Raw genomic sequence first — 69,968 nt, forward strand, 5'->3', positions numbered from 1 at the left:
CTGCGGCCATCCCAGTGTCAGGCACCCAGGAACCTGCCTGGGCCTGGCCCATGGAGAGCCCTCTTCTCCCCACCTCGCACCGCCCCCCGAGCAGTGACCTGGGGTCTGACTCTCCCTCTGCTAGGGGCTTGCCCTGGGACCGCAAAAGCTCCCCTTGGGCAGAGCTCCTGTCCCCAGACCCGAAGCCTGAGCTCTGCGTAAGAAACATTAATTTATGGGAGCTAAGAGAGCAGTTCTCTCATGGACGTTCATCCGCAACCAACTATACCAAAAGGGGCTTCCCATGGGCAGAGGAGCCTGGTGGGCTGTGGCCCATGGGGTCATAGAGTCGGACACCACTGGGTACACATGCATCCCAGAAAAGAGAGAGAGACTTCCTCAGGAAAATGAGGAGAACCCAGTCCACACTCTCCAGGATACACGGACAACCAGAAGTCCAGACTTTTCAGATGGAGGGCCTCTCGGGACAAAGACTCCCAGCGAGGAAAACCAGAAGCTCCTGGGCAAATCCGACAAGTCGGTCACCCTCACATACCTTGCGGTTCACTTGTCCACATGACCTGACTGGGCTCGTGTGGCTCAGCTGTGACCCCTGAGGACAGTGAGCCGCCAGCCCTGGCCTGGTCTGCACCCCGGCGGCCCTCATCCAGCGCATTAGGAGACCCTGGGGTCCAACCCTGCTCCAGACAAGCCCCCGTGTCGGCGAAGAGTCTCACGTCCTCAAGATACACCACCCAGCCCTTATCAATAAACGAATAGGATCTTCCTTATCAGCCGGCTCATTACCAACCAGTGTCAGAGTCCAGCAAAGGGGCAATTCTCCCAGCAGCAGTAGGAAAGAAACCCATCTGGGCTAAGCCTACGTTTCTCAGGAGAAATGTATTAATACTTCCATAAATATCCTTTTCTGCAGTATTGAGCTTCGTGGGGGGTGCGGAGGAGGGGCCTATGGAATGGCTGTTCTGCCTCATCGCAAGCAGGCTCGGGGGCAGGGCACTGCCCACCTTGAGTCTGCCCTCCCAGGACGCGCATCACTGTTCATGTCCCCCTGTCCTGGGGCTGCCCGTCTCAGAGGGGCACCTACCCACCCCCTCCCAGGAACACATGGGAATCTCAGCCACCCCTCCCTGCCCTGAGGGACTGAGCGACTTCAGGGCACCGAGGGGTATTCAAAGCACCCACGTCTGCTGGGCTGCTGCCTGAGGGAAGGGGGAGCGGAGCACCAGCCCCTCACCCCACGAGGGCTCACCCCACTCCCCACACAAGTCCTCATAGTCGTCTGCTGGAATGTGAGCTCACCAGATTTCCAAAAGCAGGCGGGAAGCATTTCCTCATCGGAAGCCACATCCCATGGCTCATCTTTGAGATCCTCGACGTGAGGGTTTATCAATGTTCTCAAATCAAAGTTGTAATGAAAAAATTAAAAAGCCAAACCGCCCTCCCGGAAACGAGCCTCAGCCTGACCGCTGCCCACGGTCCATCTAGAAAAGGACTGCAGAGTATGGAGCGAGCAGCTCACCCCTGCTGACCTGGCAGGGTTCTCCATCCTCCTCGGGGTCGGGACTCTCTAAATGGGGCAGCAAATCGCAAAGTTTTGGTAACGACTGTATTGTAATAATACATAGCAACTTTTCCCATTAAGTTATTTTTACCATGTCTCAAGAACTTCCCTGTAGCTCAAATGGTAAAGAATCTTCCTGCAATGCAGGAGACCAGGGTTCGATCCCTGGGTTGGGAAGATCCTCTGGAGGAGGGCATCGTGACCCACTCCAGTATCCTTGCCTGGAGAAGCCCATGGACAGAGGAGCCTGGCAGGCTACACTCTGTGGGGTTGCAAAGTCGGACACAACTGAATGACTAACACAAGGCCTAGAGAGGTCACTCTCACCAAAACTATCATCAATGACACTGCGCAGCAGAACCCTTCAGAAATGGGGCGTATAGCTAAATATAGGTCACGCCAACACGGCCTGTGTCTTCAGTGAAGTCGAGGCCTGGGCGTTTCTCGGTGGCATCAAGACACAGGATGACCCTCAACCCAAGCGGGGGCCGTGCTGTCATCTGAGTGATGTCTCTGCCCCAGGTTGCGGATGCTCCCAGGCTCCCACCCTGAAGAAGTGAGGTGTTGGACGGACAAATCAGCTAGAAAATAGAGTTACCAAGAGCTGCCAGGGCCCTGAGAGACCAGCACCCATGTCTGTGACTCCAGGTGTTCCTTCCCAGCCCACCTCCTGGGTGTGGTTCCAGAGCATCGCCCCCAGAACTTCCTGCCACCCTGAAGATTCCTGTATCTGCACCTCCCGCTGGACCAACCGTTAGTCTCAAGTGGTTGCTCAGCACTTGACGTGTGCCTGGTGAAACTGAGGAACTCCATTTAGAGTTGTACTGTATCTACACTTAGATTTAAGAGCACACAGGGCAAGCAGCTGCCATACTGGAGAGCATGGCTTCCACACTGAGCAGTTGGAGCTAGAGATTTAAAAAAAAAAAAAAAACTTTGCAGTAAAAGAAATGCAAAAGAAACCAGTAACTATATTTTTTAACCTAACACATATTTGCAACATTTCTTTTGCTTTTTTCCATTGAAATACTCAGTATTGTTGAGTATACGGAGAGATGGCCCCACCATAAAGCAGTAAAGCTCATATATATCGATATATGTTTATTGTTGTTCAGTGGCTCAGACTGAAAGTGTCTGACTCTTTGCAACCCCATGGACTGCAGCACGCCAGGCTTCCCTGTCCTTCACCATCTCCCAGACTTCGCTCAAACTCATCTCCACTGAGTCAGTGATGTCATCCAACCATCTAATCCTCTGTCGCCCTCTTCTCCTTCTTAAATATATATTTGGGGAGGGTACAATTGGAATTCTTTAGGAAAAGCCTTTAAAAAGTATATATTCTTTTCCCCAGGGATTTCATTCCTAGAGATCTATCCTAAAGACCCTAACTGAGGTCTCAAAGTTTATGGTACACGATTATAAATAATTATTCAGAACTATTTAAAAATCCCAAAGGAACTCAGTGCCCAAAATAGAGAAATGATTAAATGGATTAAATTTATCCAGTAGGATAAATCACAATCCAATATCCAAAAAGTAAAACGATATACTACTAAGAACATCAAATGACATCAGGAAATGTTTATGATATAATTTTAATTGAAACATCTGATACAAAGCACTATATAAAATGACTCTTATTTTATTTATGTTTGTATTTACATCCCCAAAAATATTGTCTGGGGTCATACCTGAGTGGAAGAATTATTTCCCTTCTGCAATTTTCTATATTCTCTTCAATATGTCTAAACTGTTTTTACTGAAAAGAAAAAAAAATCAATGGCATGAATTCATTTAGTCCCCCAATGTGTCATTCAGAAGGTGGGCATTTGGAATCTTAAATGGCACCCAGGGAGCAGAGGAAATGGCTCTCATCACTTACGGTTTGGTTCACGCCATTAGGGTACCACTTAGGTGCATTCTTAGCAGGGAAATTAATTGACTGTTGGTTTAACATGTGGATCCCTCCCGGATCTTCTGTCCCTTGCCTTGCCATGTGCAGCTCTGCACCGTGTTCCCTGGAAACTCTGTTTCCAAGAGGGAGATGGCAAAGACCCTGACGCTGCGGAAGACTCAACTATTTAAAACAATAATAGCTGTGAAACAATCAAATGCAGAAGCCCGGTGACAGGCGTTGATGGACTTCGAGCAGGAGCAGCCTTATGCCTTCTGTGCCTCGCAGCAAGGCCCACTTGGGAGTTCTGGGAGGAGGAGGTAAGTGCTCCCTGGTGGATCTGGGTCCTTCCAGAGCTTCTGGTCTGACTGGTCCTGCAATGTGAGACGAGCTGGGTGGCTGGGAGAGACAGCACAGTCTTAATTCCTTGCCCCGGGGAGGGCCAGGCAACACCTCCAGAACTGAACTCTATGCAAACTGGTGATGACTAACTTAGTGAATCATGTCGAATTTCAAACTTTATTTTATTTTATTTTATTATCAGCTCCTGGATAATTTCAGGGCAGGAGATGCCCAACTGACATCACGCCCCAGGCATCCGCCTGTCTTGCCACAGCCTTGCCTGCCAAGACAGGTGTCAAGATGACGTGGCTTCACCCAGAAGTGGTCCCCCCTCCCCTGTCAAAACCTGCCAGCTCGCCCCTGATGGCAGAAAACATCTTCTTTCTCTGCTCCATCAGCCGCCGCTCCCAATGGAGAATAAACAGCCTCCCAGTCAATAATCAACGGAAAGGACTTTAAAAGACGTAGTGACCCTCCAATCTCACCTCGACATTCTTGTTTTGACACAACCAGTATCTGTTATTTTTAGAAACCCACCAAGTGGAAATTATCAGCCAAGTAAAACCTAAATCACAGGCTGCGTCCCCGCCCCCCCCCCCCCGCCCGCCCACCGTACTGAACTACTTGTGGAGGGAGGTGCCAGTTTTAAAAATAAACGAAGGATGAGTCATTCAGTACACTCCATCTGTGGACGAAGTCAGGTTGTCAGGCAGAGAGGAACCCGGGGCTCCCCTGACCCCGCTGACTTCGTTCTGCCACAGGGTCCATACCCGGATGGTGAGCTCAGCTCTGTGCATCCATGTTTGGAAGCAGATTCCACACCAGTCAGAACCTACTCTATTGCAGGGTCTAACCTGAAGAGATGGATATTCAATAAGTCTGTGATGTCCCCATATTAAAGATTCTGCAGGAGTGGTAGCCCAGGTGGTGCAGTGGTAAAGAACCTGCCTGCCAGTGCAGGAGACCCCGAGAGACAGGAGTTCCATCCCTGGGGAAGATCCCCCAGAGAAGGAAATGGCAGCCCACTCCAGTATTCTTGACTGGAGAATCCCATGGACAGAGGAGCCTGTCCATAGGGTCAGGCTCCATAGGGTCACAAAGAGCCAGACATGACTGAAGTGACTTAGCACGCGTGCATACGTGTACATGTATAGGTGAATCACTTTGTTGTACATCTGACTCTAACAAAGACTGTAACTCCAGTATGAAACAAACATTTTTAAAAATCAAAAGCAGATCCCACCGGTTCTATTTCCAGGGCAGTTTTACCTCACATAGAGAGGATAATTCCAGATGAAAACGAAGGGGCAGCAGGAGCTCGTTGCAGAGCGTGGACCTGGGTTTTGAACGCCTTCGTGTGGACCGTGATCCCGGCAATCCGTCCAGATTTTGAACGCTAGCGTCTGGGGGCTGTTGGATCTTTCACTGTCCCTGACTCTGACTCTTTTAAGCACATGCAGTGGTGTCTTCAGGATAAGTTGTATGTAATTATTTATTTTTCAAATATATTCACGATTGCCCTCATTTAAATATTAAGCTTCCATATGTATTTCAAATTAATTCATTTACATTACAGACACACACATTTTCTTTTCAAATTGAAATCTCTACTCCACAGAGGCAAGCACACCCATAATATGGTATCCTCTGCGGGCAGAATTAATGGGTCAAGGTGGGAGGGGCTGGAAGAAGACTGTCTATTTTGGAGAATACGGTGCATCCCCGAAGCCCAGATTGGTGCTGAATGCTCTGTCATTCCTGGCACTTGACTCAGTTTTACTCTTTGTCCTTATCCACTTGAAAGTGATGGGTAAATGAAAAGAAAGGATATTGATTAAAAGCATGCATGAAACTTGCTTTAGTCCTTTCCAACTCTTTGCAGCCTGGAGGACTGTAGCCCGCCAGGCTCCTCTGTCCATGGGATTCTCCAGGCAAGAATACTGGAGTGGGCTGCCATGTCTGTCTCCAAGGAATCTTCCCAACCCAGGGATCGAACTCTAGTCTCTTATGCCGTCTGCATTGGCAGGCGGCTCTTTACCAATAATTAAAAGCAAATCAACATAAGAACTAGCTATTGTGCATGAAGCATTACACAAGGATAAAGCCAAAGGGAGGAGGCAAGCTCTCTGCCCAGAGTGATGGTGGAGGGGATTGGCAGACCGTGACATGCCCTTGGGTGGCCCTGGCGTCCCCGCCACCTTGGAAAAGCCACACGGATGCAGTGTGTCAGGGACGGTGAGAATCCACGGACTACAGGTACCAACAGCTGCCACTGCTGTTCCCTTTGGTCAACCGAGGGCACCGTCTCCTACTTCAGTGCAGCCCAGAGTCCCTGATTGACAGGACGTTGTAAGCGAATCAGATGCACTTCCGAATCCCCCGATGAAAGCGGCTGCAGAGACTCAGAGGGTAATTAGCTGTGGAGAAGGTAGGGAGGTCCGCACCTGGCAACAGCAATCGAAGCAGCTTTGAAAGGGCTCCCCTTTCCTCCCGTGTCCTTAATGAGGGGAGCTTTAATTACTCGACATTAAAATCTGGCAGCTTTATCCTCTCGAATTTGATCAGTTGTAATTCAGACAGCTTTGGTGCCAGTTCTCAAAGGATGTCTTTCTAGTTCGCCAGCCTGAGCGCTCAAGTCTAGGATGATATGTAAGACAAACACGTCGATTTTTAGCTTGGAAAACAGGACATTCAATGAAGCTCCATAAAATCGTGACAAGCATGAAAAGAGTTAAAAAGAAAACTTTCCTCAGAGTCCTCAGTCTGATTTGGATGCTCATAAAAATAAGACAAAGTCCTCACATACCTGGTGGATGGCAGAAGGAAACAGACGCTCTGATGTCTGGGCCCAGGGTGCAGGGGTGGATGGAGGGCTGTCCCAGTGCTCACCTCATGAGTGGGCCGGGCCTCTGCTCTGAGACTGTCCGTGTCACCTTGCAGAAACCTGGGAGCTGCAAGGAGTCGCCTCCCTCTCCCACACCACGCCTCCAGGCCGTGGGGTCCATGTGGACCAGTCCCTGGGAGTTTGCCCAAGACTTTCTCCACCAAGAGGAGGAGAAGCAGGTGCGAAGGCCCGTCGTGGGCTGGACAGTGGCCACCAGCAGATACGCCCACATCCTAACCTCGGAAAGTGGGAAGGTGGACTCATTCTGAAAAAGAGTCTTGGCAGATTTAAGAACGTCAGTTTCATCAACTTACGGATGTCCACGGGAAGCCAGCATTCTGGACTATCTGGTTGGTCCCTACGTCCAGCAGCAAGTGTCCTCACGAGAAGCAGAAGAGAGACACAAACATGGAGGAGGAGGCCCCGTGACATGGGGGCAGAAGTCAGAGGGATGCAGCCAGAAGCCCAGGAGTGCCCGGAGCCCGCGGCCAGGTGGGGCAGGGAGGGTCAGCCCCTGGAGCCTGAGCAGAGAGCGTGACCCTGAGACACCACTACCTCAGGCTTCGCCCCAGCCTGTGGGGGAACAGAGGTCTGGTGTTTCAAGCCCCCCAAGTTTGTGGTGCTGTGTTAGCACTGCAGGGAGCCTCTCCAGGTCCTGGGCCCCTGGGCACCTGCTGAGTGGCTCTCTGAGGGCTGGACTGTTAGGGGGACAAGAGTCCCCTGTTGCTCTCCTCAATCCCAGACGCCCTGTTTTCCTGGGTCTCGGGTGTGGGCCGAGCTGAGATGGACCACTGACCATCCCTCCGGGCTGCCCAGATGGGTCCCTTCTCCACGGGACCCCTGCGTGCCGGCCCCAGACAGGCCATGTCCCCCCCAGGGCCCCCGATGACCCTGCCCACATTGGAGCTGCTGTATCTTCCGGACCCCGAGCCCTGGCTAGGTTCCCCAGAACTCAGGCTGGGGCTCCGTTAACCTCTGTGACACCACAGTCTCTCTGTCTGCCCCCAAAACCTGCTTCAGGAAAGACGGCACGTGCCCTCGTCACCTTGTGCCTAACACTGGGGCCAGAGACCCACAGTGGCGAGTCACGGAGGCATAAGTTTCCAAGGAGGCTGTAGGAAGCCCCATTCATCACGTGATCGTAAGTGTTCCGTGAGGCCTGTGGTTAGGTTTGGAAGGACCAGCTGAGTGCAAGCCTCCATTAGGGTTTCTAACATGGGCAGGACACGTTCCACTTGGGTCCTGAGTTACCGACTTCACGGCTGTGGCAGGGTGTCCCTGTGGACCCGGCCAGAAACTTGCTTACTCTCCTGTTGTCCTATTCCTGACCCCAGACTCACAGCAAGTGGGAGATGGTACCTAGAAACCAGTCCATCTTTCTTGCTTGTGGTTCATCAGTGATGTTCAGTGAACAGACAAAATAAAAATATGAGGTGTCTACCCATTCCAAGAGAAGAATTCCAGAATGTTCCATGCACCCCCAAATGAGATTCCGGAGGACAATATGGCAAAAGAAACTCAGAAATAAATGTTTCATCCTCTTTGAGGCCCCTAGTGTTAAGGTGTATATATATCACAAAGTCGAGGTGCCCTGTAGCCGTAGCTATGTTTTCTCAAGTCAGTTGCGTTGAGGTCATCTTGTTTGACCCTAAAACTGACCCTTTAAGGGTGTGGCTGCCGGTGATTAAGGCAATTATGAAGGTCATTAATACTGCCCCGTGCCTCGAACACAGGATCACGTTACCCCTCAGGTGTGGAAAGGCACACAGCCTGCCCTGAAGACAGGAGGAGTAGAATTCTCCTGGAACAGCTTTTGTGAATTTATCATCAAAATATACCCCTTAGCTACAGACACCCAAGTCAATTTGCGAGAGGAAAGCAGACCTGCTCAGTTGAGAATAAACAGGAGGGCAGATAACAACCCTGAGAAATTGAAACAAAGAAATAACCGGTAGAAGCGCAATGCAAATCATCCTATTTGCATTTCAGACAACGACTCTGGCAAAAGTCTGTGAAGAATGTTAAGGCTTGAATTAGACTTTAAAATACGTGGCCCACGTTTGAAAGGAATAATAATAATAATAAAGTAGCTTTCCTAAATGAACAGGCTGGTGACTGACCTCCTCTCAAATGTGACCGCTGTCTGGGGGCTCTGTCCACATGGGCTCGGTGCGGCGCCTGCCATGTATAGACAGAGTGGACCACAGGGATGCCCAGGCCAGGGCCCGGGGGCGCCCTGCTGCCCTCTGCCCTCAGGGTTCTGGGTGCTGCCCTGCTCTGGATCCTGCGGGGAGAGTGGCCCGAGGTGGGCCCTGGTCACTGGGCCGCTGTCCCCCGTGCTGGGCCCAGCTGCCTCCAGCAGCCAGCCCTCAGTGTCCCCGCGGGCAAACCCGCCACCCCTCATTCAGGACCAGTCTCTTCCTTGTGGCCCCGGCCCCTCTCCACCCGCAGGGCCCCACAGCAGAAGTGCATCTGGGCCGCGCCCCCAGCGTGTCCGCGCCCACTTCATAGTGGGAGCCTGCGTTCCTGAGGGCCCGCCGGTGGCCTCGGGGGCTGGCCCGGGACCCCGTGGTTCTCAGGGTGGCCCCTGTGCACCAGCACCCTCTGCCCATCCCCGCCCTGGAGTGAGGGCTCCCCGGGTGTGCTCTGTGCCCAGTGCCCTTTGCCCTTTCACCCGGGCCGCCCCAGGGCAGACAGCAGTAGGGGACAGCCGGCCCCCCGGAGGGTGTGGGGGGCTCCCAGCTCACCAGGGGCCCTGGCTTCCCCACGAGGAGTCACCCCCAGTGCTCAGGGGGCTCCCCCGTCATCACTGTGGAGGAGACCTGGGCACTTTTGCAACAGCAGCCCCAGCAGAAGTGCAAACATATCCAGGCTGGAGAGACCCGTGCCTGGGCCGGAGCTGCCTGCGCCAGACTGTGCCGCAGCCCCTGTGGTGGTTGTCGTGCAGCCACTCAGTCGTGTCTGACTCTTTGCGACCCCACAGACCGCAGCACGCCAGGCTTTGCTGTCCTTCACTGTCTCCCGGAACTTGCTCAAACTCATGTCCATTGAATCTGTGATGCCATCCAACCATCTCATCCTCTGTCGTCCCCTTCTCCTCCTGTCTTCAATCTTTCCCAGCAGCAGGGTCTTTTCAAATGAGTCAACTCTTCGCATCAGGTGGCCAAAGGATGGAGCTTCAGCTTCAGCATCAGTCCTTCCAATGAATATTCAGGACTGATCTCCTTTACGATAGACTGGTTGGATGTCCTTGCAGTTCAAGGGCCTCTCAAGAGTCTTCTCCAGCACAACAGTTCAAAAGCATCAACTCTTTGGCACTCAGCCTTCTTTATGGTCCAACTCTCATATCCGCACATGACTACTGGAAAAACCCCACAGCCCAATGTGGCTAGTAACTGACTAAACACCATGAAATGCCCTTAATTGGGAGGTAATTCAATCAACTCTGGGATCCTGAGCAATGGTGTCTGACCAGCAGTGAGGATCTGTGCATGCTGCCATGGAAGCAATAAGGAAGACGTCTAAGATGAACCTGAGTTACAGACGATTGTCAAAGTGGGCCTGTGTCACGTGAACAAAGACTCACAAAGCCACACACAGGCACATGCGTAGGTGTGCACATGCCTGTCTATGAGTGTGCAGAGGGGCAGGAAGGGTAACCCAGGGCTGGGAGAGCAGGTGCCTCTGAGAGGAGCAGACTCGACAGAGGAAGGCAGCAGATGGGGCTGTCAAGGGGTATTTTATTTTACACAAAAAACTTTACTGACAGGAATATGTGCATGTTACTCCCCCTGTAACTGAGCAGGACCCTGCGAGGCCCTCCTGGAATGGTTCCCCAGCCATGTTCTCAGCCTGCCCTTTATGTATAGAAAAAACTTCAGTCAAAGAACAAAATCAAAGACATCACTTTGCTGACAAAGGTCTGTAGAGTCAAACTATGGTTTTTCCAGTAGTTATGTAAGGATGTGAGAGTTGAATCATAAAGAAGGCTAAGCACCGAAGAACTGATGCTTTCAAACTGTGGTGTTGGAGAAGCCTCTTGAGACTCCCTTGGTCAGCAAGGAGATCAAACCAGTCAATCCTAAAGGAAATCAGTCCTGAACATTCATTGGCAGGACTGATGCTGAAGCTACAGCTCCAATACCTTGGCCACTTGATGCAAAGAGCTGTCTCATTGAAAAAGACCCTGATGCTGGGAAAGATTGAGGGCAGGAAGAGAAGGGGACGAGAGGATGAGATGGTTGGATGCCATCGCCAACTCAATGGACATGAGTTTGAGTGAACTCTGGGAGATGGTGAAGAACAGGGAAGTCTGGCATGCTGCAGTCCATGGGGTCACAAAGAGTCAGACACGACCGAGCGACTGAACAACAATGACAACCAATAAAGGGATGATGAACAAGATCGAATTTAAGGTGGACAGCTTAATGAGGCGTCAGGCTGGCTACCAAGATATGAACTACATCAGGCAGGGTAGGACTCTCCGCTAGCATCGCAGAGACATGAAGAGAAGCAGGTACCCCTGCAGGTTGCCCGCTGAGGATGAGGCCCCTGCAGCTGGGTATTGGGGTCTGCAACTTGGCTGAGATTTGGATGAGAGACGCAGGTCTGGAAGGCCAGTGGTGAAAGCCCAGAGTCTGGAGGAGGGTCTCCACTGAGGGTGCCTAGACTGAGAGAAGGTGCAGGAGAGAGCTCATGAGGGCACCAAGGAGGGAAGAAGAAGAGATTAAGGGCAAAGTGAGCAGACAGGGAGCAAACAGAGAAACAGAAGAGCGTGGGGGCTAGTATCAGTGGCAGTGGGTGGCAGGACCAGCCATCCACACAGACTTTAGGGTCTGCAGGATACTGCAGTGAAGTTCACAGAAGCTGAAGGGTCACACTGTGTGTCTAGGACGCTTTGTCATGAATGTGTTTTTCAAAAATGTGTGTTTTCCAGCCTAGAGGGGTGGAAAAGGTGGGAGGTGGGTGGGAGATTCAAGAGGGAGGGGACATATGTATACCTGTGGCTAATTCAGGTTGCTGTATGGCAGAAATCAACCCAATATTGTAAAGCAATTATTCTTCAATTAAACATAAACAATTTTTTTAAAATGTGTGTTTTCAACCAAATCCCAAACAAATCTATTTAGAATTCAACTGTGGACCCACCTCCATATCTAGTAAGTCAGAAGGTTCCTAGGCAAGAGCCACACATTTTAACATGCTTTCCAAGGAATTCTGAAGCTTTGGAATGGCAAGGTAATATATGGGTTTTCCAGCTGGATGTTAAATACCAAGGAATGAAAGATGAGCTTGGAAAGGAGAAGACAAGTCTGGGCTCAGACTGTGGGTTGGAAAATGGAAGCAATCGGAGTAATAAATGATAGATGCAGACAAAAGCCAACGCTTGCATTGCACCAGGAATCCTCTCTCCTCTAGAGGAAACACTCAATTGCATTAAAATAGACCTTCCAGGAGATAGGAGAAGAGCCACAGCTGCTCAGCTCCTTCCAGCTCCAGTAAAGACATTCCAAGCCTGAAGGCTGACGTACAGTGTGCTAAGGAGGTGAGGCTGTTTACTCTGTAGTCAAGGGGGGACCAGGGAAACTTCAGCAGGGGAGTAAAATGAAGGCCACTGCCGGTGAAGTCACCACGGAAAGATGGCCCTTGGGACAAGCTACGGGCTTGAACTGTGGCGGGATGTGGCTGGTTCTCAAAGACTTTTGGGAGGCAGAAGTCATAGTACATGGATTCAGGCAGCCAGGGCAAAAAGGAGAGTGAGTTATCAGAGGAGGGAACATGTTTGGAGGTGGACAGACTAATGGGTGGGGGGGGGGGGGGCGGTGACAAGTAAAGGATGATTCTTCCGAGCAAGAAAGTCAATATCTATTTTACTAAAGTTCTGGGTAGCTCACATGTTTGTATTTCAGGTGGGTGGGAGTAAGGCTTAGAGAGGTGGTTTCTCCTCGGATGGCTTGGCTTGATGATAAAATTAAATAGGGAATTCAAGGGCCAGGGAAGAATTTGCAGAAAGTCACCAACCATCAAATTCTTGAAGTAAATCCACTGTGGTCTCACAGTGCTCCAACACGGCGCAGAATGAGACTTGAGAAGCAGGAGCTTTCATCCTTACGCGAGGGTACAAATCTCCGTGCTTGGACAGGGAGACTTAACACACACACACTGTTCTACAAGATCACATCTCTTCTGATAAGAGTAAATCTTCCTGTGGGGATGAGGGTTCACGCCAGGGTTCCGATGGAGCTTCTTTTATTTAACTTCTTACATAACCTGGTTACATTGTGATATAATGCAGTTAGGCATGAGCAGCCAGGAAATGGACAACAGCCTTGATGAGTGTGTGAACTACCCAACTGTTAACGAAACTGCAACGGTAGATTTTCTGCTTGCTTCCCCTATCCAGATAAAACCAAGTGAACTCCTGGAAGCCTGGAGGGGTTTACCCCCGGGGCACTGATAAATGGACTACTTGGCACTGAGTTTGTTCCTTGCAGATGCTAATCAATGATACATTTTGCATGTAGTACATGTGCATTATGGAGTCAGGAAGGAGACCAGCTAGACAGCATCGCACTTTGCCTGTGATACGGAGGGACTCCACCTCGTGTCAATCAGTTCTGTGACACAGCACACACGGAAGGATCGTTACCCCACTTTATGATCCCTCTATTTATCTGCCCTAGTGATGAAACGATTAACTCAGTCTTTGGGTAATGGCCTGAAAGTTTTCATGCCAAGGGAAGGCTTGCAAGTCACTTGTTTTCATCTGTCAGTGAGGAAGTATCAATAATATCATTAATAATGATAATAATGGTAATCGCCTTTATTGGACAGCATTATTTCCCCCTTACATTGGTGTCACTCCAGATTTCTGTTTTAACATTTCATACATCCTGAGAAATCAATCAAATTCTTCAGTACCCTGTCGTAAAAGGTATGATTGTACATTCTGGATATGTAGAGGAAACCTAGTGAATCCAGACAGAGCAAGGAGCTGTGTGAATATGCCAGGTTTCATAACCAATCAGAGATTTATGCATCTTCAGATCCCTTGAAGATAAGAGGATCCAAAACCTGATGAGCACGCACTTCAGTGAGTCCCGATGTTCGTATTAAGGCAAAAAAACCCCTTTGTTCAGACAAAATCTTCTCTGGAAATCCGAGGTGTAAGATGAAGGAGTGGAGCTGTTCTGCCTGGAGGCATGAGCAGGAAGGAGGGCCAGTCTTCCCCCATGACTTCACCGAGCGGACTCCTCATGGACAGCGGGGCGCTGGGAGGTGCACCGTCTCCCTGTCTACCCCCAGGAGCACTCAGGCGCTTCGCTCCCAGAGTAGGTACCCGTATGGCAGCCACCATGGCTGAGAGGTTCTCAGCTCTGTATCTCTGTCCTACACAGGTACCCAGTTCTCCTCTGACACGTTTCAGGGTCTCCTGCCCTCAGACCTCCCAAACCTCCTCAGGGCCCAGTGGTTGTCGTTCAGTTGCTCAGGCGTGTCCAACTCTTTGCGACCCCGTGGACTGCAGCACGCCAGGCCTCCCTGTCCATCATCAGCTCCCACAGCTTACTCAAACTCATGTTCATTGCACTGGTGATGCCATCCAACCATCTCATCCTCTGTCATCCTCTTCTCCTCCCACCTTCAATCTTCCCCAGCATCAGGGTCTTTTCTAATGAGTCAGTTCTTCACATCAAATTGCCAAACGATTGGAGCCTTAGCTTCAGTATCAGTCCTTCCAATGAATATTCATGGTTGATTTCCTTTAGGATTGACTGGTTTGATCTCTTTTCTGTACAAGGGACTCTCAAAAGTCTTCTCCAACACCACAATTCAGAAGCATCAATTCCTAGGTGCTCAGCTTTCCTTATGGTCCAGCTCTCACATCCATACATGACTACTGGAAAAATCATAGCTTCGACTATCTGTACCTTTGTTGGCAAAGTGATGTCTTTGTTTTTTAATACACAGCCTAGGTTTGTCGTAGCTTTTCATGGCCCAGAACACAGTCCAAACTCATCACGTGCTTCTGAAACTCGCTCTGCTGCAGCCCCACTTCCTTGCCTGTCCCTGATGGTGCCAGCTGCAGCCTGGCCAGTGTGCTCACAGCTTCTGAGACCTGCTGTGTGCCCTCGGGAACACCCTCTGCTCACATGCTTTACCCATCTCAAATCAGGTCACCTTTCAGCCCTGGTTCAAGAGGTAGGTCGCTGCATCCTTTCCTCACTGACAGAGTCAATAACTTCTTCCTTTGATTCCTACGTCTGGGTCCCGGGCATCAGCCCATGCCTACTGCGGGAGCAGAAGTTACCTAGTTATTTGGATAGAGGAAAGTTAACATGACAATTCTCAGTTAGATGTTGAATTGGGGCTTCCCTGGTGGCTCAGCCATAAAGAATCCTCCACCTACTATGCAGGAAATGTGGGTTCCATCCCTGGATGTGGAAGATCCCATGGGGAAGGCAATGTTACCACCTTCCAGCATTCTTTCCTGGACAATCTCATGGACACAGGAGCCCAGTGGGTTATGGTCCATGAGGCCGCAAAAGAGGCAGACACGACTTAGCGACTGCACGGCAGCAGTAGCCAGCTGAATTGTTCTTCCCCCACTCAACGTCCAGATTCCCATGCTGAATTTCTAACCCTCATCGCCTCAGAATGAGACCCGATTTAGAAACAGAGTCCTCGCAGCTGTAATGAGTTGAAATGAGGTCACACTTGAGTATGTATGAACCCTAATCCAGTATGACTGGTGTCCTTGTGCAAAGGGGGGATTTGGACCCAGAAATGCACACAGAGTGAAAACCACGTGAAGATGAAGGCGGAAAGCAGGGTGATGCTTCTCAAGCCAGTGGACCCCAGAGATGACCCGGAACCTCCCGAGGGTAGGAGAGGGGCCTGGGGCGATTCTCCCGTACAAGCTCAGCAGGAGCCAGCCCTGCCACGCCTCGACCTTGGCCTTCAATCTCCAGACTGGGAGAGAACCCATTTCTGTCGTGTAAGCCTCCCAGTCTGGACCATTTGTTACAGCCGCCCTAGCAAACACAGTACAAAGACTTTTCCCACTAGTTAACGGAAAAGGGGCAAAGAAAATAGGGGCTCCTCAGAGGCAGAGGTGAAAATAGGAAACAGGAGAAGGAAGGTAGAGACAGTAAAGTTCAAAGAGCCCCAGGAGCCGGACCCCGGACCTCTGGATCGGAGACGCTGGTCACCAGCTCTGGCTCCCAAGGAGACACGACCGTCTGGTCCTGTGAGGCTAGAAACCCGAACACTGGACTCAGCTGATGCTACAGGAAGGACCCACTGCCACCGAGGTGAAGAGTGCCTGGGAGGGTGATGAGAGTCACAGGAAGTGATTCGGGACAGGCTCCTTCCATCCTGCAGGATCCACCTCCCCCCCCCAGTCGCCACACACACACACCAGCCCCACACCACCAAGCATCCTCCGTTGGCAGAGTCTAAGGGAAAGATACTAGCGATGCAGACATGGGGCTTGCAGAGCTCAGCATCACAGAGCCAAACAAACGTAAAGGGGGATTTGGAGCTGAGATACTGATGTTAAAGAACGAGGAGATCCCTCTTGGCACTTCTTTCTGCCTTGCAGAGTAAGGAGCTGTTTGTATGTGTTTTACCAAACTGTCAACCTCACCTTAGACACTTAGGTGATCAGGTCAGCTGTCTCCTTTATCTTAGCATCCCTCGCAGCACATGACGCTGTCCGTTTCTTAAAGTGGTTCCTCCACAAGTGCCTGTTACGAGAATAAATGAAAAAAAGGGGTAGAAAGGAAGGAAGATGGAGGGAGGAAGGAGCCAGGAGCACCCCAAGTTGCCTACTGGTGGTCTTGAGACAGGATCGGTGGACCCAGGGGCAGGGGCTCCATCGGGGTTTGGGAGGAGAGGGTGGGAAGGAGGTTGCATCTGGAGATCAGAGAATCCGTGTGTCCTGTCACACTGTCGAACTGCGTGCTGAGGTTCTAATCCTGGATTTATTACACACTGGCTAAGTGACCTTAGACACACCACTTAGCTCGACTCTAGAGATAATGTCACGCGGTCCACAGCCTATAAAATGATCGCCAGGGCTCTCCCAGCACCCCACCGCCTTGCTGATGATGCATCTGCTGGCAGAGAGGTGCGGCTGCTGATAAAAGACGGAATGGGGCTCAAATTTTCCTTTTTTTTTTTTTTTGGCAATTCCTTCCCAACCACAGACTTATGTCTACGCCCTAACCCTCAACCTTAGGGCCCCAGCAGATTCGAGTCAGAGGCTTAACTACTGTGCAGTCTTTGCCTCTTTAGCAAAATCTGGGAAACAGGGCTTAACTGATACTTTGAAATTTTTCTGAGATAATTGACCGGGAGGCAGGGGGGCTGCATCTATGGCGCAGAGCCTCCTAGAGCCGCTGGACGGCCTCAGAGGGATGGAGACAAGGCAGACATCACTACAGGCTTAGAATAAAATTCACTTTCTCAGACATGCTTGCTTCAAAACTAAGGCTCTTCTCGTCTAGAGTTTAACCCTGTTACACGAAAGTCCTCTTATAGTTGAGATGGACAGAGTGGCCAACTTCAGCCTCTGATAATAACCAACACTGAGAAGGCTTCATATAGGGAATATAATACCCTACTGAACATTACACATTTTTGTTTTGATTTTAATGAAGATGTTCTTGTTCTTTACAAAATTGAGGAGGGAACAACTCTGGAGCTTCTTCTAGGATTTTTCTGCCTCCAAACTAAAGGATGTATTATTGTGTCAGAAGTGAGCAGGGCTTCAGCTAATGAACCCTGATGCTGTTTGGAGTGGGAGGGGGCTGGGTGGCCGTGGGTGGTGTTCTGAGTTGAACTGCATTCCCTCTAAAGGCCTAACCCCGTAACACCTCAGAAGGTAACAGTATTTGAAGATGGGCCTTTAAATTAAGATGTGATTCTTTTTAAATGATGGAGGAGGAAATGGCAACCCACTCCGTTTTTCTTGCCTGGAGAATCCCATGGACAGAGGAGCTTGGTGGGCTACAGTTCACGGGGTCACAGAAATGAGTGACTATCATTCATTCATCTTTTAAAATGAGCTCTTTAGGGTGGGTCGTCATCCAATCTGACCAGTAATCCTAAAAAAGAGAAACCCGGACTCACAGAGGACCAGCAGGACCAGAAAGGAAGCCATCTGCAAGCCAGGGGGAGAGAGATCAAACCTGCCGACACCTTGACCTTGGACTTCCGGCCCCCAGAACTGTGAGAAGACATACTTCCCTTGTTGAAACCACAGGCTGCAGGGTCTTGTTGTGGTGGCCGGGGCAGCTTAAGATGGGTGGCAGGATTCAGAAGGCCTCTTCCAAACTGGCTTCTGCCATCAGCTGCATCTGAGAGGCAGTGGTCACTGGCCAAGAGGGTGTTAATCCTCCCTTTCTTCAAAGAGAGGTTGGGGAGGACCGGCCCTCCCCCGCCCTTCCATGCAGAGAGTGGGTCTTTCCCGCAAGCTTTGTGTCCATGCACAGATAGTCCCTTAGTAAAACACAATATTCCCTGTGCAAGAGGTTGAGCTGACCCACCTCTGACCATTGACGGCCATCCCAGGTTGAATCTGGGGCTAGGATTAGCCTGCCAGTCACTCAGTTTATTGCCAAGAGGGTGGACCATAGGCCACGTGCTTTCGCATTGGAGGGCAAAGGGTGCCTGCAGCTGGCAGCGTGGACGACCTGTCCGGGACCTGGGAGCCTTCCTCAGCTGAACAGCATTAGGAGGGGCTCTAAGAGCAGGGGCTCGGGAGGGCAGGCATGCAGGAATCAGAGAAGGGGACCTTCCTGACCTGGGGCTCTGCCCACAGGGGCCTCCTCCTGGGTCATGGAGGTGCTGCGCTCCCTGGGCCAAAGGATCCTCTGCAGGAGTGTCTGGGAGAAGAAAACCTCCCCTCCTGAGCTTCTTCCTTCTCTCAGCACCTCATTTCCACCTTGCATCCACACTCACTCAACACCCTCAAGGATGGCGTCACCTTGGGCCTCTCTGTGTGGTTTTTCTTGCCAGGGGTGAAGAGGAGGGGAAGTGGCAGACAGGCAGACAGACGCACTGAACTCCGGAGAATCCCTGGGCACCCTTACAGTACAAGGGATGTCTGTACAAGAGCAGGCAAAGGTGCCCCTGGTCTGGGGCTTTTTAAGGCTCCCCCCTCAGACCATTCAGGCTTCTCTGGTGGATCAAAGGTAAAGAATCCTCCTGCAGTGAAGGAGACTCCGAGATGTGGGTTCCATCCCTGGGTTGGGAAGGTCGCCCTGGAGGAGGAAATGGCAACCCAGTCCAGTACTCTCGCCTGGGAAATCTTTTGAGCACTCATACCCCCGGTTTTGCTCTTCTATGAGAATGGTCCTAGAAGATGCTGGTGGTCTTTGCCTATCTTCAGAACTTTCCAGAAACAGTCTCCTGAACTCCCAAAGAGTCCTCTGTGGGGGTACTTTTGTTGAATGAATGCCTCTTAAATGAATAGATTTTTAACCTATCAGCCAGTGACTTGTGGTCCACACATTATGCATGGAAGATGAAAATTTCTACCCAGACTGTTGTATGGACCTATATTTATCAATCGGTATTTTACAAAGGTATTTCTAGTAGGTAGGTTTTATCTTTAATAATGTAAGTGATTGAGGGTTGAGAGGGACTCATGGGAGATGGAATACTCTTTGGTCTAAATTTCAAACATTTTGGAAAGAGCCCAGCATAAACATGCTATTTAGTATTTTCCTTCTTCCATCACTCACAAACCGTTTTCTTTGAGGGTTTTACTAGCAAATCGTCTTTGGATTTGCTCAGATCTGAGGAATGTACTATCATCCCTAAGCCATTATCTCATGTCCTTTCTGGTTGTTATTATCAGTTGTTATTTGGAAGAATATGTGAAGTAAATTTATAACTAAGTTTAAAATATGTATTCATGTAGATCTATTTCTTAGGAAGAAAGATGCGACTATAACCATAACTTAACATGATTAAGTTTATAATTTATTAATAACCACTATCAGTTGCTAAAGCATTGGTTTTAAAATGCACAGCTGTGATAAAAATAAGAGACTCTAAAAAAGTTAATAATTCTTATCAAAGTTTTTTATTTTTTCTCATAAGCCTATTCCTACTTAGTTGAACACTATATTATTAATACTTAATATTTATGTGATAATAGTGCCCAAATCTACAATTAAATATCTGGTTAATGACCTATGAATGAAAATAACAGTGGAATTCAACCAGGTGGATTTCATGTATGTTTAGCTGGAGACACATCCCCTTCAGAGCCCACTGGAAAGGGTGGCACGGTTTGGAGTCATTTGCTCTTACAAAATGAGAGGGGATGAAATCCTTCCATTATTTAGGCACTAGGGGTTAAGATCACAGTCTGGGGCATTGTAGCTTCCCTTCCTCTAATGTTCAATGACCTCAGAAAGCCTTCCTGTCACTAGTATGGAGGTTCAGGCACCCAGAGAAGCTAGGCTGGAGTTTTCCTGAAGGAGATGTACCACTTCATTGCAAATATGAATCATAAAATGAGTCATAATAGGCAGCTGTCATCTGGCACACACACACAAAACTATTGAAAAATACATTTAAAAATAGATGTGTATGAGGAAAGGGGTTGGAAGATATTAATTTCGAAGGGGCCCTGCCTGCACAACAGAACTAAGCCTCTGTTTGGCTAATGGGAGCTTCTGCCCTCCCCTCAGCCTTCCGGACATGATCTCAGTGTGTGTGTTGAGTGCTACAGTAACCATTACACACGCAAAGAGTTAAAACCAAACCTTACTACATGGCTGCTTTATACTGTAATGTCCTTATAACACAAGTTCTTATCAGAGGTCTGCACCACGCTTGGCAAACAAGACGTTCTACCTTTTAAACAAATAATTCATTAGGTAATTAAATTCAAGTGAGATTACTCTAATTAAATACACACTGCTGTTGAATCATAATTTCTATGTGGTCTAGTTAAAGATGAACAATCTCTTATTCCCGATCCAAAAAAAAAAATCTTTAAAAGAATTCCCTGGTGGCTGGGAAGAATAATTTACACTCATTGCACAGAGGTCATTTCAAGAAGAGAAATGAGCGGGACCTGGGAGTGGGGGTGAGGGGGGTTCTCCAGTCTGGAGATTCCCAAAGTCCTGGCTGTTGGCCGTGGGTTCTATGAAAGGGCTGCGGAACCCCGCTGGAAGTGGCAATGACCTTTCTCCAGCACTGGGTCCGGGCACGCGCGCCCACAGCCAGCCGGGCATCCGGGGCGGGAGCCTGACGCAGGGTGCCCAGCGCCCACCAGGCCCCAAGGCCAGAGCGCGCGGGAGGCCAGCGCTGGCCCAGGGAACCCAGGATTCCAGCAAAATGAAAAGTCACTTTGTCCCCCACGCCGAGCTGCACCCGACTCTCCCTCTAATAGCATTAGGAGCCGCCGCCACTGAGGCGCTCCGAGGGCGCAGGAGTCCCCTATGGCTTTGATCTGCGCCTCTTGGCTGCCGAGAGCTGACAGTCCGCCCGGCTTTCATTTGTCAGACACGCGCTTCCCCGTGTTCCCGAGCAGGCAGCTACACCTGTACTTCGAGAATTTACATCGCCGTGCTCCGGGATGGCATTGATTTGGGACGGGTGAACTACAAACACAAACTAATTAAAAACTGCATAATGGCGCCCTACAGGAACACGGGAGAAAAACAAATAAATACAAGCGCAGCTGGCGCGGGCGATCACACCTCTGCCCCCGAGCAACCGTCTGGTGGCATCGAATTATAAAGCCTGCAAACCCTCACACCGTTGCGGTGGATGGGGTTGGAGGCATAATGGAAATGATCTGGTTAATTAAGGGGAGGTTTATAAAATATTGACATGTGCGCACACGCATGTAATTCGCTTCCTCCGACACTCCAGGCCGGGGCCCTGTGGTCCGTGTCTCCACCGGGGGAAACGGAGGCCGGCTCAGTAGGCTCGCCGCGCCCGGGGCGCACGGCCCCCTCCGTCCAGACACGCGCTCTACGTTCGTGCGGGGCTTGGCCCCGAGCATCTGGCCGCCCACCGCCCTTGCTGCACGGCGATTTTTCTCCCCGGGTTTTTCTGGAATCTCCTCCGCCGGCCCCACTGGGCTTGTCGTGCCAAGGCAGGCGAGCAAGTCTCGCCGCGGGGTCTCGGCAGTCCCGCTCGCTCTGGACGTTTGCTGGGTGCTACTCTAGGCCGGGAGGCACCAGGGCTAACCTTCGGTCGGGCTCCGCGTGGGTCTGGGCCTGGAGTCGCCGGAGCGCGCAGGCCCGGCCCGGAGGGGTCCAGACCGAGGGAACTGCGGAATCACCGTGGCCCGGCCAACCCGGCTGGCTCCGGGCTGGAGCCCTTGGGCTCCACGGTGAGAGCTGGACGCTCCTGAGAGGGTCTCGGCTGCCCGGGGACTGTTTGACACTCGCCTCGCTGTCGCTAAGCGGGGGTGGCTTTCCGGCTGGATCCTGCTGGAGAAAGGTCCAAAGTGTTGACCTGGGTTTCATCCATCGGGGTGCAAGGTTTGGGGCGGGGGACTGGCCGCAGGGGCAGGGTGCCGCCAGGGTCAGGCCACCCAGCCGGCCTCTGATCCGAGCTGCGGCCCGGAGAGGCAGCCCCGATATCTGCAAATCAAATACGGGCCGTTTGGAAAGGCAGGAGACAGGGCCGAGGCGCCGCCCGCTGTGCCTGAGTAGGTCTAAGTGGCCCCGGCCTTGGTGACAAAGGGAGGTCCGTGAGGGCTCGGGGATTGGACTGGGTCCCCAGGAGCTTCCTCCTCTTCCTCAGAGACCTGGGTCCGCAAGGCTGGAGGTTTATTTCCGAGGGAATAAAATTGTAAACGAGGATGCTATTTGGTACACTTAATCTCATTCTTATGTAAACAGAGGGTGCGGTGGGCAGAGGTAGGGAAGGGAACTGGAGGAACTTTTATGGGGGTCTGGGGAAAGAAAAAGCACAGGATATGCTTCAGGTGGGTGATAGCAATTCCCTCCAGTTAGAAAACTCGCTCCCCACCCCCGCCCGCCATAATGGAACGGAGCAAATGAACTTTCCGCCAAGTTGGTTCAAACGCGCCTTGTTCACCCATCACCCCAGGCCCGCCCCCTCCCGGTAAGCGGCCTGGGAATCTTTCACCCCGCCCAGCAGAGTCACCTACCTCCGGAGCCGCGTCTGCACACGCGGGCCCTGCACACGCGTGGGTGCCTCCCGAGGCTCATGTCCTAGCCGTGAGGGGCGCCAAGAGTCCGGGCTTTCCAGCCAAAGGGAGCTCTGCGGCGTGATGGAGGCCAATCGCCTCGGGTCCCTGAGAGGGTGGGGGGTCCTTACTGAGCACAGGGCTCCCGGACCCAGCCTGCCCGAGCTCCGATTCGACCTTGCAGCGACCCCTAGGTCCGGCTTTGCACGGCTCCCAGGCCCTGTCTCTGGCTCTGGGCAGACCGGGAGGAGACCGGCTGGGGGAATGCCCCGTCCCTGCGGCTCCCGGACCAGGCATCCGGCCCCCCTGAGCCACCCCAGGGAAGGCGGCGATGGTGACTGACGTTCTGCGAAGCGGGGCTCTCCCCGCTTGGGCCCAGAGCAGCCGGGCTGGGAACTGTGGTTTCCGAGGGAGGGACAGCTGGAGCTCCACCGCCCACACCCCCCAACCCCAGCCTCTGGTGCAGGGCCAGGGTCGTCCTGTGGATGGCCTGGACGTCGTCAGAAGAGCTGAGCTGCTGAGCTGGGCTGACCTCTTGGGGAAAATTCTGTATCCATTAGTGCTTAGTCAAGTCAGCCCCAAGGAGGTTTTGGGCAGAGGGCCACTCTCCTGGCTCAGGCACCCTGGGCCTTCCTGGGCTCTACTTCACCACTTGACATTAAAAATAAGTAGAGGGCCAGTGGAAAGACACTGAGCCAGGAAGTTCTAGATCTTTCTCTGCTCCCCTCTTGATGATTGGACACATTTAATTTTTTTAAATTTATTTTTTGTGTACATTGCTTCCAAGTTTTCTATGTGCAAATTTTGGGGTTCCCCTGTACCCCTGTACCAAGGAGAAAGAAGGGAAGGGGTGGTTGCCAGACTCCATTAGGATCCTGTGCCTGGCACTCGGGGAGGCCTACAGGCACCCCCAGGCATCTTGCCAGGGCTCCCTGGGGGCCAGTCCACAGGCCTTCTTAGTACCAGTTCCCCCAGAACCGCCTTATCCCCAGGAACCATTTCTGGTGGGCCCTTCCCACTCACCTCTCGGGTGCGTTCAGGAACCTGAATCACTCCAGGACCAGAAAGGAGGTGATGCAGATACAGCCAGAGCGTGGAGGGCGGCATTGCTGAGCCCCTTGGGGGTCAGGACAAGGCTGTCCTGTCTTCCTCCATCTTCCCCAGGCTGGGATGGCTATGGTGTGAGGGGCTCACACAGCTGCAGGTAGGGCTGGGAAGAAGGTGATTCATCCTGTGGCTCAATCTTGACACCGGGAATTTCTCTGGGCATACATTCCATCTGGCTCTTCAGGTCTCACAAGAGGCCTTATCTTACCTGTGTTTACCTGTCATCCTGAAACGTGACACTGGAGCTTGCTAAACAGGACAGTGGCCAAGGCGCATTGGTTTGTTTTGGGTGTTGGCGAGAGAGGGGGTTGGGGAGTGTGGGCTGGGGGGCTGGGGGGCAGGAGGAAGCTGTGGTCAGGGGCTTCCCAGAGCAGGAGCGCCCATCTGCCCGCTGCCCTCCCACCCCCAGAAGCTGGCACCGCAGGAAAGGAGTCCTAGCAGTTGCTGTGGGTAAGAGGGACTGGTGGGGTGAGGTCGGGGGTGGAGATAAGGTGGGGGGGCGGGGGGAGCATGACCAGGAAGAAAATCTGACTCTGAACACAGAAAATAAAGCCTGGTTACACAGCTGGTAATTAGTAATTACTATTATGGGCGTTATTGTGGCTAATTATAGGCGCTGGCTCTGTCCTCAGGTCTCCAGCTGGGGAACCCGAATCTCTCCGGATGCTTCCAAAGTCCCTGGGCCTGGAAGGTCCCTAGTAACTGGAAGAGGGAGTTAGAGGCTGGAGATGGATGCCTGGGTATCCAAGGTACAGACATAGAGCGCGCTCAGGACCTGACCTCAGTTCTGTGGTCTCCAACCGGCCCAAAGCGAGCTGGACACCAGGCCCACGGACGCCACCCCTGCATGGCTCCGCGCGCCGGAATGCAGCTGCAGGGAGTACTCGCCGAGCTCTGGCCGCAGCTTCGGAGAGGGAGCCCAGGCGAATACCCGGGGGCGCGCTGCCCACCCAGCCTCCAGGGCCGGAGCGGCCTGCCCCAGCGCGGTCCAAGGCGCAGGCAGGGAGGCCAGGAGGACCAAGCATTTTGGGCGTCTGCGCCCCAGCCCCACCAGACCCCAGGCACCCCGGATCCGCCCTCCCGAGCGCACGCGATGCCCTGCCGTGTCGCTCTCGGCTCTTCGGGCGGGCGGTCAGGCGGAGGAGAGAAGGGGCGAGGGCGGCGGGAGCCTGACGCCCCGTCCCCGGGCTCGTCGCGGCGCCGCCTCGGGCCGGCGCGCTGCGCACAAGCTGACTTCCAGCATCTGCTCGCCTAGTGGACAAACGAGGGGTGTCCAGGCCACGCTGGCCCCTCCTGTCTCCAGGGCGGGGGCGGCCTGTGTCTCTCCCGCCGCGGTGGTACTTTCTCCGCAAAGAAAAGGTACCCTCCCCGCCCCGCCCCCAAAGAACCAGCCGTTAGCTTCCTTCAAGCTTCCCAGCCGGTGGCCTTTCTCAAAGTTCACACCGCTGGAAAAGCTCGCGGTGCTCGGCGGGTGCCCGCCTCTCCGAGTGCAGAGAGCCAGCCCCTGCCGGAGGGATGCCCCGTTAATCCCGGGTGGCGGGGGCAGGGGGACACCCTGCCCGCCTCGGGGTGCCACGCCCCGCCGGTTTAGGGGCACTTCTGCCAAAAGAGGTCCCGGGGGGACGTCCGAGGAGGAGCCCGGAGCTCGGAGGAGAGGGCGCTCCTCGCCGGCTGGCACCGCGCCTCCGCCCGCCCCTTCCCTGCCGGCCCAACGGTGGGAAGGCAGGCGCCGAGGTGGTGTTTTGTGAGCAAGCAAGACGCGCCAGGGCTGCGAAACTGCAGACCCCGGTGTCCGCCAGCTGTAAACCCGCGTCGACAGGTTGTCAGACGGCCGGGCGCGCCGACCGGGACGCGGCCTGCGGTCCCGCCCCGGCCGCCCGGGCGCTTGGCGGGCGGAGGTGGCCCGGCCGGCGCGGGGCACCACGTGCTCGGCGGGAGGGGCAGGAGCGGCCGGCGAGGGCGGGCGGCGGGGAGGGGGCGGGCGAGGAGCGGGGGAGCCGGGGGCGGGGCCAGAGCTCAAGGGGATGCCAATCAAAGCATCAACTTCAAATTGTGTCTGAAAGCCGCGCCGCCGAGCGGAGGGCGGCCGCCGCAGTCGGCGCGCGATCGCGGAGCCGGGCGCAGCCGGGAGCCGGGCGCCAGCGAGCACCGGGCCGAGGAGCAGCCACCGGCCCCCGCCTCCGGGCCGGCCCGAGCGCGCCCGGCCGGCGGCCCGCTGCCCCCCACTCCGGCACCCGCCTTCCCTAGCCCCGCGCCTAACCTCCCCCGCCTCTTTGATACTTGCCCGCCGCCGCCGCCGCCGCCGACTCCGCGGACATGTCCTTTCCGCAGCTGGGCTACCCGCAGTACCTGAGCGCCGCGGGGCCCGGCGCCTACGGCGGCGAGCGCCCGGGGGTTCTTGCAGCGGCCGCCGCCGCCGCCGCGGCCGCCGCCTCGTCGGGCCGGCCGGGGGCGGCGGAGCTGGGCGCGGGAGCCGGGGCGGCAGCGGTCACCTCGGTGCTGGGCATGTACGCGGCGGCCGGCCCCTACGCGGGCGCGCCCAACTACAGCGCCTTCCTACCCTACGCCGCCGACCTCAGCCTCTTCTCGCAGATGGTGAGTGCTCCCGGCCCGCTCTCACGCGTTGCCCTCCGGTGGCGCGATCAGGGCGCCCGGGCCGAGGGGGCGGGGGCCCGGGCGGGGAGACCGAGCGGCCCAGTCCGGCGGGGCGGAGGCGGCGGGGAGCGCTGAGAGGCCGGCCGGGTAACGGCCAGGCCCGTGGGCCTGGGGAAGCGGGGAGTTGGGAGGCCTGGGCCGCTCGGGGGGTCCCAGTGGGAGTAGGGAGGCCCACGGAGCAGGCCGGGGGCCAGCGGCCCGCGCTGAAGGTCGGGAAAACTCGTGCCCGACGCCCCCGATTCGGTGGCGGCCGCGGCGGGGCAGGCGGGCCCTTTGCCCGGCCGCCCCTTCCCGGGCCGTGGGCCCCGCTGCGCGACCTTTTCAGCTTTGGGGCCGGGACCGGAGACTCGATTTTTCCTCCTCTCGGGCAGAACTCGTGCGGTTGTATTCCGTGCACCCGAGGGAACCTTTTAAAGCGAAATAGAGGCGGTCAGAATAAGGCTAACAATGGAGATCGGACGGGCCGAGGGGGTCTCCAAGGCCGGAGTGCAAATTTGAAATTTAAAAACAAAAAGGCGAAATAATTGTTGGCGTCTGAAACGGTGTTTGCTTTGACTTCCGTAAGTTGTCAAAGTTTTCATTTCATTTGCACCGAAAAGAAAAGCGCTTTTCTTCTTGCGTTATATAATGGAGGATTAAAAAGAACAGTGTCCCTAGGCTTAAAATAAATGCTGTCCTCTTAGCCTCTTGTCCCAGTGGGTGTCAGATATGGGGGTGGGGTGGGGAGTGTGCTGCAGATTGAATGCTCCGCAGGGCCGTTGGTCTAAGGGATCCATTTCTCTAAGGTCTGCCTGCGAAGTCTAGTTTAAAACTTCGGACTGCTGGGGACTGCACGCCGGGCGCAGGGGTCGGGGAGGCAGCCCCCTCCTGCTCTGCTGCCGCAGGGTCATGCAGTTTGCAGGCACCCCCCTCCCCCCCGCAGGTCTCCCCTCTCCGCGAAGAAGAGACAGAAAATAAACACCCGGCAACTGTACAGGAGCAAGACGGCCGGCGTGCTTTGCTGGAACTTTTCTTGTAGTTTTGAAAAGAAAGCCTATTTCTCTGAAAGCGACCCCAGCTGCCGTTGAGCTCGGTTGCTCTGGAAAAAGATCAGCTCCCATTTTGTTCTGGCGGCGGGGATGCCGGGGAAGCGATGAGAGATTTACAAGGTATCCTTTCAAAGAGAATTCCCAGCAGAGAGGCGGCCGAAATGTCTTCCTTACAGTTACAACCAAAATAATTAGAAACGTGCAAAGGACGTTTTGCAAAGATTAGGCAGAAAACGAAATCTGGCCAGAGAAACGTTGTCTGTGTGGTTTCGACCACCGAACTAAATAGTCCAAGAAATCTTCTGCTTTTTGCAACTTTCTCAGAGTCGGAGGTCCCCGTCTGCTAACACAACTCGACAGTTTTTACATGGAGATTTTCTGTTTTAAAAAAATATATATATATATTTTTTTAAACAGAAAATTTGAATACAGTTATGTGCCATTTGGGAAACCTACCTGTGTTTGCGCAGGAGGGTGGGGGCCCTGCGGTGAGGACCCACTCCTATTGTACTGTGGTTGGAAACAGAGATGCTTATTTTTTTGTTTGTTTTAATGGCAAATTATTTAGAAATCCACCCCCCCCCCCCAAAGGTATGTGTGCGTGTGTGCCTGTGTTTCCTCCTGGACTCCTGTCCCTTCTTGGAAAGAAAGCCTAAATCCAAACTCGAATTCTAGGCCGAGGTTTTCCAAGCCCTTACGGTGGGGGATTTGGAAGTCAAAAGATAAAATTGTGAGTGAATGTCTGTCTGGGCAATTTATGGTAATAATGAGGCCTAATGAGGTTGTTAGAAAGATAAAATGTTATTTACCAAAAAACCTGGTGGGATAATTTGACTTGCTGTGTTTTACTACCGATGATAAAAAGAATATTGATTGCAAATAAATCACCGCCTCTAAATGCCTGCAAACAGTTTGTGCTTGCTAGCTCCTGATCAAAGTCAAACTTGAGAAGGGGCCGCGGAAGCGGTTCTGCTTCGCGCAGCCGGCGCTCGGGGCCTCGCGTTAATGTTTTACCGGATAAGCCTTCTTTTTGTATTTAAAAAAAACAAACGGTGTTTTTGTTATTGTTGTCGATCCCGGCCAGGATTAAAATTTTAAATTGCCCGTCACCCACTATAGACCTTTAAGTGCGGGTGAGCCATTCTATGCAGATTTAACTTGGGAGCTAAAAGGAGTATGCTTTCATTTTAAATTGCTGGCGGATTTGGATTCTCTGAAAACCCGGGACGGTTTATTTTGTTTGACCCCCTCAGGGTAGAAGGGAGGGGGGGCCTGGGCTCTCGGTCCTCCGAGTTTGGAGAAACTGTTTTATCAGCCCAGTTAAAAGGTTTTTCCCTCGAGCGAGTGTGAGATAAACTTGGAAATCCAGGCTTCTGGAGTGGTTGTGGGAGGTGGGGGTGGGGGCAGCAAGGGCGGCCTAGGGAAATTCTGGGGGCCCCCGGCGCCCGCTGTGGTCTTCGGAGCACATTTCGAGGATTCTGGAACTTTTCTTGAGTGACCAAAAAAAAAAAAAAAAGTCTCGGTGATTGGCGGAAGCGCCGCTTCTGGGGGCGGTTTGTGACCTGACCCCCTCTTCCAACCCGGGTGGTGCATTAGGGTAGGCTTCCTGCTCCGGAGCAGGCTGGACTGTCTGCCCCCGGCTCGCGCAGTTTCGGGGACTCACCTCTCTGTCTCTCTGTCTCTCTCTCTGCCGCTTTCCCCCTCCTCCCTCGCTGGGCCTTGTGGCTGCAGGGTTCACAGTATGAGCTCAAGGACAACCCCGGGGTGCACCCCGCCACCTTCGCGGCCCACACGGCTCCCGCCTACTACCCCTACGGGCAGTTCCAGTACGGGGACCCCGGGCGGCCCAAGAACGCCACGCGGGAGAGCACCAGCACGCTCAAGGCCTGGCTCAACGAGCACCGCAAGAACCCCTACCCCACCAAAGGCGAGAAGATCATGCTCGCCATCATCACCAAGATGACCCTCACGCAGGTCTCCACCTGGTTCGCCAACGCGCGCCGGCGCCTCAAGAAGGAGAACAAGGTGACGTGGGGCGCGCGCAGCAAGGACCAGGAGGACGGCGCTCTCTTCGGAAGCGACACCGAGGGGGACCCGGAGAAGGCTGAGGACGACGAAGAGATCGACCTGGAGAGCATCGATATCGACGAGCACGACGGCGACCAGAGCAACGAGGACGAGGAGGACAAAGCCGAGGCGCCGCGCGAGCCCGACGCGCCCACGGCCCTCGCGCGAGACCAGGGCTCGCCGCTGATGGCCTCCGACGCACTCAAGCCCCCAGACTCGCCCCTGGGCTTGGCCAAGGAGCTCCCGGAGCCCGGCAGCACGCGCCTGCTGAGCCCTGGCGCTGCGGCGGCGGGCGGCCTGCAGGGCGCGCCGAACAGCAAGCCCAAGATCTGGTCGCTGGCCGAGACGGCCACCAGCCCCGACGGTGCGCCCAAGGCCTCGCCGCCGCCGCCTTCCGGCCACCCCGGCGGCGCGCACGGGCCCCCCGCGGGCTCGCCGCTGCAGCACCCCGCCTTCCTGCCCAGCCACGGACTGTACACCTGCCACATCGGCAAGTTCTCCAACTGGACCAACGGCGCATTCCTCGCACAGGGCTCGCTGCTTAACGTGCGCTCCTTCCTGGGCGTGGGCGCGCCGCACGGCCCGCACCTGTCGGCGCCGCCCCCGCCGCAGCCACCGGTCCCCGTGGCCGCGGGGGTGCTCCACGGCGACAAGGCCTCGGCCCGTAGCAGCCCCTCGCTCCCAGGTATGGCACCCAGGGGCATCCGCCCCGCCCCAGGCCAGGAATCTGGGAACCAGGCGAGCCTGGAGCGGAGGGGAGCACTAGCCGGGGAGGGGGCTGGGGCAAGGGGAGCACTAACTCAGGGGTGGGGTGGTGGAGGGGATCAGTGGCCCAGTGGGGGGGGGGTAGAGGGGAGCACCGAGGCGGGGGGAAGGCGATGTATAGGGGAGCACTAGCCCGGGGAGGATGGCGTGGAGGGCATCACCGGCCAGGAGGGGCGTTGGCTGGGGGCACTGACTGCCCCGGAGGGTGAGACCCAGTGGCCACTGGGCTGGGATTGAGCCACGATTCCTGTCTGAAGTAGAGGAGGGAGACCAAGGCACTCGGCTCCCCGAGAGAGCCTTGCTCACTCACTGGCTTGCCCTGGGGGTCGGGGGTGTTTCTGGAGGCACTTTCCAGGGGCGGGGAGGGGGGAGGCCCAGCGCCCCTCCTCAGCACCCCTCCCGCGTCTGGGTCCTAAGCTCGGTGTCTCCCCCTCCCTCCCAGAGAGAGACCTCCTCCCCAGACCGGACTCGCCGGCGCAGCAGTTGAAGTCGCCCTTCCAGCCAGTGCGCGACAAGTGAGTGCCCGTGGGCCTTTACTGCTGGGCTGGGGGTGAGGGGTGGGGGGCGGTATCGGGGTCGGGCAGCCCGTGTGGACCGCGCGCGCGCGCGCCCTGGCCCGCCAGCCCCGCGGCACCCCAGCCGGCTGGCGGAGTCCACCCGAGTTTCTCCCGAGCCGGGAGCCGCGCCGGGCCGGCGACCCCGCGCCCCCTCCCCGGGCTCTCGGTGGGCAGAGTCCTCCGGCCGGGTTCCAGCTTCCGTCCACTGACAGCGCTGTTCTTGTCTCGCTGTTTCCCACCCCCCCCCCCCCCCCCCACCCCTGCAGCTCGCTGGCCACGCAGGAAGGGACGCCGCGGATTCTAGCAGCGCTCCCGTCGGCCTGATCCAGGGTCGTCTCTGATTTTCCCCGGGGGGAGGGGGGAGATCTTTGGGAGGGAAGGGATGAGGGAGGAATTAAGACAAAAATTTCAGACCGGTGCAAAGGACAGATCTGGCCACGAAGTCGAGGACTCCCATCCATCGCTTTCTGCAGAAAGGGGCTCCTCCGACCCGAGCTCCGCATCCAGGCAGCCCGGCCGGCCTGTGCCCGAGGCTCGGTGGCTGTCACCGTGCTCCGGGTGACTATCGGTTCGGTAAATGCCCCCACCACGTGCTTGTGTCTTCCCCCCCCCGCCCCCGCCCCTTCCTGTATATAGAGTGATTTCAGATTGTAAATAGCGCGTCAGCGAACTTGTCTAAATCATATATTTTTGTCTAATAAACTAAGCGAAATGGTGGCCCCTGCTCCTGCTGCTGTGTGTGGCTGGGCGTCGCCGCGGGCGTCCTCAACCCTGGAATCCGAAATCCTGGCAGGGGGCTTCTACTCCCCCTGCCTGGGGAAAGGGGCTCCTGGGGAGTTTCCGCCCCTGAAGGCCGGTGTTTCTCAGCCTTTCCGCTGTTGTTGAATTTGATAATGTTGTTACCAGGGCAGTTTCTGGTTGGCAGTTCAGTTCCTTGCAACTCTTACAGATTTATCTGGGCATGCCTTTCTCAGGACATAAATGAGTTCGGTTTTAGGCAGTTTATAAAACGATTTTTTTTTTTTTTTAAGTGGGAAACGATGGGCCGGGGGGAATGAAAAGAATTTTCAATCCTGTCCCCAAAGGAGAACTTCTATTTGAAATCAATTTATAACCAGTTGTCTGAGCGGTGCACTGCGGCGTCGGGGTGTTTCGTGGGTAGAATGAGGACATAATGGAGTATGAAATTTTGCTTTCAGTTTATTTTTTAGTTATTTGGCTAAATCACACTCGGATAAATTGGAAGTTTCTTTTTTTTTTAAACACTCCTGCTGACAGGCCAGGGATGCAGCTAGGTAGTTCTCTGGGCTTGAGCAAGGGGGCTGCTATAATGGCGGCGGGGTGGGACAGTGACAAAGAGGGCAGCGGGCTTTGGTCTCCATGGGACGCCCCTTTAAACCCAGGCGCCCTGCCCTGGGCACACCCAGGGAGCCGAGGAGCCAGTATCGCCCAGATGGCCGCCGCGCTTGGGAGGCAGCCGGAGCGATGGTAGGAGACAAAGCGGGTGGAGCGTGGACGCGCGGCTGAGAGCCGGCCAGGCGCCTGCGGGGACCGCAGCGGTCAGGACTGGGGCGCTCAGAGCAGGGCGCGCAACCTGCGCTTCCAGAGGGTGCCGGACACTCGGCATTGAATTCGTTAGCGCTGAGAAAGCAAACGTTTATAAAACCGCCCGCGAGGATGGAGGGAGGCCGCGGGGTTAGCCGTCCGCCTGGGGCCAAGGCCGAGTCCCTGGTGCCGAGCTGGACATTTCCGACCCCCAGCCCAGCCTCCATATTCGTCCTGGAGCCCTCCAGGACCCGCTGTCCCCGGGGGCTACTTTCCTCGGCGAGGATCGCGGCTGAGGGGACGGAACAGGCGGGGTGCCGTTCCTCTGCGGCGGCGGAAGGGGCGCTGGCTCAGCGAACGAACGGGGCGTGCACACCTCTGGCTCCCCGGCCCCGGCGCCCGCGTCCTTCTCCAGCGCGCCCCCAGCCCCCATCAGTCTAAAGGAAGAGGTTTCCGCCGGGTCCCCCAGGCTGGAAGGAGCCCGAAGGGGCGAACACACGTGCGGGGGTGGGGGAGTGCCTGGGTGGGGAGCAGAGGGGCGGCCGGGGGCCGGGCCTCGGAGCCGAGGGGCCGCCGCGGTGGAGCCGCGTCCGGTCCCAACCGACGTGCTCGAGGCGCCCTCTATGGGTTGCGGGCGGGATGGGGGGCTGATGGAGGTGTCCTTCCTGGGGGTCCTCCTTGGCTTTGGGGCTCTGCTGTGGGCGACAGGCTCGAATGATAATGGAGGGCTTTCTCTGTGTTCTAGAGCGCCGCCTGGTTGTTTGAAATGGAGGGGGGCTTGCGGTGCTGGGCTTCCTGGGTAGGCTGCTGGCATGGGGTTGGTGGGGGGTGGGCGGTGGGTTGTTGAGCCAGGAATCCCCTCCGGCCTTTGCCAGGAATCCCCACTGGGCTTTGTGAATCGGCAGAGGAGCTCTGACCTGTCCTCCTTGCTAGGACTTGAGGGGTGAGACGGGCCCTCGGCTCTCAGTCCAGAGTCCTTGGGCAGAGCCTTGGGCCCGCGCCTTGATCTCTGGGAACCAGGGTATCTAATTCTGTGTCTGGGGAGGGGGCGCACCTACCAACATTGGAGGAGGCGCGCTCTGCTCCTCTGATGAGGGTTGGAGCTCCCAGCCCACAGCCAGCTTGCTCTCCAGGTGGGCAAGGCGTTTGCGGAGACTCCTGATCGCCTCTGGGAGGCTGCAGGTGGGACTCGGGTGGGCCCGGGAATCCTCTGTTCCTGGCCCAGCTCCGCCCTTTCACCCCTAGCCTCCCAACAGTCTAAGAGGCTGGTCCATGCCTGCAACTCTGCTTTCAACCCAGCTTTCCATTCTTCATTTTTCTCCAGTACACTTGGGACCCCGGGCCACACTGTGCTCACCAGGGGCTTCCGAGGCGTCAGAAGCCTGTGGCCAGAAGTCTGGAGGGTCTGTGCTCCCCTCCTGGGGACCGAAGCTCCCACCAAAGAAATCAGATCGCCAGCCTCAGAGTTATTTTTTTCCTCCAGTGAAGAGCTGGACATGAATTTTTAATCGCGCGTTGAAAGGCATTTTTGTCCTTTGTGTGGTATTTGTTTACATCTCTCCAGTGCCTGCAGCCACCTAAGGGCGTGCACGCCAAGGGTGTGCGGTGCCCACAGGGAGGCCCTGAAATACCTGGGAGCGGACCTGGAAAGCGCCTTGGCTTTAAAGCAAAAGTGGAAGTGTTTCTGGAACTTTCTGTGTGTGCAGAGGCTCTCTCTCCTGCCTTCCTCCCACCCCTGCCCAGCACAGTTTTGTAGGCTGACAGTTGTCTTATCAGGAGACCCAACCTGACTGTGTAAGGGTGACGGACATCCGCTGGGTGAAGGCTGGCGACTTGTCCTCCCTCCTCCGCAGGCACCGGGCTTCCCACAGAAAGGACCCCCCTGCCAAGTCTGAACAGCGCACTTCTGTCTTCCTTGGGTCTTATTTGAGGGAAGAGAAGAAAGAACACATCTGGTTCCGAGACCTCCTCTCTGCTGCGGACCGGCAGCGGTATTGGGAGATGTCCCAGGTGTGGTCTTCTAGACCAGCCCCCTCTCCCCATTCCTGGTTTGAGGACTTGGGGAGCGGGTTGCCAGCCGTGTCTGAACCGATGACCCGCTAGTCTCTGAGATCGTTCCCACCACCCTTCCTTCCCTCCCTCCCCCGATCAATTATATTCACCACCAGCACATTTATTTCGCCTGCGATACAGAGAATTCATATTCATATCTTGGTTTTAGTGGCCTGACACTGATTAATGTAATACTCACTGTGACTCCAAGGGGCCGCCACCCGATGAATCATGCCCTATAAAGTTTCAGTTGTCCTTGTCGATGGGACTCGGCCAGGACGCTCGGAAGCCAGAGGAGGAGGGGGGAGAAGGAGACAGTGAGGTCAGGATGGGCCCTGGTCCTTTCCCCAGATGCTGGGGCCTTGGGGGGCCTGAGCCTCCCTCCTGAGCCGAACCCTCTTTCTGGTCCTGGCCCTGGGGTTCCCTTCCCTTCCCCGTACCAGCCGTCCCGAGGTTGCCAGGTAGCCGAAGCAGGGTCAGGCTGGGGCTGCTGAACGCGCTGGCGAAAGTGACGGGGCTACCTGTGACCAGTAGGAGCAGGGTTTTGCCTCTGGGGCATCCGAACTGGAGGCGGGGAAAGGGGGAAAGGAAGCCAAGTCCAGGGAGGGTTGCTGGTGGGGGCAGCGTAGCACAGGTTTGGGGTACACAGACGGCAGGGCCTTGGAAGGCCTGACCAGCCTCCGGCGCTCTCTGCTCGGGGCCTGGACCACTGAGGCCCCAGCGCAGGGATGCAAGTCGGCCAGGCACTCAGGCTTCCTGGGACCACCGAAAGCCAGACAGAGAAGGCTCTGGTACCCGCCACTGAGCACGCAGCCTGTGCCTTGTGGGCCCGTGAGGCGCCAGGCCCCAGGGAGCCTCCTGCCTCACCTCTCCACCACTGCCCCCCGCAGGATGCGGCTCCAGGTTTGGGTTGGGGGTGTGTGGGGGGGTGGCGGTTGGTGACTCCAGGGTTAGGTGGCCAGGGGGCACAGCTGGGAGGTAGAGCGGGTGAAGCCTGGGGTGGTGACTGCACCCCACCACCTCGAGGGGTCCCCTGAGTGTACGTGGAAGGAACCGGGCCCCGGGAAGGGCCTCCTGGGCGGGGCCATCCACCTAGGGCCCTGGGGGGGGTTGGTGACTGGTCTCTCCACGGAGCTCAGGGCTCTGCTGGGGACAGGAGCCTGCAGGTCCGCCTGGGGCCCCGCCCTAGTCTTAGCTCCCAGGTGCCAGACCTCAGAAGGTCCTCCCCCAGGGATCGCTGGCCCAGCTCCTGAAGCTGGACATGTCCCCTCTCCCTCCCAGGACAGACGTCTGAACACGGGCCCCCCTGGGGGGAGTGCGGGGGTCAGAGGGCCTGGCCAACCTGGCTGCACAGTGCTTTTAGAGACCCCAGAAGTATTTTACTTCCTTTTCAAATAAAAAGTGTTTCTTTTTTCGGTGGAGGAGAACGTGTCAACAAATATGATCCATAGATTCATCTTTAAAATCCAGCAGCCTTCACACCACTTTATTTATCTCATGTTCTGTAGAGGAGCAGGCCCAGGGGCCCTGCAAGTCACCCTGGGGCAGAGGACCCAGAGGGCCCCAGGAGTGGCCTAATATTCTGGAACTGCCTTAAGCGGGAGGTCAGAGGAGGAGGGGGGCCTGAGCTGGCAGCAGGGGGGCGGGCGGCTGGCAGCCCAGGGAGGGAGGTCCCTGGGGTTGCTGGGCCTCAGGGCTGCCGCTCCCCGCCCTCACCAGCACCCCCTGCCCGCCTCCTCAGGCGGGCGCAAGGGCAGCCCTTTCTGCGGCTGCTGTTTGGTTTCTGAAGACGCCACGGGTGTCTCTGATCCCCTAATCCATTTATCCAGCGTCCTGAGCACTGGCTCAATGCAGGGACACAATGGCTCGGCCGCACAGGGGGCTGGGGTGGGGGCGGCGCACCCAGGCACCCCTGCCCCCGCCCCACGGTCCCCACCGTCCCCAGGGTCTCCTGCGGTGGTGGGAATGACACTGAGATGGTTTATGTCTTCTAAACCGAAGGGCTTTTATTCTTAATTCCTTCTACTTGAAGCTGCCCTTTCCGATGGGATGATGCCGCCGGGGTTCCTCTGCTCGGGGAGGGGCTCAGGCTGGCCAGGGCTTGGGGGGGCGGGGGCAGCCGCGAAGGGTGGGGCTAGGCGAGCTGGTCACTTGCAGCCTGTCCTCCCTGCCTCTGTCCTGCTTGCTTGTTTGTCGCTGCTGTGCCTGGCTTGTTACTGAATTTTAAATGTATGCTTAATTGCCGGGTCCTCCAATCGCTGTGGCAGTGTCTGAAAATATTAAATACATCTGTGAGATGGTGGGCACCAGAAATTAAAAAAGGTGCGGGCTGCGCTGAATGCTAAGAAGATCTCACAATGAAGTGATTAACATTTTTATGAATAAAATTAATCACGCATTAACTCTGCGGGCACAGTACATCTGAAAGCCAAATGTGGCCCCACCAGCCCCCTTTCTTACACCGGAGAACTTCTGAGGCCTCCTGGGCCCAGGGCAAACATCCAGCCATTAGGAATCTCGGAATATTTATGAGAGGATGTGTCAATAACAGCTATCTGAATTTGAGGCAAGGAAAAGAGAAACTCCAAAAATACCACCACCGCCAACCATATAACAGCCAGATTAAAAAAAGCAGGCGGCAATTTTTTTTTTTCTGTCCTTTAGCAAATGCTTGGTCAAAACCGGCCTTTTCCGTGCTTGGCTATTCCTTTGGGGTTGTGTGGACCTGGGCCCCAGAGTGCAGCAGGCGGTGATGGGTTCCCCTCCCGAGAGCCCTTGTCCAGGAGGTCAAGGTGCCTGGGGACATGGATGGAGCCCAGGGTGGACCTCCGCGTTATTAAAATTTCCAGCCTCGCAGATAATCAAGCACGGTTTCTCGTGTGCCCGCCTGCCTGCTCCTCCGTTCTCATCTCTTGCCTCTGTGGTTTTGGGATTATTCCAGCAGGCTGTACAAAGGGAAGCGAAGGCATCTACAGTGTCGCTCTGCAGCCCTGGTGACCCAGCGGCCTTGCCAGTTTGTTGGGGCTCCCAGCTCATGTGTGGAGCAGAAGGTGGAATCAAAGCTGTGCGTCTCCTCCCCTCTGTGCAGCCCTCTTTCACCGCCGTGGCGAATCTCTCCCAGCTCCATGAACCAATCAAACAACGGCCCCTGTTTGAGTTGATATATTAATATTTACTGAGGATTTGCCAGGTCGGGGCTAAGTGTCAGCAGATCGCTAGGGCTGTCCTGTGGGAATAATTAAACAAGTCTCGCCGCACTCCATCCTCCTAACATCTTTATTAATCTTTTTCGTTTTCCCCTTCCCCCTCCTGAAAGAGTACATTGAAATATTGCTTTTGCAACCTTGGAGAAAGGTTTAGACTAAATAACAGGGAAAACACGGTGTGGGCGATGTGTTTAGCTGGGTGGGTCTCCGGACCCTCCTCTGGCAGGTGTCTGAGGGGAGGGAGGTCCTGGTGGGTGACTTATGGCCCAGCCGTGGTGGGTTTCACCTGCCTGGTCTGACACATTTATCCTGAACAATCCACCAGAGACAATCCTACCATTTCTGAGATGCGGGCCACACCCCGGCCGTGCCTCGTCGTCCACTCTGCAGAGCAAGGGGCTGCCAGCGGTGGCTTCTGGGTGTCTGCCTTCTTCTGAGTGATTATAGGTTACACTTAGAACAAGTTGGACAATTGTCTTTAATAAGCTTCGTAATTAGTGTCGGGACGCCTCATTACAAGTCATTGCCTGTAGCAGTCCTGGGCCAAACAGCCCTTCTGCAATCTGATTTATTTTTTATCAGGCAGCAGGGCTGTCTGGAGTTTTTGTTTGTATAATGGGGGCCTGCACCAGGCCCCCAGTGTAAAAATACCACCAGGAAATTAATTGCTTCTGTGTGGATCCACCGCAGATGTGTCCTGTTGCTCGGGATGGTATATTTTTGACTTTGCTATCCTGGGGTGAGTAGTGGAAAAAAAAAAGAAACACAATATGAGAGCCAGCAATGCAAACATATTAGCATCACTGTGGATTCAGTGTGGCATAATTGAAAACATGGGGTTTCAGGGGAGGATGTGCAGGGAGAGGTCAAGTTTCTGGAAAGATTTTCTTTTTTTTTTTCCTTCCTATTCTCTTTCACAATTTTATTGATTTATTTGTTTGTTTATAAATGGATATACGTATGCCTTCTAAACAGACCCACCCCTGGGCAGACACGTGGCTGGGATGTCTTATAATAACAAGCTCTGATGGAGTGGCTGGTTCCCCGCTCTGAGCCTGAAAGCGGGGCCCTGGTTGAGGCCCACGGTCTGACGCTCTCACAGCCCAGTCTGGGCTGCGTGTCCAGGCTCCAGCCCAAAGGGGCCTCCGGCAGCTCTAGATGGGTCGGCCTCGTGTGTGCTCCACCTTGGCATGTGTGTGCACGTCACGTGTGAACAAGCCATGTGCACAGATCTTTCTCCTATGTCCTCAGCGCCCCTCCCCGGGCCCAGATATAAATTAATACTCTTTCATCACACGGATTGACCCCTACATTCTGATGAGGTTGCAAATGCCTCCCCTCACTTAGCACATTTAAAGGATATTTTAAGCCTACTTCCTGCCTAATTAGGACTTGTCCCTGGTACGCTCTGTCCTTGGCACCGGACGTTGTTGTCGGCGATTCTACACGGATCTCCGCACGAGGGTGGATGTGTGGTCCCCATGCTGGGTTGCTCAGTCATGCCCGACTCTTGGTGACCCCATGGACTGTAGTCCGCCAGGCTCCTTTGTCTGTGGGATTCTCCAGGCAAGAATGCTGGAGTGGGTTGCTGTGTCCTCCTCCAGGGGATCTTCCTGACCCAGGGTTAAACCTGCATCTCTTAGGTCTCCTGCATTGGCAGGCGGGTTCTTTAGCACAAGCACCGCCTGGGAAGCCCGTATAGTCCCCAGGTCCTCTGACTTTTCTAGAACAGTTTGATGAGCTTCATCCTCCTCTTCGTCTGTTTTGAGGCTGTGTGATGTCTGCTTTTCATGCTCAGCTCTGTGTCGGGATGGAGTTTGTCAAATTGACCACAGCCGACTCAACTTATTTATGGAAAAAAAAAAAAGCGCAGAGGTGAAGGCGGACCGCCTGATGTCATGATAAAAGTCATAAAATGCTGAGGATTGGGAGGGAAGATAAATAGGTTTCCTCCACGGAAGAACAGATTGCTGTGACTCTGGGCTCCTGTAGATGCCACAGACGCTTCTGCAGAGACGTCGTCTCTAGAACGTACCCGGCTGGCTTAGCAGGATCCTGTCCCCTGAGGACTCTAGCAGTCCCTCCTGGGGTTCCACATCACTCTGAGTACTCAGGTCTCATCGACAGCGAACGCGTGCAGGCGACAGGTGGGTGGGGGCCCCCCAACAGAGCTGCACGCCAGGCACCCCTTGCTGGTTGCGCATGAGGACACCGGTGGGGGTCAGGGCCTGGGGGCGCCACCTCCCAGTGTCCAGATGAAGCCAATGGGTGAACTCGGGAGCAGAGGCGGTGAGTGGGACCCAAGAGTGCCCAGGGTGGGGTGTGTGTGTGAGAGAGACAGGCAGACAGTGAGAGGCAGAGGTTGAGAGAGGTAAACTCACAGAGATGAAAACCCAGACCCACGTGTTTCCCTCACCCCGGGTTCCTCCCCAAGCCTCCTTTCCCAATACCTGTCACACCCGCCCCTCAGGGAAAGGTGTTCAGATGCCTGTTTCCCAGCAGCTCCGGCCGGCTCCTGTTTCAGCAGGTGATGGGGGGCGGGGCTGGTCTTTTGCATTTTAAGTCACGGTCATTCTGAAAGCCAGGTGGAGCCTACACCTGGAGGACCATAGCGTGGATCCCAAGCTGCACTCAATCCCTTCCCATTAAAGAATCAGCTGGAGGGTCACCTCTCCTGCCTCACTGATCCTGAGCTGCAAGGGTCTAAGCTCTGCAGGAGCACACAGACCCGTTTTCGGTGGGCAGAGTCGTCTGCGTTCTCTGGGGTGGGGGGGTGGTGCATCGCGCAGTGCGAGCTCTGCCTCTGGGCCAGCCCCGGGGTTCCACACGCCTTGCTGACGTCTGTGCTGAGCTGCCCGGGGAAAGCGGACCTTCCCTGACATCCTGCCGAGCCCATGGCCGGCGGGGCCATGCATCAACTCCCAGAAGTGAAAAAGGAAGTGGTGAAATGTTGCCCGTCCCCGGTGGGTCCCACATCCGTCACACCAGCAGTCTCTCCAGACGCTTCCTTCCAGGATCTCCCCCAGTTCCGAGCGTCGCGGGTTCGCCATGCCCGACATCAACCTGTACGTGTGGACGGCGTTTTCTCTTTCACTTGTCATACAGTCGAGAATCAAAAAGTAGACGACAGTTGCTCCAGTCATAGCCAGATGCATACAGGGGTGAGGCCGCCTCCTCTGGTGAACAGCGAGGCTGCGGGCGCCTGATGGGAAACTGTTGTCCCTGTCCCTCCGGCTCCAGGAGGGACGAACCACTGTGGGCAGCGTCATCCGAGGAAAGCTGGGTGCGGCCCACAGCCGGCTTCCACCCTCAGGGCGGGGAGCCAACTACAGCACCCTCTTTAGGGCACGAGTCTTGAATCCGAGCACCCACTTGGCTGTGTGTTTTCCCTCCTTTCTTGCCATGGGCCATGTCGCTTCAGTCGTGTCCAGTTCTTTGCAACCCCATGGACTGGAGCTCACCAGGCTCCTCTGTTCATGAGCTTTCCCAGGCAAGAACACGAGTGGGTTGCCCTTTCCTTCTCCGGGAAATCTTCCCCACCCAGGGTGCGAACCTGCATCTCTTATATCTCTGGCATTGTTTTCTCTCCCTTCTTACCCACACCTAAATGTAAAGATAGGAAAGAATGTCTCAGCCAAGTTGGAGACCAGCCTCATCTTTAAGGACTAAAGTTGTTTTCTCCTGGGAAATACTTCTTCCCATTTCTAAGAAAGAAAAACAAATTAAGCTATAAGGAAGATGCTCAAGACCTTCCCAGGCATCAAATAGCTGTTAAAAAACAAACAACATTTTGATAAGCTAAGTATAAGTGGATCAGAAACATGTGGCTTTGGTTTTCCCTAAAAGGCTTACTTTGAACCCCAAATATTTTTAGAAAGTTTGAGGTGTCCAAATGCTCTTCATTTGGGAACACCCAGCCATCATTTTAAGGGAATGGACTCGATACACATGTTTCTAATCTATTTGCAATGATGAGAGTCAACTGCTCATTTTGGAGAGCTTTTGATGTGCAGGCATCCCTCTGGGCTTTAAAAAACCCTCCTGCAGCATCCCTTCCCTCTGACGGCAACTCCGTCTTCCCAGAGTTGCAGAACTGCTCGTCACGCCACAGGTATCGCCGCACGTCTTCCGCTTCCACATCTCGGGGAGGATCTGATCCGTAATGATGCCTTTCCCGTGTTAGGAACATGTGGTCTCGGAAGGAGAGGTGAGGAGATCTCAGGGCAGGTCGCTGTCACTGCTGACCTGTTAGGGGTGACGGTCCCCCGCGGCTGAGCTGCGGAAGATGCTCTCTGGACGTCCACTGACGGAAGGACGTGCTGACGTCACGTTCATTTTGGTGAGCCAGGAGCCAGTGAGCTGCGGCCCCGTGTGATGGTAAACGCGATTCACGTCTCGGGTAGTTAACACCCACCTGCCCAGCACACAGCCTCGAGGGGCGACTCCAGGGTGCCCTCCGGTCTGGGCATGTGAGCCGCACGCACACGCGGGCATAGAGTGTGGGATGAGAGCTCATGGACACAAACATTATCATCTCGGCCTAAATTAGGATGAGTGTTCATTCCTGACGCTTGGAGCTCCCTGGCTCGGTGGTTAAGAAGCCTGCAATGCAGGAGACGCGGGTTTGATCCCTGGGTCGGGAAGATCCCCTGGAGAAGGACATGGCAACCCATTCCAGTATTCTTGCCTGGAGAATCCCGTGGACAGAGGAGCCTGGTGGGCTACGGTCAACGGGGTCTCAAGAGTCAGACATGACTGAGGGACTAAACAACGATTCCTGACATTTAGGGAATGACTGCTGCCTGCGGACAGTGTAATTTACGTGTGATAATAGGGAAGGGGGGAGTTATTATTTTCTTAATTTTAGGGGTGCAGGCCTGGGGTCAGGAATCGCCCCAGAAGCCCAGGGTTCCCATGACGCTGGCTGCCAGAACAGGATGGAGAGGTTTCCAGGCTCCTTCCGAGCCCCTGCACCCCCGTTGTCAGAGCCCCGCGTCTGGGGACGGTCACATGATGTGTGCTGCCACGTGGTAGAACTTCCCCGTTCCATCAGAGACCTCTGTGGCCCCCAGATCCTTCGCTCACCCCTGGGGATGGAGCCCATCCTCCCGGAGCCGAGGCATTTCAGAATCTGGTTGTCATTTTTCTGTCATCAGGAGGCGAGGCTATTTTTCTTAGTGTCTTTTTATGCCCAAATACGACAAGCTGGCATGTAATTTCCCACACTTTGTCTGTGGGAAGAGGACCTGGCTTCCCGCGGATGCAGACATCGTGTTCCGTGTCAGCCAGGGCGCCTACGGCTCTGAGGACTCGGGGAGCAGTTCATCATCTCGGTTGTCCCTGCTGCCTGCCCCGCGCATGGAGATCCTATGCTCCTCCCCCTCCTCATCCCTTCCTCCTCCTCCCTCTCCCTCCTCCTTCCCCCCCACATTCCCCCTCCTCCCTGCCTCTACCTCCTCTCTCTTCCTCCTCCCTCCCCCTCCTCCCCCTCCTCCCTTCTCCTGTCCCCCTCCTCCCTCTTCCCTGTCCCCCTCCCCCCTCTCCCTCTCCCTCCTGCTTTACAGCCCCAGCTGGGTTTGTCTCACGTTCATGAGACTTGTAGACTCCCTCGGGCACAAAGATCCTACATCTGCAGGTAGAAATGTGAGCCCGCCAGGTTGCAGTGAGCTTTCTAAGGACCCACAAGTCCTCCTGTGGATGGAGAAAAGGGAGATGTTCCCAGGGAGGGGGCCGCGGTGGCCAGCAGGTGTTTCGGGACAAGAAGCGGGGGTCCTGCAGGGACGACGAGGAGGGGGCACGCTGACCGGGGTGCGGGTGCCTCTCCACCACAGGACCTGGCTCGCTCACCCCAGCTTCCAGGTCGCCCCTAAATGGACGGCCTTGTCCTCTGTCCTGAAACCCGGAGACCCTCAAGGAGAATTTACTAGAACCTGCTAAAATTCGCCCCTAGGAGCGATGATTCTGTTTCCAGCTGGATCCTGGGCTTCTGACCTAAGCATGTCCCAAGTGACCTGTTCCCTGCGAGACAGCCCGTGCCGACCTCCGGGGGCCTCGTGTTCCATCTGGACAGAGACCATCTCCGCGGAGGGCCCTGCCCGTGGGGCCAGCCGTCCCTGTAAGAGGGGCGTCCTGACCGTGAGGCTGTGGAGTAGCTCTTTGTGCCCAGTGGCTTAAGGACATCCCGGAGCTACCCACGACTTCGGCCACTTCGCTTGAAATCAGACACTCCATTCTGGTGAAGCGGCTCAGGTTCGTGCAGGGATCGGAATGTTCCAGCAGCCAGTTCCAAGGTACTGGAAGGAGAGCAGGAGGCAGGGCTCCCTGGGGAGGCTGAGCTCGGGGAGGGGTGTGCTCAGCCAGCCAGTTAGCGAGCTCCTTCCCGAGGATGTGTCCTCATCCGCGGGGCTTCTCTTCCGAAGGTCCATGGCTGCGGCTGCCCAGAGTGCCCCCATCGTGTCTCCCTCCCTAGTACTTGGCTTTCTGGGTCGGGGTTGGGGGGGGCAGGAGCAGGCGGGGGTGTCCCTGCGTTTTAAACACCATTACGGGACTCTGGGGACACATTGGCTGGTCTCCTTCTTGGAGGACCCAGTCCCCGCCATTTTCAGCAGACACGGCACGTTCTATGGTAACTTTCCACGAGCCTGCGGTGGTAGGCCCTCTTTCTGCTGGTGGCGAGAACATTAAATGCAATTTGCTACTTGCCTTTAGCATCTTAGTCCATCAAGAGAGCATTAATTGGTGGCATGAGGGCTGTCCCCTGCCCCCGGGGCCTGGGAGGGGTGTCTTTGGGGAGTTCTCAGAGATACAGCATTCCTGTGGCTTTTGGATTGGTCCCTCTGTGTATCAGATGAGATGCTCTAAGAACAAGAACAACTGGGGACTCTGTTCCTCCAAGTGCGGTTTCCAGCCCTTCTGGTTCATGCCTTCGGTGAAAACAATTAACTTTTGTATATTTCAGGATACAGGCAGGACCTTGTGGAAATCTTAGTTAATTATGTGCTATATTAATGTTATATTGATTATGTTATTGCCTGTAAATCCAGTTGCTTAATAAAGCTGCAGTCATTTTGCAATAAAGTTGTGTTTGCAGTCAATTAATGGGTGTCTGGGGGCAGACAGCTATGTGCAGGGGGGCGTTGGCGGGAAGAAAAGTTGTCCCAGGGCTGAAAACCAGAGGAGCCAGCAGAGAACATCAGTTATTTATGCACACGGAGGAATGTAGGTAAGTGTGTGTGCACAGTTGGGCGAAGTCCAGAGGAAAGGCGTATACCCCGTGCACTTATTTTTAGCACAGGGGTCTGGGGACTTGTGAACGGCTGTCTGTATGGGCAGACTCTCCAGGCACTGGGGCAGTGTCTGTACGTGGAGCAGGGTAACGCTTGGTTTAAAGAAGCCAGGTGGCTGATAACCGCCGATATTGAGACCGTGTGAAGGCAGGGGAGCAAAGCATGGTTTTGTTGCTCATCATGCTGACTTCCACGTCAGAGAAGCACATCCCCGGGTTCGCAGGAAATGCCACAGCCCCTCTGAAGATCACATTTGCCATGAATACCATTCGGCATGTGGTCCAGCTTTTATCTCTCTAGCAGAGATTGCATGTCATGATTTTCACATCTGATGCTAAACTTAGGTCCCTACAGAGTAAGGAATAGCTATTTCTTTCTTTCTCATCTCTAGGGATGTGTCCAACATGGGTGTCCTCAAAACAGAGTAGGAACTGAATGTTGAAGCTTTACGAATATTGTTTTTTAAATAATACACCATAGCAAATGAAAGATGAGCCATTCCTCAATTCAGAGAGATTAATTGATCCTTCCTATCAATGAACGTTCTCTATCAATCAAATAGTGAGGCTTAGGTAATCTTATTCGGAGCAGGCCGATGGTACTATCGTGATAGGGTAGCCTCTGTGTGTGTTCAGTCGCTAAGCTGTGTCTGATTCTTTGCGACCCCGTGGACTGCAGCCAGCCAGGCTCCTCTGTCCATGGGATTTTCCAGGTAAGAACACTGGAGTGGGCTACCATTTCCTTCTCCAGGGGGTTTTCCTGACCCACAGGATGGAATCCAAGTCTCACAGATTGCAGGCAGATTCTTTACCAACTGAGCCAGCATGGGACCCCAAGGGTGTCATCGAAGAGTGTATAATCTTGTGATCTTACAGTGAAGGGCGTGTCAGTGACCAGCTTCCTGTCACAGGAGGATCCCCAAGGACCCAAGTTTGGGGGTGACTAAAGCTCCCTGACTCCAGCTTCGGCTCTTGTCAGTGGCAAACAGCTTTCACCCGTAAGGGAGAATGCAGTGTTTCCTCCAAAGCTCGGTGGGTCCTGCCAGTGAATTTTTCCTGTGGGCTCGTCTGTGCCTGGGATCTGCTTTCCCTGGCGCTCCTCACTCTGCGAGCTTGGCCCACCCAGTCCTCAACTGCAGGCAGATACCCATCCCCAGGGGCTCCACAGGGGCATCCGGGTTAGATGGTTTCTCGCTGTCTGTATTCCAGATGGCAGTTCACTGCCAAATGTCCAAACGTCCTTAGTAGAGAATGAACTCTCCACTTCAAACCAAACTCAACATCTCCTAGGCTGCTGTCCTTTCGGCTCTGAGGACCACAGGGTGATGAGGGAGCCTGTGGTTCTGTGAAAGGTGCTGAGGTGTGGAGCGGGACTCCACTCCATCTGCTTTGAGAGAGAAAGACGCTGACTGTCACCAAACGAGCTCAACGGCTGAGTGTTCACTGACGCCCAGGTGCTAGAGCTGAGAGAGGAGCAGAGACCTTCCCATCGAATCTAACAAGCCTGAGTCTTCTGCTCAGGGGCTTCCCCTCTGTGGCGGACCTGTGCGCAGCCCAGGCGTCCCCTCCTGCTGTGGAGAGCAAAGCCCCTCGAGCCAACCAACCGCCCTCGAAGGTGTCGGCAGCCTCCTTCATCTTAGCATGAGTCACAGTCAGCTCTGGGATGGCTGAAGACTGAAGTGGGTTTTTATACTCTTGAGAACAAATGTGGGAAGAAGACAGCCAGCGTGGGAGTGGGGTGCGTGCCTAGGATGGGTTGGGGAGCAGAGATGGAAGTCTTGGGGGGCAGAAGCCCAGCCTTTCTCGGGTTAGAGGGGCCCGTGCACTGGGAGGCATTTCTATGCCCAGAGTTAGGGCGGCTGCTACGCCGAGTGCCCCTGGGCCCAGCCCTGCCGGGAGCCTTGTCTGTTACCACCGAGGCCAGGCACTTGCACGGAACCATCTATGGTCCTAAGAGGGAGAAGCATATAGACACCTGCACCTCCCCAGTAAGGTGGTTAGGGGACCCTCTGTCCCCGCCTCGGACAGGGAGAGATGCCCATCCCCCAGCTGGGCGGGGAGTCTGGGAGCTGCCCGGCTTCACGGCAGGCAGACGGCTACCCTGCAGTCCCAGGAAGGTGCAAAACGTGTCGTCACGCATCCACCGCAGCCCACCACGGACGGGAGCACAGACCAGCAGGAACGACACACGGAAATCACATGCACGCCACGCGGGGGTGGGGCCAAGACGGGCAGCACCTCTGGTGAGACTTTGGGAAAGGCGAAGTAAAGCGCTTCCCATCCATGTGCTCCTTGAGGTGAAAAGCAACCTCCGGGACACACTTGGACCCAAGGGTGTGCTTCCTCAGGGCCTCCACACCCGGACCCCACTGGAGGCGTGTCCTGAGGGGGTCTCTGTGCACCTGTAGTGCGATCCTCCCCGTGAGTGTGGCCAGGCCCCCTCTATCCCCAGACCTGACGTGTGTCAGCAGGCTCGGGTCTCTGATAAAAGCCCCGTGGCTTCCCTCACTTTCTAAATTGAAGTGATACAAGTCAACGTTTTGGCTCTGAAATGAATTTTTTAAAAGAGAGCTTTTGCAAAAGGTTAAGCGGCACGGGATCACTGGGCAGCTTGGAGAATGTCTTCCTGCCCCTTATTTGTATGATGGGGCCCCGTTCCCTTCAGGACAAGCACCAGGCGCCCACTAGGACCAATGCAGCCATCAGGGTGGGTGCAGAGAGGTGCCCGATGGTCCTGGGCTGGGCAGTGAGCCCACAGAGCAACAGGCACGCCAGCGCTGACTGCTTTAGGATGTCGTGTTTGATGCCGAGTTTATTATAATTTCCTTTAAAGCGCTGTCTTTTCCACTCCTCTCCCTCACTGCGTTTGTTCTGAAAGTCCTTCTCTGTGTGATTTTTCTGATCATTGGCACTTGTGGCTATTGTTCACTCAACAGTCACAACAAAACATGAGCTGAGAGACCGAAAGTGCGTTGCCTTGAGTTTTGGAGCCCAGGTTGGGTTATGACTTTTGCCTGCTCCCCGCCTCCGTGACGTCGTAGATGGGGACAAGGCGACGGGCATCGTTTAGAACCACGGACTTCCACCTGTTTTTCTTTCTTACGAGTACAAAGCACGGACTAACCCCGTGGCACAAGATTCAAATGCATGAAGTGCACAGACACATATACGCTCACACAAGCATTTGTGACTCAAAAAGATTTTACGAAAATACACTTACCGTCGCCTGGGCAGCACACTATTTTCCATCCTCTGTTTTAGATGCTGACTTCCACCGACTCAGTTTGTGTCATGACCTGTATCCTGGCAAACAACGATGACCTTACCTCCCAACAGGTAAAACGAGGCTAGAACAGGAGCCTCAGCGATCACACCGGTTGGCATGTTTTTTCTACCACAGAAAGACGTTCAAGCAGAAGATGGGCTGAGATGCTGGGGGCATTTCCTCTCCCTGGAATCGTGCGCTAGGGCAGGGCGTCTGGGCTTCGTGCTGCCCGAGGCCCAGGGCCCTCCACCTGTCTGCTCCGCCTCCTGGGTGGGTGGGTACAGAGGACATGTCCCCCCAAAGTCACAGGAAGCCTCAGAATTTACAGGGACCACACGCCTGGGATGTCACCCTGCAAGGAAAATGGAGGTGCCCTGCTGACGTCTGGAGTTCTGACGAGCAAGCCCAAGGATAGGTTGGTCCAGGCTGGCCCAGACCGGACCCCGTGTCTGTGAGGTTGTCACAGAGCCCAGCAGACAAGCCTCTCATTCCTGAATTCCTGGGGTGTCACCAGGGCTCTGTGTGCCCGTAGCCAGTGAGTTGTCGGTGGGGAGGGGCCGGTGGAGGGACTGAGGAGAAGGTGACCCTCAGTTTCTGCTCTTCACGCCCATCGTCCGCAGGACCCCGTGAGGCTGGTGGGATCGGATGTCTTCGGGACTCTCAGCAAGAGTTCGGACCTACGGGGATCCCGCTTGCATCTGGAAATCTAGCCGCCCGACCAGGGACATGTGAGAAGCAAGGAAGAGTGTGCTTGGGGTCGAGGCTGCCGCGGGGGTCCCCAGAACCTGGGGCCGCTGCCGTGTGCCCCCACCGACATGGAAGCCCAGCACATGGAGTGTGCCTCCTCGTGGATCCACACTCCATGGATGCGGCCACTTCAACCTCCTCCCTCCCCACTGGCCCCTAACCCCAAGCCCTAAGCTCAGCCCCTGAACCCCGAGCCTGGGACCCGTCCTGTGGCCTGTGACCCTGTGCCAAGGCCAGATGGAGGCTTCCTTCCTGCCAGGCCTCCTGTGCTCGCCTTCTGTCTCACGGTGGCTCTTCTGTGGATGGCTTGTTTTTTCTTTTTCTGTGTTACCTGGTTTGTTTATTTTCTCTCTCTCCTGGACAATTTTCATCTGCATGCAGACGTGTTCTAATGTCTCCCTTCTGAAACTTAAATAAATACCTTGCTGTCTCAGATCCCGTGTCTTCGTTCAAAACATCTCAAAACCGACACCACCCGGGGTTCGCTTCCCACTTCTGTTCTCCGGCCCGAGTTCCCCAGGATGAGGCTGCGTCCCTCCCCTCTCCCCGTGGCCTGCTCCTGCTGAGCCCACCGAGGCCCCCACTTCTGCAGATCCACACGCGGGTGCTCCCCTCCGTCCCCCTTTTCAGCCTCTGCCCACGGGCCCAGCCAGCATCCCACGTGCCGGGAGCTGGGAGCGCTCTGCCTTGGGGTTCTGGAACGGCTTCCTTTCCTGTTGCCCCTTCCCGCTCACTGGCCATCTCTTCCAATTGACTCCACCGGCTCCTCCCGACCGGGATGATCCTCGGGTCGTCTTCCGTCTGGCTACAGCCCTCCAGGCGCCCTGGTCCCCTGATGACTGCCAGTGGCCTCAGTGCACACGTGACTCCAAGCATCACCTCGCGCCCAGCCTCACTCACTCACGTCTGCCCTGCCTCTGCGGGGTGTCTGACCGACATTCCAAACCCAGAGTGTCCAGGGGAATTGCTGAGCGCCTCTGTCTCAAACTGCCCCCCACCCTGCCTCCCCTCTGAAATGAACAGGGCACCATCTCCCCAGTGCCCAGCTAAAATCCAAGAGGCTGCTTCTTTCCTGCACCCTGTAGCCTGTCCATCAGCATGTCCCTCTGGCCCTGGCCCAGCATGTCCAGCACGTCCAACCTGTCTGCCTAATGCCGTGTCTGGCCCTTTGCTCAATGCCCACCCTGGTCCCATCCGCCATCTGCTCTTACCTGGGTCACTGGACAAGCCATTTGACCTCCTGTCTGGCTGTTGGATGGTAAAGGCTGCCAGGGAGGGCTTTTAAAAATGTTAAGTCATATCACCATATCCTGTCATCTTGAGCTCCCCATGGCTATCACGTGGTGAAACCTAAACGAAACAAAGCACACACGCGCACACACACTTTGCATCCTGGTTTACAAGACAGAGCACGAAAAGCTCAGCTCATCGCTGGGGGAGAAGTCGACCCTTCCCAGTGACGAGCTGCTCCAGCCATCACCCCGTTGTATGTGCAGGGGTTAATAACGGATGCATTTTGGGAGTTTCTTGGACATCAAGGAGATCAAACAAGTCAATCCTAAAGGATTCATTGGAAGGACTGATGCTGAAGCTGGAGCTCCAGTCCTTTGGCCCCCTGATTGGAAGAACTGACTCATTGGAAAAGACCCTGATGCTGGGAAAGATTGAAGGCAGGAGGAGAAGGGATGGCAGAGGATGGGATGCTTGGATGGCATCACTGACTCAATGCACTGGGTTTGAGCAAACTCCGGGAGTTGGTGAAGGACAGGGCAGCCTGGCATGCTGCAGCCCATGGGGTCGCAGAGTCGGACACGACTGAGCGACTGAACAGCAAACAACTTTGAACAGCTCGACTCTTGACGGGCAGGAAGTGTCATGATGACCACTTTACCTGCATCGTCACCATGGCCGCGCAGAGCAGACACCAGCTCCACAGACGAGCATGGGAAACTGAGAGAAGACGGTGATCAGTTTAGAGACGCTGGGATTTAGTGTCGAACCCGCTGCAGGTCAGAGTTCCCAGGGAGCGTACGAGGAGATGGAGAGGGGGTTGTGGGTCGTGCTCTGTGGAGAGGAAGGGGCGGCTAGCCTCCAGGGGCTGGAAGGATGCAGGCAGGGAGTGGTGAGGGTGCTCTCCTTTGTCCCCTCGCTCACCCAGAGGGGAGTGTGATCTGGGTGCTCTCCCGCCAGGAGATGCCCCTAGGGGTGGAGGCCAAGACGGTCTGCAGGACTCAGGAACGGCGGCAGGCTGACTGGTCCTCACCGGGCATGGGCGCAATGTCCCTGCGAGCACTGCGGGTCCCAGGATGTGGCCTGCCAAGCCTTCCTGACCCTGCGCAGAGCACACTGGCTCCTTGTATTTCAGCGTCAGCAGAGAAAATGCCCTCAGCCGAACTGACCCCTCTCCAGGGGCAATGGGGCCACCCACCCCCGAGTCAGTCTGCACAGTGTGTGCGTGCAACGCCATGGACTGTAGCCCACCAGGCTCCTCTGTCCATGGGATTCTCCAGACGAGAGTACTGGAGTGGGTTGCCATGCCTTCCTCCAGGGGATCTTCCCCACCCAGGGATTGAACCTGCGTCTCTTATGTCTCCTGCATTGGCAGATGGGTTCTTTTTTTTTTTTTTTTTGAAAGTAAAACAATAACTTATTTTTCTTATTCTTAATTGATCTAACAGATAACAGCTGCTCAAAATAATAGCAGCAATGTACTTGATTATGTTTATGTCTTATATATGTATATACATGCTTGTTGTTGTTGTGCTCAGTCATGTCTCACTCTTCGCAACCCCATGGATTGTATAGCCCACCAGGTTCCCCTATCCATGGAGTTTTCTAGGCAAACATACTGGAGTGGGTTGCCATTTCATACTCAAGGAAATCTTGAGTATGGTAAAGGGTTCTTTACCACTATCCAGACAAGAATACTGGAGTGGGTTGCCACGCCCTCCTCCAGGGGATCTTCCCCACTCAGGGATTGAACCCGCGTCTCTTATGTCTCCTGCATTGGCAGATGGGTTCTTTACCACTATCGCCACTTGGGAAGCCCCACTCTGCACAGGCTGGGCATCTAATTGAGCCGTAACCCTTTTCTCCAGAACTGCCCACCTGGCACTCACGTCGTCTTGCATTATTAACAGAAACAACTCAGTTTTTTTTTTTTTCCTGGGGAAATGTAAGGATTAATAAGCAGAGTTGAAAGGTGTGATTGGGTCGCTGGTTAAAGCAGGCTTTGCCCGAGGACACAGGTCTTTCTGCTGATGAGACGGATTTGGGTCTCCTGTGGACATGCCCAAGGCTGCTTCTGTCTGGCTTTCATGGTGAGTTATGTTATCTGAGTCCGGGGAAGCGAAGAAGATGGCTCAAGAGGTTAAAAGGAGTGGAGGGAAGAATTGATTTTTCCATCCAAAATGTCATTGTTCATTGATAACAGACCGTGGCGGTAAGATTCTAAAGGCTCACATGCTGTGTCCACTGTGGTGAACCGGAAATTGTTTAGCTTCTTTTCTAATGAAAAGATCAGGATTAATTAGCTAGCTAAACAAATTTTTATGAAATTGGATTCTCTGTAGCTACAAACGAGTAACTGTAGCAGCTTGCCATTGCAGCCTTGGCATAAACCAAACATAAATAAATGGAAATTTAGAGCTTGCAGAGCAGTTTCGAATGGAGACAGCCGTGTGACCGGTGGGCTCGTGAGGCCCATTGCCTCTGTGATGATGACGTTGATACTCAGGGGCGATGGAAGTTTCTCTCGAACTTCTGGTTCTCAGGCTCTTATGAGGAGTGGGTGGTCCAGTCTGGGATTATTCCTGAATTCCCGAATTCCCAGGCTGGGGCTCAGGGAGGCCCTCTGGGTAGGAGGAGAACTTGGGGTTGCATCTTGGAGCTCTGTTTCCATGGCTAGAATGCTGCTCTATTTATTTTTATTCGGGGAAGTGGATGAAGATTTGAGAGCCTAAACCTCTCTCCCGCTGGTCCTTGCTGCTGCCCTGGAGACAGGCTTGTCCAACCTCCAGAGGTTCTGTGGGTACAAGCTCAGAGAGGTCACCTCCAGGGACCCTCCCCATCCTTCTGCCAGGCTCCCCTTAACGTTGCCTGGAAAACTTGGTGCGAGGAGCTCACAACCCCCTCTCCGTCTCGTCGTCCGCTCCCTGGACGTGTGAGGACCAGCCTCCTTTATCCTTTCTTGGTTTTATTGAAATATAATTGCCACGACGAGACTCTTGGACTCCAAGTGGCTTGACCGCCCAGGCCCTCCGCTGTCACTCTCGGGAGGAGCAGGGCTGGCCTGGGGGCCGCCGCCTGCCTTTCCTTCTCCCCTCGTCCGCTTTCGCTCTGTCAGTTCCCTCGAGATGATTTCCTAGGAACCTGAGCCGCTCCTCCGTGTCTTCTCTGAAATGTGCCGTAACGTTGCCAAAAAGTAGCCCTCAGCCATGTTTCTGATAGTTTCTTTTCTGGAGATGATTCCACCCTGACTGTGCCAACACGTTCGCACAGATTCCCACGCCCCACCTCGCCGCCCCGCGCCTTTGTAACTCGCTCCGTCTCGCCGGGAGAGACTGTCCTCGGGGCGAGTCCTCACCTGCAGCGTCGGCAGCATGGAGATGCCGGAGGTACGCCCGCAGAACGAGGGTGCAGGGATCTCATTCATCAGAGCCTCTCAGAGCCTGAGAGGAGTAGGCTTTTCTGAAAAGGTCTGTAAGCTGTGCCAAGTGGGAGCGATCAGAGAACCATCAGTCAGAGTTGAAAATCAGCTGCAAAGTTGGCCTCTGCCGAGAGGCAGTGCATTCAGCCTCAAGTCACCATCCAAGACGCACATTCACTCTGGTTTACCTTAATTCCCACCTATTTCTACGACTGGCCCGAGATGCCTACAGTAAAGTATACACCGAAAGGTTGATAAATTATGTAAATAAAACGAGGAACATGGGGAGTGGAAGCCAGCGCGTGTCAGCACCAAGTTTTAAGACAGGTGCGTGCCAGCGCAGCAGACACAAGAGACGCAGTTTCGATCCCTGGGTCAGAAAGATCCCCTGGAGGAGGGCATGGTGACATACCCCAGTGTTCTTGCCTGGACAATCCCTTGGACAGAGGAGCCTGGAGGGCCCCAGTCCATAGGGTCACAAAGAGTTGGACACGACTTACATGACTTAGCATGCACGCATGCACAGGTGACTGAACCCAAAATCAAGAGGAGGAAAGAAACCTGGGGTAGAAACCTACACATTCAACTAACACTTCCATTCTGTTATCTCCAGACTCCGGGCCTACTGATGGGAATGGAAAGTCACAAAACCTCAGTTGTCTGGGATTTGTCCTCAACACTCCCTGTTTCCCCCGAAGGCAAATCCAACTTTACTTAAACACATGGGTGAGTTATTGTGGAGACCCTAGAATCCTACCCTGTCGGTCAGGGAAGGTATTTTTCCTCTAACATTTTGGAACAGGTAATCCTCAGCACTCGGCCTTGGAAAGACCCTGGGAGAGCATCCCAGAGCTTGTGGCTGTGAGTGACGAATGCCTGGGGCATATCCCTCTGTTTGCTGGAACGGGCACACAGACGTTTGAGAACACTCTGTTTAGGACACATACCATGATTTGTATAATTAATTGTGAAAGATCTAATGTAAAGTGTGGACTCTGGGTGATCACACTTTGTCCATATAGACTCCTGGGTTGTAAGGCACACGGCCCTCTGGCAGGATGTGGATGGCGGGAGGCTGTGCCTGAGGGGGCCGGGGTGTATGGGGGCTCCCTGCACTGCCACTCAGGTCTGCTGTGAACCTCAAATGGCTCTAGAATTTTTGATATAAAGTCTATTCTCAAATAAACAGCAGTGATGACACTCTCTTTTTCACTGGAGCATAATTGATGCACAGTGGTGTGTTACAACAGAGTGACTCAGTTACATGTATGCCTGTGTGTGTGCTGGGTGGCTTCAGTCGTGTCCGACTCTGATGCTATGGACTGTAGCCCTCCAAGCTCCTCTGTCCATGGGATTCTCCAGGCATGAATACTGGAGTGGGTCCCCACTTCCTTCTCCAGGGGATCTTCCCGACCCAGGGATCGAAGCCAGGCCTTCTATGTCTTCTGCACTGGCACGTGGGTCCTTTAACACTGGTGCCACCTGGGAAGCCCAATTATACGTGTGTGTGTGTGTGTACACACATGTACACATGTATGTATATATACACACATACACACATATGCACACACACATATATACGTGTATATGTATGTGTGTGCATGTATATGTATATATGTGTGTACATGTGTATATGTCTGTGTGCTATGTATCATATATTTTTTTAGATTTTTTATCCCTTATAGGTTATTACAAGATATTGAGTAGAGTTCCCTGTGCTATACAATAGGTCCTTGTTGGTTGTCTATTTTATATATGACACTGAAAGTGAAATCACTCAGTTGTGTCCAACTCTTTGTGACCCCATGAACTGTAGCCAGCCAGGCTCCTCTGCCCATGAGATTCTCCAGGCCAGAATGCTAGAGTGGGGCTGCCATTTCCTCCTCCAGGGGATCTTCCCGAGCCAGGGACTGAACCGGGGTCTCCTGCCTTGCAGGCGGATTCTTTACCAGCTGAGCCACCAGGGAAGGCCTTGTTTGTAGTGGTGTGTACCTGTCTGTCCCTCCCCCTCCCCTTTGGGAGCTGCAGCTTTGTCTCCTGTGTCTGAGGGTCTGTGTCGTCCCCTACATGAGTGCACATGAGCAAGACTGTTTCTAACACTGAGATGTCCCCCACTGAGAGCTGTGGTCTGAAGTCGGGATATGATCCTCTGTGGCCCCCTTCCCCTGCCCGGCTCTGTGCTACCCCATCAGTTCTGCTCCCGGATCCTGAACCTCAGATCCTTCCATCACATGTCACAATAAATACATCCTCTCTGTCACAGAACACCTTTATCATCCCTCACTGCCCGCAGACTTCACAGGATTCCCTACCTTTAGTCTCCACGAGAAGAAAGAGGCTGTGATCTCCATATCGCCACACTTTTATTTACCTTATCTGTAATATAATTAATAGATGACTGTGCAGAGACCAAGGTGCTTTCAAAGAGAAGGAGACAGCTTCGTAGGAAACTTGCTCTTTTGAATCAGTCCTGGACTCTATCAAAGCCTGTGTGATAATTTCATGTAAATCCTGGTGTTCCGAATCAGTATCTTTTAACCTGTACGTACCATTTTTTAACACACTACATTTCAAAGGCCCTGAAGCCTGGTATAATTTGTATTGCAGAATTATATTATAATCGGCAAGCCTCACATCACACTGATTTCTTAAAATTAAGATGGAAGCTCATTACAAAGACATTCGCAGGGGTCTCCTGTAGTCATCTCAGAAGGGCTGTGATGGGGAAAATCAGGTCCTCGAGTTAAAACTTTCTGGTTCCCTACCGTCAGATCCCACCGCAGGTATTTGGATTTTGAAACTGCCTCTTGGCAGAATCCAGCGGTCCCGAAGTGTCCTGTTGCCTGACTGTCGACACTAATGATCACAGCTCATCACCTTCTGAACCTCTGGTGTATCTGTTTACAAATTCCCCTGTGTTTAATTTGAGCAAATCAGGCACGTTCTCACACATTTGGATTTCGCAAATGCCCCCACTCCTCTCGCGGGTCCATCTCCAGGGCTTTCCTGATGGTTGACGATCGTCACTGTGATGTGGTGCCATAAACAGTGAGCCACAGGGGCCTTTATCCTGACATGTCTTCCGTCTTCGAGAGGAAGCTGGGATGCCGGTAGAGAGAGGAGGGACACCCGGAGAGATGCAGCGCCCGCACTCCCGTGGGACCAGCCGCGGTCAGGCCGTGAGGCAGCTGCAGGCCCCAGCCTTCCTCCTGCCGGTTTGCGGGGGCAGCGGTGACTGGGGGAGAGGGGTCAGGGGCCCCTCGCTTCCTCTGTGCGGGGTGACGAAGCGCCACAGACGTGGTGGCCGACAACAGCCATCTCTGCTCTCAGCTCGGAGGCCAGAAGCCCCAGATCAAGGAGCCGTCATAGGACGGTTGTCCATCCAGCTCCTGGGACGGTCCTCCCTGCCTCCTCCAGCCTCTGGGGTTTCCGGGCTGTCCTGGCCACATCCCTCCCTGCTCTGCTTCTGTCTTTACTCGGCTTCTCCCCTGTGTGTCTGGAGCTTCCGTCTCCCGCTGAGTCACTCCCACAAGGACACTTGTCCTTGGATTCAGGGATAACCTAAGTGCAGGGTCATCTCATTCAGGGACTTGAGCTTAATTACATCTCCAGAGACACTTCCCAAAGGAGCTCACCCTCAGGCTCTGGAGGCTGGGTCTCGAATGTATCTTTTGGGGGGATACAACTCAACCCACTGCACGTGGGAGCCTTCTTTAGAAACCGAGCAGGTGTTCCCCTGTGTCTGCACCTCTGGGGGTCCCAGGGCAAGTTCTCAGACAAGAGGACGGTCCCATGTTGCATCCCAGTGCCTGGTGACCCCTCAGGCCACCCTCGCCGCAACCCCAGGACTCCCAGGATGCCCTCATGTAGAGAGAGCCACCACCACCATGTGGGGGTAGCCCGGTGCGGAGCGGGCCAGCCCCCCGAGCAGGCACAGGACTCGCCAAGGATGGAGAGGACTCACCAGAAGCCCACCTGCTGAGCCTCTGTGGTCAAGACCTCAGGATCTCAGCTTCCAAGCTCTCCTTGGGCACTCAGTGGGTTTTCTCTGCAGACCCGAGTCCTCCTCTTTACCATGGTGGGGTGGCATCGCCAACTCAGTGGACACGAGTTTGAGGAGACCACAGGAGACGGTGAAGGACAGGGAAGCCTGGCATGTGCAGTCCATACGGTTGCAAAGAGTCAGACACGACTTAGCAACTGAACAGCCACCATGGGAAACAGCACCCAGGTGGGGCTGGAGGCCGGGGCGGGGCTGTTTGTGGCAGCAGGGATGCTGGGGACGCTTCGCCCCTGGGGAGTGGGGTTTCGTTTCCCTCCTGAGTCCTGAGACCCCTGGGTCCCCCGGGACAGTGGCTACCCTGAGTCACAGCCTCCCTGTCACACCCACAAGTGTCTGCTGCACTCCCCTCTGGCAGGCTGCATTTCAGGGGTCCAGCCAGCCCCCAGCCCACGGTCACCCCGCATGGCCCTGGATGTAGGACCACCTGAGAAGTTCATGGCTCCCAGAGACTTGTTATCCTGTGGCCTCCACCCACAGTGGGCACATGCTAGACTCCTCCTGGGACGCTGCCCGGGGGTTGGACAGCCCCACACCCTGGGCTGTCCGCCCCATGTACCCTCAGCCACCAACCCAAAGGTCACCCAAGCCAGTCAGCTTCCGAGGCTCCATTTCCTTCAAATTAAGCAAATAACCAGTTTCCTCTGGACAAAACACAAGCACGCATGACTCTGCTTTGCTTCTTCTGGCTCCATATCCCTGGGGGCTGTTCTGGGTCCTCGATGTCCAGCGGAGGCTCACACCCTCTCGTAGGACTCCTGCAAACTCCTGCCCGTCCAGCCGAACTGTAGTCCTGGGCACCCCCAGGGGGAACCTGCCATGTGGGTGGTACAGGCTGTCGGGAGTGAGGACCTTCTCCCAGGCTCCTGGAGACCCAGATGACTCCACTGAGCTACTTTCCCTACAGAAGTGCATGAGGGTTCCCTTTAGACCCCGTGCTCTCCTCTGTACAGTCTCTTCTAAGGACCCCACAGACCCAACCCCACAGGCGCACCTCAGGCTTGGGCAAGAAAGGGGATGGGAGCAGGGTCTCCAGGGAGGATGCAGAAGGTGCCCATGAGGGCCCCTGGAGGCCCTCCGAGGTCCTCTGGGCCCTTTGGAGGCTCAGGTCTATTCCCGGTGGGGGCTGGGGGCTGCCTCTTCAAGGCTGCTGGGCTAACTTCTGTCTGAGTTGGAAGCTGAGTTTGGAAGTGTCCTCAGAAAGTCTTTGTGGTTCTAGAAGGTGCCTTGGGATGGAGCCTCCACACCAGCCCTAAGGGAGGCATTTGGAGCATCCATCCTCCCACCAAAGCCTAGCGCTAGTCCATGCCCTGCTCAACAAGCCCCACGATGATGTCTTATCTGCAGAAATGGACCCGGGAGAGTCAGGGTCATTTGCGTGGTGCACAGGCTCCAACGCACCTCTCTGCTGGGCCAACCCATCCATCATCTGCCCATCCAGCACTTCGGCGGCTCCTCATGACATGTGCATCCGGGGCTGAACACGTGGTCTCTGCCTTCGGGAAGCCGAGGCCCAGTGCTGGGCACCCAGGGACAAGCCAGGAGCCTTCTATGGGGCGTGCACAGAACTTCTGGCAAATTTGAGAAACGCTGCAGCTGGTGAGGCTGCATGTCTAGGGACCTGCTCTCTGATGTCAGGAAAGCTTTCCTCTGAGGTGGTCTCTGCCTTCCCTAGGTGAACGGTCCTCCATGGAAGAAGATGGCCATGCTCCAGTGCCTGCCTCCATCGCCTTGCAGTAGAATCCAGATTTCAATAGAGCTGTCTGCCATCTCATCAGGGTGGCACCTGTGCTCCCACGAGCACTGTTCCCTCTGCAGTTCGGGCCAGGGCCCAGGTCCTCAGGGCAGCTCCGCTGGGGCCCCTCTCTGCCACGTCCTGCATCCGCCAAGGCTAGCGGGGCTGTGGGGTGATTCCCGGGGTCATCTCCACCTGGTTGGTTCTCTTCTGCACCCTGAGTCAGGAGGGCTGGGACAGGGCGTCACGGTGGGTGCTATTTCAGCCGAGATGGATGGAAGATTTTCTGCAGCCATTAGTTCACCGGCGAAGTTCAGAGAGCTCTTGATCCAGGAAATGCAATGTGAACCTGCTGCATTATGATGAAAGACACTGTCGTGAAAGAGAAACATAAGTGGAGACCCGCAGTGGGGAAGGATGCGGGGAGGTCCCTGGACAGGCTATTTCTTTCATGTCCTGGGAAAATGGGCAAGACTCCCACGGGGCCAACTGCTCCTCAATCTACCATTTAACTGTGTCAGAATCTTGGGACCAGAGATGGGGCTGAGTTTTAGACGCAGGGCTGCATCACACACGAAGGCCAGCATCACACTCGGCATGCACCTTCAGAAGGGGGCGTGTCTCATGCCACACTGCAGGAGGGACCCAGCCCACGACCCACGTGGGTAGAATCTAGCCGTCCTCTGTAACCTCAAGGCTTTGGGAGCGAAGTTCCCTCAGCATTTCCGAGCATCCAGGGCTCCTGTCCAGTCCACCTGAGCCCAAGACCAGAGGTCGGATGGGACTGGAGGAACCGTGGGGTGGCTCACAGCACAGTCCCCAGGGCATCCAAGGTGCCTGGCCAAGGCTGGTTCCCTGCTGCCTCCTGCCATTCTCAGGGTGAAGGGAGAGGTCCTAACCACGGCTTCCTGAGGACGACTCTGCATTCTGGCACATCGCGGAGCCTTTGCAAACATCTCAGCTGTTTTCTGCCCCCTTTCCCCAGGGTTCGGTGGTCTAAGAACGCTGCTAGCAGATCCTTACCTTGTCTTCAGGAATCCGTCTCCCCTCTGTGGTGCTTATTTCTCCTCTCCAGTCTGTCTTTTTGGAGGCAGGGTCTTTGGGACCATCGGTCACCATGTGCCATGCCTGCAGGGTTCTGGAAAGCCAGGGGTTCAGGCTGGTCAGGCCTGCAGATAGGAGGCAGGTCCCGCCACGCTGGCTCCAGGCCAGGGCCGTGGTTCCCATGAGCCTAGTCCCTCAGCAGATGGAGGCTGCACAGGGCACATCCTGCTTCGTCCCGGGGCCCCGACGGGGGCTTACCATGGACTACTCTGGGAGGCCTGGAACTCAGAAACCCATGGAAACTCCTGATGCAACTTAAGAAGGAACTAGAAGGATGGAAAGCAGGGATTAGGATAATGGAAAGGAGCGGTGGAGGCTAAGTCCCGGCTTTAGTCCAGGGCACCCACTGGATTGCCCGAGCCCCTCCTCCTTCTGTCTGGTGGGAGCATCACTTCTGGCCTCCTGGCTCAGGTGTCACTGGCCGCCAGTCTTCCGGATGCTTTTTTTTTTTGCCTTCAGGAGCCTTCCTGACTTGAGAACACCCTTCTTTTACACCACTTACAGCAGTGACAGTCCTTCCTGCCAGAAACCTCGCCCACGGAGGTATCTCGCAGAGCCGGCTGCTTTGGACGGCTGGCAACGTCAGGCTAAGACCAGAAGGTTTGCCCCTGACCCCGGACCCCTGGAGGCAGCCTCCCAGCTGGGCTGGCACCTGGAGACAGGTTGTGGGGTTGAGGATGGGAAGAAGGGCAGGGAGGGAAGTGGTGGCTTGTACTTTTCTGTGGAACTGATTGTGATTCCAACAGCAACTCTTACCATATTTTTGGGACATTCAAACAATTCTGGCTAAACATTAAAACCATGCGTTGCTGTTCTGGGACTGGAAATTGAAAAGTGCAGCACTAAGTCATTATGTTTTTATGACTTTGGTTCACATTTGGGTATAAAATCCAGTAAATAACTGTTAAAAGCAGAGTCATTTGCTCAGAAATATTTTACGAGCATAGTGTTTTGGAATGGCAGAACTTTCCGCTGGATTTTCCCCGCTCTGTGTGTGCGGAAATCTGGGTCCTTCTGCTGTTAACAATGCCTCTCCTTTCAGACCTGGGCGCAGGTGCGGGCCCGACCTGTCCGAGCTGGTTCCGGGCCTGGGGCACCTGCCCACCCTGCAGTCCTCCCCGCGGTTTGCTTGGAAGGACCAGCCTTGCTTTCCAGGCTCCGCCGCTGGTACTGACACCAAGGTGTGAACGTCCAGCCTCCCTGGAGGCCCCACCACGGCTTCCACTCTTGGGTCAAGGGCGGCTGGTTCTCTGCTCATCAGCTCTTGTGGGTCCATCCTGTCCGATGGCCATGTGACATTCCCCTCCCCGCCGCTTATCTCAGCAGTGACTGGGCGGGGTCATTCCTCAGAGATGCTGGGAAGACCTCCTGGACGACAGGCTGGTGGACAAACAGGACGCCCCTTGAGATCAGCTCAGGAGCTAGCTCACTCAGGGAAGGCCCTGCTCCAGGTGGCCTGTCCAGCCCATCACAGACAAGAGCTGAGTACTGACAGCAACCCTGCAGACGGTGTCAACCCATTTTTACAGATAAGCAGACTGAGGGGGCAGGGGCTGAGGGGCTTGTCCCAGGCCGAGCAGCTAGCAAGTGACAGGGACACACTCGTGCGGCCCTCACGGCTCCCACCACGATGACAAGGCATTTGAGTAGACTGCACTCTCAGGGGCCTTGGGGCCCATCTCAGCATCACTGCAGTCTTCTTGGACAAGGCTACTGGGCTCTGAGGGCCAAACAAGGTGCCCTTCCAGTGCCATCCGAGGCGCATCTGTGCTGCCTCCCAGACCTGTCCATATGCTCCAGGCTGCGCAGCTGTTCCCAATTCCTGGGGGTAGAGGCAGACTTCAGAACAGTGTGTACTGTGGTCCTGATTTGAATCCAACCTCACTCCTTAAGTGGCCTTGGCCTTCAAATGGTAAACGCAACTCTTTTCAGAAAGGAAGCAGGCGAATAGGGTGTTTCTTTTGCCATCATTTTGCTTTCTCTACGGCCGTTTCCGCGACCTGCAGGAACAACAGAATCCAGCATCTTGATATTCAGAACATCCTTGAGAAGGCGTGGTGATACCGCCCTCTGAGTACTCACTGGGAAGACTGATGATGAAGCGCCAATACTTTGGCCACCTGGTGCAAAGAGCCGACTCATTGGAAAGAATCCTGATGCTGGGAAAGATTGAAGGCGGGAGGAGAAGGGAAGGACAGAGGATGAGATGGTTGGATGGCATCACCGACTCGACGGACACGGATCTGAGCATGCTCTGGGAGATGGTGAAGGACAGGGAAGCCTGGCGTGCTGCGGTCCATGGGGTCGCAGAGTCAGACCAGAACGGGCGACTGAACACTAGCAACAGAGCTGTCCACTGCCAACATTATTATCTGCACGCTCTCCCTTCTGAGGTTTATTATCATGCCTGCCAAAACAGGCACTGCTCTTTTCCTGCTTTCTCATGTGGGGAACGTTAGCCCTGAAATGACTCCAGTGTGGGGTGTTCAGGGATTGGCAGCTGGAAGGAATCCCCGAGAGACAAACCCTGCCACCGCCTCCCTCTGGACTCTCAGCCACGTGTCTGTCAACGTCAGGCATCCTGAGAGCTCCTGGACCCTAATCCTCAAGGACTTTCACCTTAATATAAGGTTTCCTGAAATGTATAATCTTAAGAGTATTTTCTACCTAGAGTCTGCTTTTAATTTTTCCCAACACAATCTCAAAGTGTTGGCCAGTGGTGATGACTAAAGATGGACGTTTTGGGCAGGAAACATGGGAAATGGGACGTGAAAACTGGTCCTTATGGAAGCCACACAAGAAAAGGGTGCTGAGCTCCTTTCAACCAGGTGACGTGGGGAGGAGCTTAGTGTGGACCCATTCAGATGATGCTGCCACAGATTAAAACTTCCCACTTCTGAATAATGAAGCTTGAGTATCCACACATTCCTTCAGATAAATAGGTGGCATGCCGCAGTGTTTCAGAACTATAGAACACCCAAACTGGAGCTCCCAACACAGGCTTGCTGTGCTGTGCTTAGTCACTCAGTCGTGTCCGACTCTTTGCAACCCCGTGGACTGTAGCCCGCCAGGCTCCTCTGTCCATGGGGATTCTCCAGGAAAGAATACTGGAGTGGGTAGCCATTTTTTCCTTCAGGGGATCTTCCCAACCCAGGGGTTGAACCCAGGCCTCTCACATTGCAGGTGGATTCTTTACTGTCTGAGCCACCAGGGAAGCCCAAGAAGATGAGTGGGTAGCCTATCCCTTCTATAGGGGATCTTCCCAACCCAGAAATCGAACAGGAGTCTCCTGTATTGCAAGAGGATTCTTTACCAGCTGAGCTACCAGGGAAGCTCCCAATATAGGCTTACTTTGCACCAAAACAAAGCACTGAGGTTAGTGGAGTCTGTGCCATTGATTAAATTTTATAATGGGAAAAAACTATAACCAAACAACTGGGTTAGATGGAGGAAACATCGTACTCGTTTGAGACTCTTTTCGAGAACTTAGAATCAGACACTGGTAAGGTATCTTTACAGCTTCATAAATCGTAATTTAGAAACTATTTCTGTTTCGTCTATGCTGCCTTGCTTCCCTCCTTATACGCAGGACTAGGTTAGGAAATAGAAGGTAACAATGGACAGTTGTTAGACTGAGTGCTTCTTAGGTGGCAGACATCCATCACCCCTTTTTCGTCGGATCCAACCTCCACACACCCTCATGAGGTCAAGAAAGGAGTAACCCATTTAGGGAAGAGACAGCCGAGCTTCAGGAATTCAGGCATCTTGCTCCAGCTCTAGGTACTGCTAAGCATGTGGCAGGCTGGGAAATGCACCCAGGTGTGTTGGAGTCTGGAAATTGCCTTTTTTTCCATTGCATTACACACCTGACGAGATGCTCATGTAACCCGCTGTGAAATATTGCCTGTAATTATAAAAATACAGGGGACTTTGTGTGCCGCGTGCCCCTATCTCACTCTTCATTAAACCCCAGTGAGAACTCTGTGATAACAGTGATCGGCTCTCCCGTCGCCCAGCCCAGTTATAACAGTGTCGCTAAATTCTCAGAGTGGGGAGCAGCTATTCAACACGCGCCTTTTCTGGCCTGAACGGAGGTGTCTGAGTTTGTACGTTTTTCACGGTCTTCATCTGAATCCGCGTAGTAAACGCTGCGTCAAGATTTAAAGCCCAGGAAATAAGCCCATTACCGTTCTCGGTAGGCGTCACTTAGATGCTTCTAAGCCACATCTGCTGAGATGAAATGGCATTCCCGGGACATGTGGCCGCCTCGTGGCTGCGCGGTTGCTCCGGAAAGCGGGTGTGTTGGGCCAAAGCGAAGCCTGGAGCCGCCTGAGACCTCGGAGTGGTCCTCCCCCGGCATCCAGAGCCAGAAGCAGAGTCGCCTGCTGCCCGTGGGGGCTCAGAACCACTGGGCTCCAGTCTGGCTGCTCCTGGACCAGGGAGATCCTGGACACACGAGGCTAATTGGATTCCAGGCGATATATTTTTTCTGAGACAAAGCCCCACATCCTGCCCAACGGGACCAGTGTGGTCAGGTAAATACCATATCGCCCCATGAGGGACATCCTGACAAAGAAATGAGAATGTCCGTCAGTGCCCCAGCCAACAGGCTGGACGGAGGCTCCCCACGCCCTCCTGCCCTGGCTGGCTCGGTCACCGTGTTCATCCCTCACTGGGTGGCCCCCTGCCCTGCTCCCAGTCCGCTGTTACATCAGCTGTAAAGTCCAGTGAAAAGTACAGCGATGCTCATTGTGCTGTTTTTGTTTTTTTGTTTAACTTCTCACAGGTTTGAAGTGTTTCCAAATTAACAAGTTGGAGGAAACTTTGTCTCAAGACAAAAAGCCCCAAAGGGGTCCTGCTCTTGGTTGGATTTCCTGTTGCAGCAACCTTGCAGGATGTGAGCTCCAAGCGTCCATGCAGACGCTATTCCAGGTTCCATATGAACCACGAGGCTCCCCTTGGGGTTGTGAGGAGAGAGCCCCTGTGTGTCCTGGACTCAGACATGTCGCCCCAGTGAAATCAGACCCTGGAGTCCAGCCTGGACCAGCCGAGTGGCTCCCTCATTCCCAGCACTTTGGGGACCCGGAGTCCCTTAAGCTTCCCAGCAGACAGGGCAGGATCTTGGGGTGACGGGTCCAGTGAGGACTCATCCGCTGGGGCCAGGACCAGTCTTCATGGAATTGTAAAGTCTCCCAGGAACCTGGTCCAGCAGGACCAAGGGCAGGACAGGGCTGGGGGGTCCCGATGATGGACTGAGGTTCCCGTACTGGGTCCCATTCCGAGGGTGCTGAGCATGGTGACTCGGCGCTAAGGTCAAGGCCACCAGTCGGGGCACCCACACGCCTACGTGAGGGGCTGCTCCCGGAGGAGACCCGGCTGGGAGGCGGAGGGAGCGGGGGCCCGGAGGCGGGCTCAGGCTGTCCCCCTAGGCAGTGCTGGGTGCTTCCATCATCCCAGAATCGAGGTTCCATGTCACTCAGCCCTCCTTACACAGCGGCTTTTCTTAAACGCCATTCTCAGTGTTCAAGGGGCAATTTGGTAGAACAGTGGATAATTAAATATCATGTTTCCCTAATTCTAAGGTGCTGACAACTGTAATATGCACCATTAACTTAATACCAGCTTTTCTGGAATTCATCCGACATGTAACACCAACAGGGCTTCCCAGATGCTCCCTGACTTCAGAACCAGTTTCTAAAAGTGCCCGAACACAGGGAAATACTATGAGTTTAGGAAACTCTGGGTTAAATTTGGGAAGTGTGTCTTTTCTGCAGAATTTCCCAGAGATCAGACACACTGCTGTTTCTATGGGGTTGTGGCAGGCAGTTTGTTCAATTCAGCCTCAGGTGCCTGCTCCGCCTCCTAGGGCCCTGGTTTGGTGCCCACCTGGAGACCCGGGTCCCTTCATCTGCTTCTCTGCGATGGTCTGCATCCCCCCGGGTCTGCAGTGTGTGAGCTGCCGTTACTCTGGAGCTGGGGGTCTGTACATCCCACCAGCCTGACCCTCAGGTCTCCTCTCTCCTGGCAAAGCTATTAGGTTTCCTTGCTTCCTTAGGGAACCCCCGGTGCAATCCAGCCACCAGGGAGACTCAGCATCACGCAGCCCTGTAGGGACCCCGGGGTTGGGGGAGACGGGCCTTCACATCCTCTGGCCTCCATGCTTCTGTATTCCCAGTGCTTCTCGAGACCATCTCGCCCGCAGGACTCCAGCCCTGCCCCAAGTCCCTCCAGACCGGGTTTCTACGGCTCCCTGTGATCCTGAAAGAGCCAGAAGGTGGAGTCCTCCCCACGGGCAATGCCCCTGCTGGGCGTGTCCCTGAGGGGCGTGGCCACAGTGGGGACGCGCACCCCAGGTGCCCAGCCACAGACTCACGGAGGGACAGTTAGGGACGCGAGAGTTTCTATCCATTTATCCAGTGAATGTGTCAGGATTCCTCTCGGCTCAGGGACCCTGCATGGACCCCGTAGAAGGGGTATCTGCTCTTCTGGGGGTGGGAGACCAGCTGAACATTCATGTGAGATACAGGGGATATCGGCCCTGCAGGCACCATGGAGAAAAGGGAAGGGGGAGGAGGGAGCCCCACCACCCAGGTCGTTCCAGTGGGAGCCTGAAACCCCCTCTGATGAACTGATCCAGCGTGGGGCGGCCCCAGGGTGGGAGCCGTGGGCATTTTGGAGATCTGGGTCAGGATGAGCTGGACTCCCCTAGTGAGTTCAGTGAATAGGCAGATAGTTTGCAAACATGGTTTTCTGTAGACTCGGTTGTTAGTGGGGTTGTGTCTGTCACTTATGAGACCACCCATGGGGGTCCAGGCATGAAGACTCCAGGCGTCCAGAGTCTTCTCTGGACCAGCTTCCAGCTGGTGTGTCTCAGGGTCCCCCTAAAGCCAGGTCTGAAGCGCGGGATGCCGGGCCTTTTCCCGATCACCCTCTCTGCACAGTTGTAAGTGAAGAGGATTCAGGTCTGAGTCGGAACTCTTGCCCTTCCAGAACATTCCACACCGTCCCCTCCCGCTCCAGCCTCCTGTACCCCTGGAAACCAGGAATCTGCTCCCTGCTTCCTGAATCCTGTTTTCTCAAGGATGTGGCCTAAATGGAAGATGGGGCACGCAAGCCCTGGGGTCTGGGTTCTCTTCAGTAGGCATAGACCCCTCGGGATTTGCCCAGGCCGTGGTGTGTGTCAACAGCTCCGCTCCTGGCTATTTCTGAGTGACGTTCCACGGAACAGATGGGCAAGGCACTTTTTGAAATGCAGTTCTCATTATCACAGTCCCTGGGAAAAGACCCAAGGGACTGACTTGCAACATGTCTTGAGTGATTTCAGGGCCTTGGGGGTAAGTCTGCACCAGTGAAGAAGGTCTTCCTCATGGGGCTGCATATCGGGGGGCTTATTAGAAAAGCAAAGTGGAGACAGTGAAACTCAGTCTGAATTGCAGGTCAGCGACCAGGGGGTGCCAGGAGGATTGGGCACAGCTCTACCTGCTGGCCACCTGGGTTCCTGGGGATCTTTGGGGGACGATGCTCCTCGTGGGGTGCTCTGGGCTGCCCCGGGGAAGGGCAGTGGCTTTTACTGTCTCTGTTGGCACAGGGAGGCCGGGATGCCCTGCTCCGTGGAGAGCATGCGGGCAGTCTTTCCTGCAGGGGTCACCTAGTGTGAAACGGCAGGTGTCCGGGGGATTGGGGTGCGGTTCATACTGTGGGGTGTGTCAGTGCAGGAGAACTTTCTCCAGGTGTGGAGCAGCCCTGCCCATTTCCTCCATCGCAGCTCGGGTACCAGCACCCTCTGCTCTCTGAGAACGAATTGGTTAATTCTGCAGAGTGCTTTGGAAATGCAAAGCACAGTAAAAGACTCCAATATAAGAGGCCCCTCCCATGCACGAGAAGAAGTGTGCAGAGGGGTCTGCGGTGTGTGGTTGGCCTAGAATATTTCATGATTGCTTTTGGAAATTATACTTTCTTATTTATAAGTCTTGTCAAAGAAATAAATTGGATGGAATCACCAGATGGTCCTAAATATTGTCTTTATTGCCTAGAACTGTCTTTAGAGAGCTCTCGTTATAGGAACGGGAAGACAAGATGGGGAAGCCTGGGAGGGAAAGGACACAGGCCTAATTCCAATGATTGTCACGACCATGTATTTATTTGCTCAGTAAGGTGAGGGGGAGACCATCTCATTTAGACTTATTAAAGCGTCCAAAAGTGTAACACTCTTCCAAAGGGTCACTATAAATATGCCACATACTGTATTTCATGGAGTTTATGGGAAAGGAAATTGAAATCTCCTAAAAATAGAATTGAATCTTGTCCAAACAATATTGGATACACCAAACGAGTGTTTCTGTTATTACATCGAACGGGCTGATATTCCGAGCACATTTTTATAAAACCTTAGTTTGTTTTCATAAATTGTGGACTTTCCTACAATTCTTGGGTTTCTTGCAATTATCAGCCAGTGTGACGGTGTTTTTGAAAGTGAAACTGAAAGGCTGGTTTGTGGCAGGGCGGCCCCTCCTCCCATCTGCCCTGCTCTGGTCCCTGGCACAGCCGCGGGGTCTGGGGCGGCCAGGCAGGGATAAAGGGGCAGGGGGTGAATGCTGGCTGGTCTGCACATATCCCGGGTCTGGGAACAGAAACGGTCCACCGTCAAAGCCCCCTGTCGCAGTCCACAGGGCAGGCTTGTACCCTGGAGGCTCCCCCTACCCCTGCACTACTATCTTGAGACCAGGAGGAGTACTGATTTCCTGCAAGGAGACAGAGACCAGGAGATTTGCAGAGACGTGAACGCGGAAGCTTCACACTTCCAGGCCACCCACCTATGAGACGCCGTCACAGAAGCAAAGTGCAGCCTCACGCTGTTAGAGCTGCTCTCAGTAGGGTTTAGCTACCTGCAGCCGAATGCACTGTGCTGATGGCCAAATGACTACTTGCTGGGACAAGATAGGGAAGAAGCAGAAGGATCAGGAATTATTGTGTAATAGCAGGGCTGTGCTCCACATCAGACAAGATAGGGAAAAAGCAGAAGGATCAGGAATTACTGTCCAATAGCACGGCTGTGCTTCAGATCAGACAAGTGGAGATACCCCAGGGCATCCCCCAGCCCACCTGGACGCTTGTACCTGGACAGGTGAGCAGGAGGAGAAAGGATGAGCCTTCCAGGTGTGTTCTCAAGACAGTGCTGACATCTGAGCATCAGCACCAGTACAGCTGAGCCTGACACTCTGGGGTGGCTTGGCGCCACTTTCTTCTGGAAAGAGGCCTTCGTAATTCACAAA

At 54.7% G+C, this 69,968-nt stretch overlaps 1 protein-coding gene and 1 long non-coding RNA gene across 5 annotated transcripts; one reads left to right on the top strand and one right to left on the bottom strand.

The window, feature by feature from the left end:
- Positions 1-12,679: 12,679 nt before the first annotated feature.
- LOC147350039 (uncharacterized) lies at positions 12,680-25,992 on the bottom strand. Its single transcript, XR_015149148.1, has 4 exons — positions 23,894-25,992; positions 22,832-22,978; positions 16,328-16,427; positions 12,680-16,003 (listed from the first exon to the last, which is right to left on the bottom strand). It is a non-coding gene; the product is annotated as an uncharacterized LOC147350039 (long non-coding RNA).
- A 58-nt stretch (positions 25,993-26,050) lies between these two features.
- IRX1 (iroquois homeobox 1) lies at positions 26,051-49,582 on the top strand. Of its 4 annotated transcripts, none has more exons than XM_086362462.1 (4): positions 26,051-26,572; positions 29,392-30,412; positions 30,935-31,007; positions 48,399-49,582. In XM_086362462.1, exons 1-4 carry the CDS (start codon positions 26,294-26,296, stop codon positions 48,403-48,405), a joined length of 1,380 nt encoding a protein of 459 aa, XP_086218588.1. In that variant the 5' UTR covers positions 26,051-26,293; the 3' UTR covers positions 48,406-49,582. The 4 variants fall into 4 exon arrangements, with proteins under 4 accessions (XP_086218588.1, XP_086218587.1, XP_086218586.1 ...); XM_086362461.1 differs by lacking the exon at positions 48,399-49,582 and adding an exon at positions 43,803-44,929; XM_086362460.1 differs by lacking the exon at positions 48,399-49,582 and adding an exon at positions 31,316-31,766.
- Positions 49,583-69,968: the final 20,386 nt, after the last annotated feature.

Source organism: Bos grunniens, chromosome 20 (genome assembly GCF_055505025.1).
Source record: "Bos grunniens cultivar Pamir isolate PY7600 chromosome 20, Bosgru_T2T1.0, whole genome shotgun sequence".
Taxonomy (NCBI): Eukaryota; Metazoa; Chordata; class Mammalia; order Artiodactyla; family Bovidae; genus Bos; species Bos grunniens.

What these genes read in the sequence shown, in the direction of transcription:
- IRX1 (XM_086362460.1), top strand. Translation starts at nt 26,294, where the DNA reads ATGTCCTTTCCGCAGCTGGGCTACCCGCAGTACCTGAGCGCCGCGGGG. An exon ending in TCAGCCTCTTCTCGCAGATG is followed by an intron (nt 26,573 to 29,391) that starts GTGAGTGCTCCC and finishes TTGTGGCTGCAG; the next exon opens with GGTTCACAGTATGAGCTCAA. An exon ending in TAGCAGCCCCTCGCTCCCAG is followed by an intron (nt 30,413 to 30,934) that starts GTATGGCACCCA and finishes CCTCCCTCCCAG; the next exon opens with AGAGAGACCTCCTCCCCAGA.